The following is a 72,089-nucleotide window of genomic DNA, read 5'->3' as shown; positions in this document are numbered from 1 at the left end:
ATAGTAAATATAAGTGTCATTCTTCTTATAGATTTCGGATTCCAAAAATTACATATATAAAGTGTATGTGCGTCGTGAATTACTAAAAACAATTGGACAAAAATATTATCTCATAATTATCCCAAATTTTTTAAATACAATTCTTTAAATTATAACTTGAATCTATAACACCCCAATTTAGGGGCTAAAATTAAGAAATTATAAAGTGGATTTATTTGGTATTTTGAAAGAAACAGGGGATTAAATTGTAAGATTTCAAATTTGGAAGACCGTTTTAAGAAGTACAGGAAGTTCAGTGGCTAAACCCATGATTTAACCATTTTTTAATATGTTGAATTATAAATCTGATTCCCGTGCGCAGGCAGCAGAAATTTTCCAGATTTCCCTTCTCCAACAACCCAACTTCCAACTCCGATCTACTCGCCGTCCGACCTCCAAACGACGAGCCGAAACCACCATCGTGTTCGTTGTCAATCGAGGAACAAAAACCCTCAAACCTTTCGTCGTGAATCATCGCCGTTTGTCATGAATTTCAGTCGGAAGTATCGTCGGTAATAACTCGGTTTTAGTTGGTTTTTCATCGATTCACGACGATCGGGTCATCCGTTTACGACACCTCCCGCACCATCGTGTTCGTTGCATCGTTCCGAGTGCGCCGGTGTCATCCTTGGTCTCCGTCGACGGCAGCGCGTGAGGAGGTGAAGCGGTCAAAGTTTACGATTTGTTGAAATCGAGCTCTCCGCCGTTCAAAATTGTAAACCGAGCTTTTTAAGTATCTCGAAATCGCTCAAAATAATTTTTAGAAATTTTTCCATGATTTTATCACTGTTTACGCGCCCCCACGCGCTGTCACTGCGCGTGGGGAAGGAAAAAATGACCGGTTTGACCGGTTTTGGTGCATAGTTGACCGGTTTGACCGGTCACAACCCGACCCGACCCGTTGACCCGACCCAACCAGTTGACTCGACCCGACCCGATTACCCAACCCGTTGACTCGACCCGACCCGTTGACCGTTGACCGGCGTTGACCACTGTTGACCAAAATTTTGACTGGCTTTGACCGAGCATTAAATGACCTTTGTTTTTGATTGAGTATACCTATCCTGACATTTTTCGACGTTCCAAATCCGATTTCGCTGTCCGTTTTTTGAAATTCGAACCTGAAGACCTTGAAATTTCCGGTCAAACCCGTTGACTTTGATTTTGACCGAAAATTCCAAATTTCTGAAAAGTCATATTTTATGCTTTCGACGTCCTGAATCCGAATCTAAAGTCCGTTTCTCCAAATTTGAACCCGGTAAGCCGTCTTTCACTGATATATCACCCGATTCGATCTGTTTATCATAATTAAGCTCCGTTTCTGATATAATTTATGTTGATATGTATCTGAGGAATTATTGGAAGTTGAATTGAAGATCAAAGGCATTCGAATGGAATTTTTATGGTCGATCAGTATTGCACGAAAATCGAGGTAATACTTTACTACCTCTTTATGCTTTATGGAACATGTTGATATTGATAAATGCATGATTAAGATAATGTTGGTCTCATTTGTGTAGTTAATTAGTTTCTACACTCGATCTGAATACGGTAAAAGGGTTCAGTAATTGATTATGGTTCAGATGATTTTTACAAGAAATTGAGGGATTGTTAGAATTAAATTACAAGTTCTGTGCTTAGTGATAAAGAAATCAACATGGGTTTGTAACTTATAGTTTATTTCATCAAAGGTTAAATGTTAAAGGTACTTGGATGGGAAATTATGATAATACTCCGGTAGGGTAAAATTACGAAAATACCCTTAAGTTGGAAAATGACAAGAATTGTCTATGGAAGTGGATTAATAAATCTGAAAAGAATTATTGATCTGCTAAAACTATTGATGTGCATAAGAAATGTTAGTTTTACTTGGAAATTATGGATAACCGGTTTTTAACCCCAAGAAGGTTTATGCTAGATACTAGAAGCCTTTTAAGGAATCATTTCAAGATCAAAGAATGTTCGAGGAAGCAATTAATCATAGGATCTCTATATTATATTATTTTCGTTAAGAGATAATATCGAAATTATCTGGTTAAGAAATTACGAAAATGCCCTTGAGAGGTAAAATAGTCAGAGTTGACCCTGAAAGAGAAAGTACTTTGAGGATTTGTACTTAACTCGATTAAGTACAAATTTAATTATTAATATTCTGTCTTTGTAAAGAAAAATTCATAATATTGCGTTTGTAAAATCCGAGAAGGCACTTGACCCGAAAATATCTGAGTTATGAGTAAATACCTGAAGAATAATTTATCGGAGGGTGCTCTTTTATCATAATTGTTCGAACGGACTGAAATAGATGATAAATTGGAATTAAATAATAAGACCGGATGAAGAAAAAAGATTGAAATACCGTGGATCTGTAAAATGACCAAAATACCCCTGTAATGGAAATGACCCAAGAATATCACCAAGCTCATGAATGATTGAATATCCTCGAGCTCTGAAATGAATGGAATAAAACTAAACATCAAAATTACCAAAATACCCTTATGGCCTAAATTAAGTAAATGTCTTGGATTAATTAAGGAATCTAAGTAAGCATGGGTATTGGACTACCTTTAAATGTAATGGAAAATAATTTAAGTGAGTAGATCAACCCTAAAGCTATGTCAATACCTGAATGACATAGATATTACTGGAACATGTGTTCGTCTTCTCAAGTTTGGCTCAATGATAAATTTTGGAAGTATTCAACTCAGCTCAACTCTAGATTGTATTCAGTATTAAGAATTGGATGTTTGTTCGACAATCAACCACGAAGACCAAATTTAATGGAATGGAAGTACAACATTTATCTGAAATTCAGGAACGTTTGACTTACTCTGGAAAATCCTGAAGTAACTGGAATGGAGATGACTGCTAAATGAAATAGGTAACCTCAATGACTGAGGATTTAGTAAGTGATTTGGACAAGTCTGGAAACTCTGATGAGTTTACGTAGTGTACAATTACAATGGGTTATGAACAAATTAATCAAGTACGTCAGCATTTCATGATATTGTGGAAGTGTGGAAATGAAATAAAGACATTGGAAGATCTATTCAACGATGATTCCGAAAATGGTCTATGGACAAGAATTGTGGTATTAAAGAGTAAATACCCTGGAAAAACAATGAATTGACCAATTAACATGCATTAGTTCTGGGAACTATTCATGTAAGAGTTGTCTGATAATCCGATCAACCGACATAGAATATAAATGTCCTGAACCTTCATTTCTTCCTTATCAGCTCAAGTCACATTCTAAATAACTGATGATTCTGTCAGTCATTGAACTCTTCCAATAGTGATTCTGAATTCCGATATTCTATCGGTATACTGAAGATCCGTATTCCTCTACTTGTTAAGATTATCCAATATCTTTGAATACTATCTGTAAATTCTAGTGTGTTCCCTACTCACATGAATATTTTATCTGATTTTCGATTTGAATTCTGATCTGATACTTGACATGGATTCTGATCTGATATCTGACATAGATTCTGATCTGATACTTGACTTGGATTCTGATCTGATACTTGACCTGGATTTTGATATGATACTTGACCTGATTTATATTTTGATTTTTGATATATTCGTTTACGGACGAACATATTTTACTTGGGGGGTAATGTTGGAGAAGTATACCTGGAGGCTCCTGTGTGCTCAGGGCCTTATTTACCGGTTCCTCGGCTGTGTGCTCAGGGCCAACTGGACTTGATGGTGGGTGTATGGTTCTGGGGAACCTACAATTTGGACTTGTTGGATGGGGGTATATATACATATATGTTTTAAAAGATCTGTATCTTTTACTGGTTTTATGGGAACCCACTAGAAAACCTATTCTGATCTCCTGAACTCAGTCATCCGAAATATTTCTCTGAACTGAAAGCTCATTGTTCGTTACTACCTGAAATATCCATAGAATCTCTGCTCAGTATAAAGATCTGTAAATGTCTGAATCGATAAGGAAAAAAATATGTTTATCTGTATCTATACGTTCTTCAGCATCATCTGGTAGTTCTGTATTACTGAGATTTCCAAAGCTCACTCTATTACTCACCTTTTCAGGTTAAAAAAATTGTACCAGTGCATCTATCGACTTCAGTAAGGGAGTTCTTCCGGCGTTGTTGCAGAGAATGGTACATGTGATTAGGGGGCATGTAATTGTATTTTGATTTATATACGAGTCTGGAAATGTTTTATTTTAAATAGTGACAACTGATTTTATAAGTTACATGTTTCAATAAAAGTTTTAAAATTTCCGCTATTTTTACAGTGGGTCACTCCGGTGGCCCTAATGTGACTTCCCAGATCGGATCGGGCTACCCGCATCGGTCTAGGGGTTACAGAATCAGTGTTTTGATGTTTATGTCTCATGATCATGGGTCAGTTCCCTTCATTTTTAGTTTATTTTCCATCAATAAAACAATCTATATATATATATAGTATTATCAATTAAAGAATATCAAACTTGATTTAGTGGTTTGACGTGTCTAACACAGTGACTAAAATTTTATTCATTGGAAATTATTTTTATTATTTTTATTTCTGTTTAATAGTATCATCATCATCTAATTGAACAATTAAATTGATTGAATGTGTAAATATAGAAAATTAAGTATACTATTACCTTAATGATAATCAAACTAATATAATGTATAAATAATGAAGACTACATATATCATTATATGAATTTATTTAATTATCATATCAGTCATTATACTAATTGAAATTGAAATAAAATTTTAATAACTTAATTGATAAAATTTTTAATTTAACGACCAAAATAAAATAAAACGAATAATTTATCACCTACTCTATAATTTAAATTAAATACTTAATTTTAAATTCTCGGTTTATTAAATAGGCCAATTCTTAATTCCACTGATTCATTCACTTCACAGATTAAGAAATGAATTTTCCCTGGGCTTTGACTTTATTAAACAAAAAGTTGAATAAGTTTGGTTTATTGATAATTAAATTTTTACTTTCACTAAGAAACTTCAAATATAAATAGTAAATAAATTATAAAAATAGTTATATATACCATCTTCGTCGTATGAATAATAGTTTGAACTTTAATAATTAAATTTAAAAGAAAATATTATTTAATGCATTGAAACACATTTAATTCCAGAAACACATTTAAAATTTTAATAAATATCTTTAAAATAGAGAGTAAACAGAAAAATAGTTGTATTTAAACACTCATAATAATTCATGTTTGAATTGATAAAAAATTTGTTATTTCATATATAAATACAGTTTGTTATAATTGGTCATAATTAATATGCTATTTTGATCAAAGTTTGACTTAATTTGTAATATAGCATAATATTTTGAAAAGTACATCTTTTGGGGGCATAGTGCATTATTATTAGGGATAGACACGAGACTCGAACTTGAAGTTATATTTGGGTCGGTCGAATTTGGGTTTAGAGTAAAAAAAATTCAGATTTTTTTTATAATTTTACTTTATATATTAGAAAAATTACAATAATATCCCCTCTATACATTATTTTTTCAATTAAATCCTAATTTTGTTGAATAAAAATAATATTTTTTAACAAATATATTATTCAAATCAGATCCGACCGAATTCAAATTTTATCAAAAAATGAATTGAGTTCGACTCAAATGAAAGATGCATATAATTCAGATCAGATTCAAATCAAATATAATATATATAATTCTTGAATCAGGTCGGGTGGACCGAAAACTAACCCGATCCATGTTATTTTCTTCTCAGTTGAGCTTTGGGAACTTCGGCTTTTTGGCGTACTTTTCCACGTAGAATCCCTCGTTTATTCTACCCTAATAATAAAATTAGATATGATACGCGTAATAAAACGAAGAAGTAATTGGTCAACCTTTTCAAATGAATAAACATTTTTATTAATTATTTGCTTGCTTCACCGACAACATGTCGACTTAAATATTTGTGGATAAAATAAGACTTGGTGATTGTGTAATTATTAAAAAAATATTTCATTGAACATGCAAAAGAAATTAATAAGAAGATATCGTTTAATCATTTTTAATAACATTTTAATTTAAAAAGGAAGTATGTAAGTAACTCGTATATGTTAGCGGCGACCTTTTTTGTTCTTTTTATGCTCGGTGTTTTGGAATCTCTCAAAATTCCTAACTTTGATAAATTGCAAGGCTGCTCCCTTGTTACCAAAAATTGAATTTTAATATTGTTTTACAACTAAGCCCTCTTTAGTACTTTTTTTTTCTTTACTTTTATTTTCTAAAAAAAATCAATATTACAATTATAACAACTAAAAATCTATAAATTTTAACCTAAAAATTAAATTTAAAAAATAAGTAAATGATATGTAACATATCTCAAATTTAACTTACAAAATTCAATAAATTTTTATGTGTTACAGTAGATCACTTAAATGATCAAGAATTATATACAATATTAAAATTAAAATGGTTGTACAAAATTTTAGAACTCTTTTATTTCTAAAATTAGTGTATACAATAAATTTTAATGCGATCCAATATAAATTCAAATGTTACATCTTAAGTAATTATTTAACTCATTTAGATGATCTCGTTGAGGTTTCTCTGATGATGTTGTTTCATCACTAACCACAAAACATGTAAACTACATACAAGAACAATCTGAACACTGAGCATACAAAACTCAATGGTACACATCTCCTTTACTATATTTCATAAAGATCATAAATATAATCGTGCAAGTCAGATATAAGCATAGAAGTATTGTATATTGTCCGCGTTTGTGAGTGCTTATAAATTACGCGAAAATATGTGCAAGTATACACAATCAAACAAGTAATATAGAGTAAGTGAGTATCGTCTCCACAGGGATTTAAGGAGATTACTAATTAAGTCAAAGCAACAAACTACTTTATCTAAGTATAGCTAATGGTATGCACAAATGGTTATATTAAGGCAAAATGAAATGTGTATAGATATGGTAGAAATAATAGTGTGAGTGGGTGGCAAATGAGAATGCCGTGGAAAAAGTAATTGTTTAAAGTACAGTCAGATGAAAATGCTAAGGTAAAACATATTGAAAACTAGGGAATTAAATAAGATGACTTGATAATCCTCACACAACAAGCTATTATGGGAATGAATGGTGGTCGTTTAGGAATCCTAAGTCTTATCTTTAGGATGGTTTAAACTTCTATGTCTTACTTGCTCGACAGAGTTTACTACGAGTATCCCCACGCTATCTCTAGTCATGGGATATGACAGATGAGAATGCCACGGCAAATCCTCTAAGCCTGATGCAACAATATCTAACCTATCGATTCAACACTACTATTTTTAGTCGTTGAAATCCTAACCTTATCTATGAAGGTGGATTAGGCTCTAGTTATCAGCTAAAACCCATTGCTTACGTCGATCTTCCTATTTCTCTCGAATACTAAAGATCATTAACTTAGTTTCTCTCGAACACTAAATAGTATACTTAAGAAAAGGCTACTCTCATAGCTCCTAGAATCTTAAGTAATTAAAAACATAAGTAAAACAAGTAATAAACATAGAATATCAACATCCATTAAAGAAAAATACTTAATCATCCATAAAACACCATCAAATAAAGTTAGTTCATGGTGGGGTTCAATAGTCCATGAGAATCATTCGTTCCTTACAACCCATAAAATATGAATAAAACATAACATAAGGGTGGAGGAAAAACTCCCAACGCGTGTTGTCGGAGCTCCCTTGGATACCATAAACCACCTTAGCGACTCTAGCTCCTCTAAGACGCTTAGCTCGCCACTCCCTCAAGCTTGAAAATAGAGGAACTCCATGAAAGGGCTGAGAAAAAGAAAGAAAGTTAAAAGCTTTAGTGTTGACCCCCTTCTCTTGTTCAGCTCACTTTTCTTCCAAGAAGATGATCCTCCTTTTTGTTACATCTTAATCTATTTATACTAAGGGAATATACCTAGGGTTTTGTGTAAAAAAGATAACGATACCCTAAGGTATATCCCCTACACGTGAAAAGGGAGTACAAAGGTGGTAGTGGTCCTCTCCTAGGCGGTAGGTAGCAGGAATCACATGATGACTGGATAGTTGACTCTTTTTTATCTATTTTTATGCCCAGAAATGCCATCCTAGCTGCCGTGACATTTTCATTATGCTTCAACATCTCAATTTGCCACGACAATTCTCCTCGCACACCCTTTTGATTTATGACCTGCACATTATCAACCATACACAACCTTTCCCGTAAAACAACACCCAATATATCACCGCAAATTAAATCCACCATATGTAACTACATGATCTTAAATGCATCTATATGGTCCTACATGTTCCTTAAGAAAATCAATAACTTAAGTAAAAAGGACCTAAATATAGTCTTTTTACGGAGTTATCATATACCTTTTATCAAGGTTGATATTCATAACATTGGCAATCTATGGATATCATACTTACCAACATTTATCAATATATTTACATAAATATCATCAATTATAAAAAGTAGTTCATGGCTCTAAAACTTATTCAAACAATCATAAAATAATAATTTACATGATTTTATCTATCACCAAACAATAAAAACAACTGTAGTGAGATATATACAATCATCAAACGATATTACAGATATCAAAGATATTTATTGTCATTGGACATCAAAATTTATAAAATGTATTGATACTCAATGTCACAAAACATATCATATACCATTAGCAGATATGGTATGATTTATTAAATAATCAAGTATTATTGGTAGATGTGATACATGATGTCACTAAAATATAGTATTATTCTACCAAATATAAACTTCAGAAATTGGTTTTGATGTCACTAAGTAATTAGATTGCATAATCACAAATATTTAAATAATTTACCACTATACACAATCATAAATATACATAGGTGTCCAAAGGTCACACGTACCCGTATTTTTCTTTTTAAAGCTAATCGATGCATTTTAACTATATGATCATATTCATACATCAATAAGGCAAAGCCTAATAATACCTATATCAAATATTATCATCAAATTCCAATACATATACCTTGTATAATAACATGTAAAGAAATAATAATTGAAATAAACAGAAAAATATCTAGAAAAAAAAAACTAAAAGATTAAGAACAAATCTCAATATTTAAAGATAATTTTAATTTAACATCGATTGATTCTCCCTCTCACAAGGTGATCTCCATCTGTGTGACATCTCCTTCAAGTTGGTGGTTAATTGGCAGAGAATGTAGACAAAAAATGAAAGAGGTTTTCAGTAATTTCTAAAGTGTCAATTTTTTTCCTCAACTTGTAGATACTTTATATAGTATATGATCTCAACTGTTGTAGCTCAATTGCCAACTGCCTTTCCCACTCATTTTAACATTTCTTTTCTATCATTATAACAACCTCTCACCAAATTAATTTCTCTTTTGATTCTCGAATCTTCCAAATTTTATAACTACAATCTCTTCCTTTTGTCATAGGCCTTATAACATATCAATTTTGAATCACTTAGAACACTCTGTTACATTTTTTTCTAATTCTATTGTCGTGGAAAAAACCTTTACAAAACAAATAATTATCTTTCTAAAATATTATTGATGCATTATATATTTGACAGTTATCATGTATTCAAATTATTCAAATGTGTGCGGAGGATCTCAATGCTATGATTGAACGAAGACATCTCCACCATGCTTTAGTGAGAAGGTTTCTTTATGTAAAATCTTTCATCGCTAGACAAAGAAGTATTAATCATGTAATGGGTGGAGCGTTATAGGAGGAAAACAAAATATTTTTCTGTGTCATTATCTTGATGCTTTGTATAATGTCATGCATGAAGGATTCAAGGGAACATATTAACATCTTGATGTTACATAAGGAAAATGAAGATTTTTTACTCTTTTAGGTTGGTCACTAATAGAAATAGAGTTATGGTGGGGTAAAAGATTCTCGAAGCCCTTGACCAAAGATGAAACAACTCAACACCCTCAAAGAGATTTGGTTAATGGGCAAGGGCATCTTTGCCATGGTAGAAACAAAAAGAAAATGTTAACTCTCTATTTTTCAGGGAAAAGACATCTCAACATTTTAGTATATGCAATTATATACTCTTTGAAGGTAACTACAAGTTGTACCAACAAGAGTGAGAAGTGTCCCTATATATGTCAAGTTTTCGCAAGCATATCACGGTCCTATAGTGAGGGTATCTTGACATTCGTTAGAGTGGAAGCTCTCAACTATTTCAATTAGTTTTAAGACATAATTCTATAATGTAAGGGGTCTCATTTCTTTTTAGCTAGGTAGAGAAGACTTACAGTATGCAACAATGCACTATGATGAATTTGGAGGTGTCTCAACGTGTATCATTCACAATAGGTAGAACTAAGGCATCTTTGTCGTGGAAAAAATGGGGAAAATATATGTTCGATGCCAAAGTAGAGGCATCTAAACCCCTCGGTTTAATATGTGGTCGTAAGTGATAACTCTCCAAAGAAGTTATGATTTAGAGTATTTTTACTAAGGTTAAGCTTGTACTGTATTATTTTTAGGATCATATTTAAATTATTTTAGTATATTTTGGATGATTTGTATATTGGAAGCAAGTTGGTAGCTATTAGGTGAATTTTAATATTTTACTGTGATATTATTATTTTGATGGTGTGACATTGATTAATGTTGCAGATGTTACTGTAAGTATTTTATAGGAAGGATTATGGATCCATTACTGTAGAAATTGATACGTTTGTAGGCAACACAAGAAATTTCTCGAAATAAATAATTATCTATAGTTGTAAAAAAATGGGTGAAATTTAAAATAGAATTAAAAAATTTTCCCTATTGATGAAAAGTTTGACCTTTTGAGGTTATAAATAATAATACACTTTTTACACCTTAGGCATCCCTTGAAAACTATTTTTTCATAGAATATTTTTATTTCTCTCTTGCTATCGAACATAGAAGCCTAAAATCTTGGGGAAAACAACACTTGGGCATGAAGCAACAACAATCATGAGAGAGGTAACCAACGATCGACTGAGAGTCATCTTAACAATTTAGAATCAAACGTGAGAAGAGAGATGTTGAAAACATTTTTGTATTTCGATATAACAAATTAGTTTAAATAAATTTTAAGATTTTACAAATGATTTTCTAAATATATTCGATTCAATTAATCGAATATCAAATTATTACTCCAAGTCTTTTAAGATCAATTTCAAACCTTACTAAATGTGTAAAATTGTGTTTTATACTTAATATATTTTTGAAACAATTTTCACAAAGTATTTTGAACCAAAATCAAGCTTAAAATCAATTTTTCAGAGTGATGCACCAATCCATGCATCGATGCACATACCATGCACCGATGCACTGAGGATTTTATGAAAACATCGAATGCATTTGATGCATCGATGCACCAGCCATGCATCGATGCACTCTGGCTATTTTGAAACATCGAATGCACTTGATGCATCAATGCACTCTTAGTGCACCGATGTACTAAGGGTCCAACGGTCAAAATATTTGAATTTTACACTGATGCACCGATGCACCATGGGTATGCATCGATGCACTGACGCTCCCAACTGTTTTAATTAATTGTTTTCACACTTAAACGACTATATTGACTCCACTAATCATCCCCAACGTTCAGAAGTGATTCAAGGTGTATTTAAGCAAGCTTAGAAGCCATTGATCAATAACAAGAAACATCAAGCAACTAGAATCAAGATAGAATCAAAGAGAAAGCATCAAACCTCAAGTTTTAGCATTTCAAGCCTATTTTTCATTCAATAATCATTTTTCTTTCAAGAACACTTATTGTGCTCAATTGTATTTATTTTTTAGTGTTCTTCCTTTATTCTAGAATTGTGCAAACATATTTTCCTTGTGAGGTTTTTCTTGTGAGTTTGCAAATTTGTAATCTTCTCTTTGAGAAAAGAGTGTTCTCAAGAATTGGGGTATATTCTTGAGGGAGTTGTAAGGTTATCTCTTTGGCCTCAAAAGAAAGAAAAAATTAGTGAATTTGTTAGAAAATCCTTAGTGTGGATAGCTAAGGTAGTGGACATAGACTTTGGTTGATAAAGTCGAACCACTCTAAATCGTTGTGCAATTACTTTTAATTTTCTGCAAAAGCTTCCACAAAATTTTAATTGCCAATTCACCCCCTCTTGGCCGATTCCGTCAATCGATTAACACAACAATTGGTATCAGAGCCTAACTCATTTGAAGGTTTAATCACCTCTTGAGTTGATTCGGGAAGAGTTATATCGATAATCAAAGTCTCCAATGGCCTCCGCTTCAAACTTCGACTCTGGTCTCGATTCGATGCCTGTCAACAAGCCTCCTTTCTTCAATGGGGCTAACTATGCCTATTGGAAAAATAGGATGATGTACTTCATTCAAGCAAGTGACATGGGAGCATGGAATGTCGTAGAAGAATGATACTTCAAGCCTCTCACTCATCCAAGATTATGGAGTGAAGGAGAGACAAAAATGTTCCAGCTCAACTCCAAAGCCATCCATATCATATTTTGTGCTCTTGGACCAGATGAATACGGAAGAGTTTCATCTTGTACAACCGCCAAAGAAATATGGGACAAACTTCAAGTCAGTCATGAAGGTCTTGATGAGGTAAAGAAATCTAAAATTAGTATTTTAACGCATAGCTATGAAAATTTCAGGATAAAACCAAATAAAGATATCAAAGTTATAACGGATAGATTTTCAACGATTGTCAATGGTCTCAAATCATATGGAGAGATCATTTCAAATGAATAGCTTGTGAGGAAGTTAGCCTACTCCCTTCCAAAATCATGGCAATCAAAAAAGACGGCAATCATTAAGTCTAAGGACCTAACATCCTTAACTCTTGAAGAGCTAATCGGTTCACTCCTCACTCATGAAATGATGCTTGAAGATGAGGTGGATCTCGATAAGATTGAAGAGACACCAAAGGAGAAGGAGAAGAAGAGAAACATTGGAGTTGCTCTCAAATCCACGAAAGATGAGAGTAATTCGGATGAAGATGACGATGACGAGGAAATGGCATTGTTTTCCAAACGGTTTAGAAAAATGATGAGACCTTACCGAGGAAGAAAATTCAAATGAAATGAAGGCCTCAAAAATGAACCAAAAGAGAAGGACCCAATCATTTGCTATGAATGCAAAACGCCGGGGCATGTCAAATATGATTGCCCACAATTGAAGAGAAATGGTCAATCAAAGAATAAGCACAAGGCTCATGTGTCTACATGGAGCGATGAAGAAGGTTCCGATGAAGAGGAACAAGAAGTAGCAAACTTGTGCTTGATGGCATTAGGGGAAGATTCTAAGGTAACCTCTAACTCATCTGATTTTGATGATTTATCCTATGATGAGTTATTAGAGGAATATAATGGGTTGGCTTCGGATTATGAGAAATTATTTTTAAAATATAAAAATGATGTTTCAAAATTGAAAAATGAAAATAAACTCATATCCAAAAACAATAATGATCTTGAAAGTAAAATCAAAAATTTGCAAATCAAACTAGAAGAGTTTGAAAAGAAAATTTTGGATTTACAAAATTTACTTTCAAAGGTCAATGATGATCATCAAAAGAAAATTGATGATCTTAAAGCTTCTTTTGATAAAGTTGGAACAAGACGTTTTGAAAATTGAGAAAATTCAAAATCCAACTTTGTTAGAAAAAAGTTTTAAAAACTACAATCATTGAGGTCCCCAAAGAACCTCTAATGGAAAATTCGTTAGAAGTATATGGGTTCCTAAGGGGGCTAGGATTTTGGAAACTAATGAATATGGACCCAAAAGAATTTGGGTACCAAAAATCAAAAATTAATCTATGTTTGTAGGAAAATGAGCATTGCTACAAGGCACGGGAAACAAATTTAAATTCATGGTACCTTGATAGTGGATGCTCGAGACACATGACCGGGGAAAAAAACCGGTTCATAGAGCTTAACGCCAAAAATGGAGGAGAAGTGACTTTTGGTGATGATTCAAAAGGTCACATTGAAGGTATAGGTACAATATGTAATACATCTTCCATACAAATTAAAAATGTGTTATATGTGAATGGATTAAAGCATAATCTATTGAGTATTAGTCAATTGTGTGATAAGGGATTCAATTTCATATTTGATATTAATGGTTATAAAGTCATTGACATTACATCTAATAGGATTATGCTTGTTGGTCATAGAATAGGAAACATATACATGGTGCATTTAGACTCTATAGAAATGACTAATTTGTGCCTAGTTGCTAAGGATGAACATGATAGTTGGTTATGGCATAGGAGACTAGGACATGCTAGTATGAGTATTTTGCAATGGCTAATTCAAGGTGATTTAGTTCGAGGGTTGCCTAAGCTTAAATTTGATAATGATAAAATCTGTGATTCTTGTACTAAAGGAAAACAAAAATGAGTTTCTTTTAAATCCATTAAATGACGTATCAACTAGTAGAGTATTACAATTGATCCATATAGATCATTTTGGGCCAACTAGGACTACTAGCTTGGGTGGAAAACAATATGCATTTGTCTTGGTAGATGACTATTCTAGATATACTTGGGTTCTATTTTTAAGCACTAAAGATGAAGCATTAGAATATTTCATCACATTTTCAAAAATAATCCAAAATGAAAAAGGTTACTCTATAACTAGTGTTAGGAGTGATCATGGCACTAAATTTGAAAATATTAGATTTATTGAGTTTTGTAATTCTAATGGTATTATCCATGATTTTTCAGCACCTAGAACCCCTCAACAAAATGGAGTTGTTGAGATGAAAAATCAAACTTTAGAAGAAATGGCTAGAACCATACTTTGTGAAAATAATTTGCCAAAATATTTTTGGGCAGAAGCCACAAATACCGCTTGTTATGTTGTAAATCGAGTAATGATTAGGCCAATTTTAAAGAAAATTCCTTATGAAATTTTCAAAAATAAAAAGCCTAACATTAGTTATTTTCATCCTTTTGGATGTAAATGTTTTTGTTTTGAACAACGGTAAAGAAAACCTTGGCAAATTTGATGCTAAAAGTGATGAAGGAATTTTTCTGGGTTATTCCTTAAATTCTAAAGCTTATCGAGTATTTAATATAAGAACTTAAGTTGTAGAAGAGTCTATACATGTTGTTTTCGATGATAATCCCCTTCTGAGGAAGGATTCTTGTGTTAATGATGATGTAGGTATTATAAATACAAATGACGTTAGACATGACGTTGGAGAATCATCATCAAAAGAAGAAACGAAAGATGAGGAAACTCATGATCCCCTCGAGAATCCAACCATTGAAGAAAGGGAAGTATCTTATCCAAGAGAGTACAACTATGTCAAGGATGGTGAGATTATAGGTGATCCATCCAAAGGGGTAACAACTCGATCTTCTCTTAGAAATATTTGTAATTATGTTGCATTTATTTCATGCATAGAGCCTAAGAATATTAAAGAAGCATTAAATGATGAACATTGGATTATGGCTATGCAAGAAGAATTAAATCAATTTGAGAGAAGTAAAGTATGGACATTAGTTGAAAGGCCTAGTAATAAATCTACTGTAGGTACTAGATGGGTATTTAGGAATAAGCTTGATAAGAGTGGTAATATATTGAGAAACAAGGCTAGACTTGTTGCTCAAGGGTATACTCAAGAAGAGGGCATAGACTATGATGAAACATACGCTCCCGTAGCTAGGATAGAAGTAATTAGAATGTTATTAGCATTTGCATGTTTTCATGAATTTAAACTATATCAAATGGATGTTAAAAGTGCATTTTTAAATGGTTTTATAAAAGAAAAAGTGTATGTGGAACAACCTTCAGGTTTTGAAGATTCAAAATTTCCGGATCATGTTCTTAAATTGACAAAAGTGCTTTATGGTTTAAAACAAGCTCCTAGAGCTTGGTATGAAATATTGTTAAACTTTTTAATTGAAAAAGGTTTTTCAAAATTGAAGGTTGACACTACATTGTTTTTAAAGCATAAAGGTAAAGATTTATTAGTAGTTCAAATTTATGTTGATGATATAATATTTGGTTCTACTAATGATGTTCTTTGCCAAAAATTTTCTAAGCTAATGCAAAGTGAGTTTGAGATGAGCATGATGGGGGAGCTCTCATTTTTCTTGGGACTCCAAATCTAGCAAAGAAAAGATGGCATCTTCATCAATCAAGTTAAGTACGTTAAAGATATGCTCAAGAAGTTTGGACTGGAAAATGGCAAACCTCATGACACTCCAATGAGCTCTTTAGCAAAGCTTGACTTAGATGAAGGAGGTAAATGTGTAGATGTTAAATTATATCGGTCAATGATTGGATCTCTACTTTATCTAACTGCAAGTAGACCTGACATTATGTTTAGTGTTTGCTTATGTGCTAGATTTCAATCATTCCCTAAGGAATCACATTTACTAGCTGTTAAGAGAATCTTTAGATACCTTAAGAACACTGCTAGTTTAGGACTTTGGTATCCTAGAGACTCTAGCTTTAGCTTGCATGCCTTTTCTGATGCGGATTATGGAGGATGCAAATTAGATAGGAAAAGCACCTCCGTTACTTGCCAATTCCTTGGAAATATGCTGATTTCTTGGTTTTGAAAGAAACAAAATTGTGTTGCATTATCTACCACTGAAGCCGAATACATTTCAACCGGTAGTTATTGTGCACAAGTTTTATGGATGAAACAACAACTTTTTGATTATGGAATTGAAGTAGGTACCATTCCTATCAAGTGTGACAATACTAGTGCTATTTGTCTCACTAAAAATCTCATCCAACACTCTAGAACTAAGCATATTGAAATAAGACATCACTTCATTAGAGACCATGTCGCTAAGGAAGATGTAGTTCTAGAATTTGTTGATACTTTGCACCAATTATCGGATATTTTTACAAAACCCTTAGATAAGGAAAGATTTTGGACACTTAGGAGAGAATTAGGTTTAACTGACCTATCTTTACTTAGTGTTTAAAATAATTTTATCACTTTTAAGTATAAATGGAAAATTCTTATAATAATATTTTTTTGCATTCTTTGCTATTAGTTAGGGGGAGTTTATGTTATTTGATGAAAATTAATTTTATGTTCAAAATGTAACCCCCCAGTCCGATGCGGGTAGCCCAATCTGATCCGGGAAGTCACATTAGGGCCACCGGAGCGACCCACTGTAAAAATAGCGGAAAATTTAAAACTTTTTTTTTCAGAACATGTAAACTTATAAAATCAGTTTTTACTATTTAAAAATAAAACAGATTTTCAAACTCGTATATAAATCAAAATACAATTACATGCCCCCTAATCACATGTACCATACTCTGCAACAATGCCGGAAGAACTCCCTTACTGAAGTCGATAGATGCAATGGTACAATTCTTTTAACCTGAAAAAAATGAGTAATAGAGTGAGCTTCGAAAATCTCAGTAATACAGAATTACCAGATGATGCTGATGAACGTGCAGATACAGATAAATATATATTTCTTTATTGTTTCCGAACATTTACAGATTTTTATGCTGAGCAGAGATCCTACTGATATTTCAGGTGGTAACGGACAATCAGTTCAGAGAAATATTTTGGATGACTGAGTTCAGAAGATCAGAATAGGTTTTCTAGTGTATTCCCAAAAACCATGTAACTTTTCAGATCTTTTTAAAACGTATATATATATATATATATATATATACCCCTATCCCAACACAACATAATGTGTAGGTTCCCCAGAACCATACACCCAACCCAACACAACATATAAGGCCCTGAGCACAAAGCCAAGGAACCTGCGGAACTTCTTCCTTCAACAATACCCCCATTTAAAACATTTCTCCGTCGGTAAACGGAGATATCAAAAATCAAAACATAATTCAGATCAGATATCATAACAGAATCCAGGTTAGGAATCAGAACAGATTTCAGATCAGATGTCAAAACAGAATTCAGATCAGAAATCAGATAAAATATTCATATAAGTAGGGAACACACTAGAGTTTCCAAATATTATTTAGAGATACATGATAATCTTATCGGGCAGAGAAACACAAATCTTCAGTTTACCAATAAAATGCCAGAAATTAGAATCACTATTAGAAGAGTTTGTTAACTGACAAAATCATCGGTTATTCAGGATATGATTCATCGGGATCATCTTATTCGTACACTTTTCTGAAGCTCTACGAAATTTGAAGGTATTCAGAATCTTTACAATCTATGATAATTAATCCGATTATCGAACAACTCCAGATGAATAGCTTCTAGAACCAATACTTACCAACTTGTCAATTCATTAACCTTTCAGGTATTTACTTTAATACCAAATATTCTTATCCACAATCATCATCTGAGTCATCACTGAATATCTTAAGGAGACAAGCAAATATTCTAATGGTCTTTATTTTATTTCCATGTTTCAACTATACCATGAAATGCTGACGTACTTGATTTGTGGTTTATAATCCATAGGGATGATACATCACATAAGTTCATCCGAGTTTCCAAACTTATTCCAATCTCTTACTTAATTCGCAGTCATTGAGGTTACTTAGTTCATTTAACATTCAAGTCCAATCCAGTTACTTCGGGATTTTCCAGAATAATTTAAACGTTCCTGAATTTCAGATACATGTTGCACTTCCATTCCATTCAATTTGGTCTTCGTGGTTGATTTTTCGAATAAACGTCCAATTCCTAGTACTGAATACGATCTAGATCTGAGCTGAACTGAATACTTCCAAAATTTGTCATCGAGCCAAACTTGAGAAGACGAACACATGTTCCAGTAATATCTATGTCATTCAGGTATTGACATAGCTTTAGGGTTGATCTACTCACTTAAATTATTTTCCATTACCTTTAAAGGTAGTCCAATACCTATGCTTACTTGGATTCCTTAATTAATCCAAGACATTTACTTAATTTAGGCCATAAGGTTATTTTGGTAATTTTGATGTTCAGTTTTATTCCATTCATTTCAGAGCTCGAGGATATTCAATCATTCCTGAGCTTGGTGATATTCTTGGGTCATTTTCATTACAGGGGTATTTTGGTCATTTTACAGATCCACGGTATTTCAAACTTTTTCCTTCATCCGGTCTTATTATTTAATTCTAATTTATCATCTATTCCAGTCCGTTCGAACAATTCTGATAAAAGAGCACCCTCCGATAAATTGTTCTTCAGGTATTTACTCATAACTCAGATATTTTCGGGTCATGTGCCTTCTCGGATTTTACAAACGCAATATTATGAATTTTTCTTTACAAAGACAGAATATTAATAATTAAATTTGTACTTAATCGAGTTAAGTACAAATCCTCAAAGTACTTTCTCCTTCAGGGTCAACTCTGACTATTTTACCTCTCAAGGGCATTTTCGTAATTTCTTAACTAGATAATTTCGATATTAGCTCTTAAAGAAAATAATATAATTTAGAGATCTTATGATTAATTGCTTTCTTGAACACTCTCTGATCTTGAAATAATTCCCTTAACACACTTCTAGTATCTTGCATAAACCCTCTTGGGATTAAAAACCGGTTATCCATAATTTCTAAGTATAACTATCATTTCTTATGCACATCAATATATTTATCGTATCAATATGTCTTTTCAGATTTATTAATCCACTTCCAAGGACAATTCTTATCATTTTCCAATATAAGGGTAATTTCGTATTTTTACTATACCGAAGTATTCTCATAATTTCCCATCCAAGTACCTTTAACATTTAACCTTTGATGATATAAAATATAATTTACAAATCCATGTCTGATTTCTTTATCACTATTCACAAACTTGTAATTTAATCCTAACAATCTTTCAATCTCTTATATTAGTCATTCGATCCGTATTCAGTTACAGAATTTCTACCACATTCATATCTAGTGAATAAATTATTCAAAAAAGTGACCAACATTATCTTATTCATGCATTTACCAATATCAACATGTTCCATAAAGTATAAAGAGGTAGTAAAGTATTACCTCGATTTTCGTGCAATACTGATCGACCATAAAAATTCCATTTGAACGCCTTTCATCTTCAATTCAACTTCCAATAATTCCTCAGATACATATCAACATAAATTATATCAGAAACGGAGCTTAATTACGATAAACGGATCGAATCGGGTGATAAATTAGTGAAAGATGGCTTACCGGGTTCGAATTTGGCGAAACGGACTTCGGATTCGGATTCAGGACGTCGAAAGCATAAAATATGACTTTTCAGAAATTTGAAATTTTCGGTCAAAATCAAAGTCAACAAGTTTGAACGGCAATTTCGAGGCCTTCGGGTTTGAATTTCGAAAAACGGACAGCGGACTCGGATTTGGAACGTCGAAAAATGTCAGGATAGGTATACTCGGTCGAAGTCAAAGGTTGTTTAATGCCCGGTCAAAGCCGGTCAAAGTTTTGGTCAACAGTGGTCAACGCCGGTCAACGGTCAATGGGTCAACGGTCAACGGGTCGGGTCAATAGGTCTGGTCAACGGGTCAGGTCGGGTAAACGGGTCGGGTCGGGTCGGGTTATGACCGGTCAAACTCGGAACGATGCAACGAATACGATGGTGCGGGAGGTGTCGTAAACGGATGACCCGATCGTCGTGAATCGATGAAAAACCAACTAAAACTGAATTATTACCGACGATACTTCCGACTGAAATTAACGACGAACGGAGATGATTCACGACGAAAGGTTTGAGGGGTTTTGTTCCTCGGTTGACAATGAACACGATGGTGGTTTCGACTCTTCGATTGGAGGTCGGACGGCGAGTAGATCGGAGTTGAAAGGAGGGTAGTTGGAGAAGACAAAACTGGAAAAAATATGAAAACATGCGCACGGGAGAAGAAATTTATAATTCAACATATATAAAAATTGGTTAAATCATGGGTTTAGCCACTGAATTTCCTGCACTTTATAAAACGGTCTGCCAACTTTGAAATTATTTAATTTAATCCACCGTTTCTTTCAAAATACCAATTAAATCCACCAATTTATATTTTCTTAAATTTAGCCCCTAAATTGGGGTGTTACAATTCTCCCCTCCTTAAAAGAATTTCGTCCTCGAAATTCATTCATGTCACATAATTACAGAAATAAAACTTCCATCAGTTCTTTCATATCTTTCATGTAGCTCTTATAGAAATACAGATCCTCCATTAATCTTTAACCAGTTGAACATATATTCTTATCAGAATTTTTCCTCATTTCAATAAAAAAATCCGAACGAAAATTTCCTTGAGTAATCAATTCAGTCTTGGTCATAAGAATAGGCTCAAAGAGCAGTAGCATATCTCAATTTCATTTCCGGAGTCAACTTAGAATTTTTCTGATAAATAACTCTCACATGGCTCGTGAGGTACTTTAGAGCGTTTAGACAGATGTTACTGGTATTCCTTTTTATACAAGTATAACCTTAACGGATAAAAACTTTGGTCTACTCGTTACAGATAAGGACTCAGCCCTGGGGTTCCAGCTCAGAGAGGTATGTTGTAGTCTAGGGGCATGTACTGATCAGACATATTTTGACATTCGACCGGCCGGTCTATCTTGAAAATTGTTGACTCAAACCATAGCTCTGATACCACTAAATGTAACCCCCCAGACCGATGCGGGTAGCCCGATTCGATCCGGGAAGTCACATTAAGGCCACCGGAGCGACCCACTGTAAAAATAGCGGAAAATTTAAAACTTTTTTTCAGAACATGTAAACTTATAAAATCAGTTTTTACTATTTAAAAATAAAACAAATTTCCAAACTCGTATATAAATCAAAATACAATTACATGCCCCCTAATCACATGTACCATACTCTGCAACAATGGCGGAAGAACTCCCTTACTGAAGTCGATAGATGCACTGGTACAATTCTTTTAACCTGAAAAAAATGAGTAATAGAGTGAGCTTCGAAAAGCTCAGTAATACAGAACTACCAGATGATGCTGATGAACGTGCAGATACAGATAAATATATATTTCTTTATTGTTTCCGAACATTTACAGATTTTTATGCTGAGCAGAGATCCTACTGATATTTCAGGTGGTAATGGACAATCAGTTCAGAGAAATATTTTGGATGACTGAGTTCAGAAGATCAGAATAGGTTTTCTAGTGTATTCCCAAAAACCATGTAACTTTTCAGATCTTTTTAAAACATATATATATATATATATATATATATGCCCCTATCCCAACACAACATAATGTGTAGGTTCCCCAAACCATACACCCAACCAACACAACATATAAGGCCCTGAGCACAAAGCCGAGGAACCTGCGGAACTTCTTCCTTCAACAATACCCCCCATTTAAAACATTTCTCCGTCGGTAAACGGAGATATCAAAAATCAAAACATAATTCAGATCAGATATCATAACAGAATCCAGGTTAGGAATCAGAACAGATTTCAGATCAGATGTCAAAACAGAATTCAAATCAGAAATCAGATAAAATATTCATATAAGTAGGGAACACACTAGAGTTTCCAGATATTATTTAGAGATACAGGATAATCTTGTCGGGTAGAGAAACGCAAATCTTCAGTTTACCAATAGAATGCCAGAAATTAGAATCACTATTAGAAGAGTTTGTTAACTGACAAAATCATCGGTTATTCAGGATATGATTCATCGGGATCGTCTTATTCGTACACTTTTCTGAAGCTCTACGAAATTTGAAGGTATTCAGAATCTTTACAATCTATGACAATTAATCCGATTATCGAACAACTCCAGATGAATAGCTTCTAGAACCAATACTTACCAACTTGTCAATTCATTAACCTTTCAGGGTATTTACTCTTTAATACCAAATATTCTTATCCACAAATCATCATCTGAGTCATCAGTGAATAGATCTTAAGGAGACAAGCAAATATTCTAATGGTCTTTATTTTATTTCCATGTTTCATCTATACCATGAAATGCTGACGTACTTGATTTGTGGTTCATAATCCATAGGGATGATACATCACATAAGTTCATCCGAGTTTCCAAACTTATTCCAATCTCTTACTTAATCCTCAATCATTGAGGTTACTTAGTTCATTTAACATTCAAGTCCAATCCAGTTACATCGGGATTTTCCAGAATAATTTAAACATTCCTGAATTTCAGATACATGTTGTACTTCCATTCCATTCAATTTGGTCTTCGTGGTTGATTTGTCGAATAAACGTCCAATTCCTAGTACTGAATACGATCTAGATCTGAGTTGAACTGAATACTTCTAAAATTTGTCATCGAGCCAAACTTGAGAAGACGAACACATGTTCCAGTAATATCTATGTCATTCAGGTATTGACATAGCTTTAGGGTTGATCTACTCACTTAAATTATTTTCCATTACCTTTAAAGGTAGTCCAATACCTATGCTTACTTGGATTCCTTAATTAATCCAAGACATTTACTTAATTTAGGCCATAAGGTTATTTTGGTAATTTTGATGTTCAGTTTTATTCCATTCATTTCAGAGCTCGAGGATATTCAATCATTCCTGAGCTTGGTGATATTCTTGGGTCATTTTCATTACAGGGGTATTTTGGTCATTTTACAGATCCACGGTATTTCAACCTTTTTCCTTCATCCGGTCTTATTATTTAATTCTAATTTATCATCTATTCCTGTCCGTTCGAACAATTCTGATAAAAGAGCACCCTCCGATAAATTGTTCTTCAGGTATTTACTCATAACTCAGATATTTTCGGGTCAAGTGCCTTCTCTGATTTTACAAACGCAATATTATGAATTTTTCTTTACAAAGACAGAATATTAATAATTAAATTTGTACTTAATCGAGTTAAGTACAAATCCTCAAAGTACTTTCTCCTTCGGGGTCAACTCTGACTATTTTACCTCTCAAGTGCATTTTCGTAATTTCTTAACCAGATAATTTCGATATTAGCTCTTAACGAAAATAATATAATTTAGAGATCCTATGATTAATTGCTTTCTTGAACACTCTCTGATCTTGAAATAATTCCCTTAACACACTTCTAGTATCTTGCATAAACCCTCTTGGGGTTAAAAACCGGTTATCCATAATTTCTAAGTATAACTATCATTTCTTATGCACATCAATATATTTATCGTATCAATATGTCTTTTCAGATTTATTAATCCACTTCCAGGGACAATTCTTATCATTTTCCAATATAAGGGTAATTTCGTATTTTTACCATATCGAAGTATTCTCATAATTTCCCATCCAAGTACCTTTAACATTTAACCTTTGATGATATAAAATATAATTTACAAATCCATGTCTGATTTCTTTATCACTATTCACAAACTTGTAATTTAATCCTAACAATCTTTCAATCTCTTATATTAGTCATTCGATCCGTATTCAGTTACAGAATTTCTACCACATTCATATCGAGTGAATAAATTATTCAAAAAAGTGACCAACATTATCTTATTCATGCATTTACCAATATCAACATGTTCCATAAAGTATAAAGAGGTAGTAAAGTATTACCTCGATTTTCGTGCAATACTGATCGACCATAAAAATTCCATTCGAACGCCTTTCATCTTCAATTCAACTTCCAATAATTCCTCAGATACATATCAACATAAATTATATCTGAAACGGAGCTTAATTACGATAAACGGATCGAATCGGGTGATAAATTAGTGAAAGATGGCTTACCGGGTTCGAATTTGGCGAAACAGACTTCGGATTCGGATTCAGGACGTCGAAATCATAAAATATGACTTTTCAGAAATTTGAAATTTTCGGTCAAAATCAAAGTCAACGAGTTTGAACGGCAATTTCGAGGCCTTCGGGTTTGAATTTCGAAAAACGGACAGCGGACTCGGATTTGGAACGTAGAAAAATGTCAGGATAGGTATACTCGGTCGAAGTCAAAGGTTGTTTAATGCCCGGTCAAAGCCGGTCAAAGTTTTGGTCAACAGTGGTCAACGCCGGTCAACGGTCAATGGGTCAACGGGTCGGGTCAATGGGTCTGGTCAACGGGTCGGGTCGGGTCAGGTATATATATATATATATATATATATATATATATATACCCCCATCCCAACACAACATAATGTGTAGGTTCCCCAGAACCATACACCCAACCCAACACAACATATAAGGCCCTGAGCACAAAGCCGAGGAACCTGCGGAACTTCTTCCTTCAACAATACCCCCATTTAAAACATTTCTCCGTGGGTAAACGGAGATATCAAAAATCAAAACATAATTCAGATTAGATATCATAACAGAATCCAGGTTAGGAATCAGAACAGATTTCAGATCAGATGTCAAAACAGAATTCAAATCAGAAATCAGATAAAATATTCATATAAGTAGGGAACACACTAGAGTTTCCAGATATTATTTAGAGATACATGATAATCTTATCGGGCAGAGAAACGCAAATCTTCAGTTTACCAAAAGAATGCCAGAAATTAGAATCACTATTAGAAGAGTTTGTTAACTGACAAAATTATCGGTTATTCAGGATATGATTCATTGGGATCATCTTATTCGTACACTTTTCTGAAGCTCTACGAAATTTGAAGGTTACAGAATTTCTAGAGTTAGTCATTCGATCCGTATTCAGTTACAAAAAAGTGACCAACATTGTCTTATTCATGCATTTACCAATATCAACATGTTCCATAAAGCATAAAGAGGTAGTAAAGTATTACCTCGATTTTTGTGCAATACTGATCGACCATAAAAATTCCATTCGAATGCCTTTGATCTTCAATTCAACTTCCAATAATTCCTCAGATACATATCAACATAAATTATATCAGAAACGGAGCTTAATTACGATAAACGGATCGAATCGGGTGATAAATTAGTGAAAGATGGCTTATCAGGTTCGAATTTGGCGAAACGGACTTCGGATTCAGATTCAGGACGTCGAAAGCATAAAATATGACTTTTCAGAAATTTGAAATTTTCGGTCAAAATCAAAGTCAACGGGTTTGACCGGCAATTTCGAGGCCTTTGGGTTTGAATTTCGAAAAACGGACAGTGGATTCGAATTTGGAACGTCGAGAAATGTCAGGATAGGTATACTCGATCGAATTCAAAGGTTGTTTAATGCCCGGTCAAAGTTTTGGTCAACAGTGGTCAACGCCGGTCAACGGTCAATGGGTCAACAGTCAACGGGTCGGGTCAATGGGTCGGGTCAACAGGTCGGGTCGGGTAAACAGGTCGGGTAAATGGGTCGGGTCGGGTCGGGTTATGACCAGTCAAACTCGGAACGATGCAACGAACACGATGGTGCGGGAGGTGTCGTAAACGGATGACCCGATCGTCATGAATCGATGAAAAACAAACTAAAACTGAATTATTACCGATGATACTTCCGACTGAAATTAACGACGAACAGAGACGATTCACGACGAAAGGTTTGAGGGGTTTTGTTCCTCGGTTGACAATGAACACGATGGTGGTTTCGGCTCGTCGATCGGAGGTCGGACGGCGAGTAGATCGGAGTTGAAAGGAGGGTAGTTGGAGAAGACAAAACTGAAAAAAAAAATATGAAAACCTGCGCACGGGAGAAGAAATTTATAATTCAACATATATAAAAATTGGTTAAATCATGGGTTTAGCCACTGAATTTCCTACACTTTATAAAACTGTCTGCCAACTTTGAAAATTATTTAATTTAATCCACCGTTTCTTTCAAAATACCAATTAAATCCACCAATTTATATTTTCTTAAATTTAGCTCCTAAATTGGGGTGTTACAATTCTCCCCTCCTTAAAAGAATTTCGTCCTCGAAATTCATTCATGTCACATAATTACAGAAATAAAACTTCCATCAGTTCTTTCATATCTTTCATGTAGCTCTTATAGAAATACAGATCCTCCATTAATCTTTAACCAGTTGAACATATATTCTTATCAGAATTTTTCCTCATTTCAATAAAAGAATCCGAACGAAAATTTCCTTGAGTAATCAATTCAGTCTTCGTCATAAGAATAGGCTCATAGAGCAGTAGCATATCCCAATTTCATTTCCGGAGTCAAGTCAGAATTTTTCAGATTAATAACTCTCACATGGCTCGTAAGGTACTTTAGAGCGTTTAGACAGATGTTACTGGTATTCCTTTTTATATAAGTATAACCTTAACGGATAAAAACTTTGGTCTACTCGTTACAGATAAGGACTAAGCCCTGGGGTTCCAGCTCAGAGAGGTATGTTGCAGTCTAGGGGCATGTACTGATCAGACATATTTTGACATTCGACCGGCCGGTCTATCTTGAAAATTTTTGACTCAAACCATAGCTCTGATACCACTAAATGTAACCCCCCAGACCGATGCGGGTAGCCCGATCTGATCCGAGAAGTCACATTAGGGCCACCGGAGCGACCCACTGTAAAAATAGCGAAAAATTTAAAACTTTTTTTTCAGAACATGTAAACTTATAAAATCAGTTTTTACTATTTAAAAATAAAACAGATTTCCAAACTCGTATATAAATCAAAATACAATTACATGCCCCCGCCCCCTAATCACATGTACCATACTCTGCAACAATGCCGGAAGAACTCCCTTACTGAAGTCAATAGATGCACTGGTACAATTCTTTTAACCTGAAAAAAAATGAGTAATAGAGTGAGCTTCGAAAAGCTCAGTAATACAGAACTACCAGATGATGCTGATGAACGTGCAGATACAGATAAATATATATATTTCTTTTTTTGTTTAAGAACATTTACAGATTTTTATGCTGTGCAGAGATCCTACTGATATTTCTGGTGGTAACGGACAATCAGTTCAAAGAAATATTTTGGATGACTGAGTTCAGAAGATCAGAATAGGTTTTCTAGTGTATTCCCAAAAACCATGTAACTTTTCAGATCTTTTTAAATATATATATATATATATATATATATATACCCCCATCTCATCCCAACACAACATAATGTGTAGGTTCTCCAGAACCATACACCCAACCCAACACAAAATATAAGGCCCTGAGCACAAAGCCGAGGAACCTGCGGAACTTCTTCCTTCAACAATACCAACCATTTAAAACATTTCTCCGTCGGTAAACGGAGATATCAAAAATCAAAACATAATTCAGATCAGATATCATAACAGAATCCAGGTTAGGAATCAGAACAGATTTCAGATCAGATGTCAAAACTGAATTCAAATCAGAAATCAGATAAAATATTCATATAAGTAGGGAACACACTAGAGTTTCCAGATATTATTTAGAGATACAGGATAATCTTATCGGGCATAGAAACGCAAATCTTCAGTTTACCAATAGAATGCCAGAAATTAGAATCACTATTAGAAGAGTTTGTTAACTGACAAAATTATCGGTTATTCAGGATATGATTCATCGGGATCATCTTATTCGTACACTTTTCTGAAGCTCTACGAAATTTGAAGGTATTCAGAATCTTTACAATCTATGACGATTAATCCGATTATCGAACAACTCCAGATGAATAGCTTCTAGAACCAATACTTACCAACTTGTCAATTCATTAACCTTTCAGGGTATTTACTCTTTAATACCAAATATTCTTATCCAAAATCATCATCTGAGTCATCACTGAATAGATCTTAAGGAGACAAGCAAATATTCTAATGGTCTTTATTTATTTCCATGTTTCAACTATACCATGAAATGCTGACTACTTGATTTGTGGTTCATAATCCATAGGGATACATCACATAATTCATCCGAGTTTCCAAACTATTTCAATCTCTTACTTAATCCCAGTCATTGAGGTTACTTAGTTCATTTAACATTCAAGTCCAATCCAGTTACTTCGGGATTTTCCAGAATAATTTAACGTTCCTGAATTTCAGATACATGTTGTACTTCCATTCCATTCATTGGTCTTCGTGGTTGATTTGTCGAATAACGTCCAATTCCTAGTACTGAATACGATCTAGATCTGAGCTGAACTAATACTTCCAAATTTGTCATCGAGCCAAACTTGAGAAGACGAACACATGTTCCAGTAATATCTATGTCATTCAGGTATTGACATAGCTTTAGGGTTGATCTACTCACTTAAATTATTTTCCATTACCTTTAAAGGTAGTCCAATACCTATGCTTACTTGGATTCCTTAATTAATCCAAGACATTTACTTAATTTAGAAAGGGTATTTGGTAATTTTGATGTTCAGTTTTATTCCATCACTTCAGAGCTCGAGGATATTCAATCATTCCTGAGCTTGGTGATATTCTTGGGTCATTTCCATTACAGGGGATTTTGGTCATTTTACAGATCCACAATATTTTAACCTTTTTCCTTCATCTGGTCTTATTATTTAATTCTAATTTATCATCTATTCCAGTCCGTTCGAACAATTCTGATAAAAGAGCACCCTCCGATAAATTGTTCTTCAGGTATTTACTCATAACTCAGATATTTTCGGGTCAAGTGCCTTCTCGGATTTTACAAACGCAATATTATGAATTTTTCTTTACAAAGACAGAATATTAATTTAATTTGTACTTATCGAGTTAAGTACAAATCCTCAAAGTACTTTCTCCTTCAGGGTCAACTCTGACTATTTTACCTCTCAAGGGCATTTTCGTAATTTCTTAACCAAATATTTCGATATTAGCTCTTAACGAAATAATATAATTTAGAGATCCTATGATTAATTGCTTTCTTGAACACTCTCTGATCTTGAAATAATTCCCTTAACACACTTCTAGTATCTTGCATAAACCCTCTTGGGTTAAAAACTTATCCATATTCTAAGTATAACATCATTTCTTATGCACATCAATATATTTATCGTATCAATATGTCTTTTCAGATTTATTATCCACTCCAGGGACAATTCTTATCATTTCCAATATAAGGGGTAATTTCGTATTTTTACCATACCGAAGTATTCTCATAATTTCCCATCCAAGTACCTTTAACATTTAACCTTTGATGATATAAAATATAATTTATAAATCCATGTGATTTCTTTATCTATTCACAAACTTGTAATTTAATCCTAACAATCTTTCAATCTCTTATATAGTCATTCAATCCGTATTCAGTTACAGAATTTCTACCACATCATATCGAGTGAATAAATTATTCAACTCCACAAAAGTGACCAACATTATCTTATTCAGCATTACCAATATCAACATGTTCCATAAAGCATAAAGAGGTAGTAAAGTATTACCTCGATTTTCTTGCAATACTGATCGACCATAAAAATTCCATTCGAACGCCTTTGATCTTCAATTCAACTTCCAATAATTCCTCAGATACATATCAATATAAATTATATCAGAAACGGAGCGTAATTACGATAAACGGATCGAATCGGGTGATAAATCAGTGAAATACGGCTTACCGGGTTCGAATTTGGTGAAACGGACTTCGGATTCGGATTCAGGACGTCGAAAGCATAAAATATGACTTTTCAGAAATTTGGAATTTTCGGTCAAAATCAAAGTCAACGGGTTTGACCAGCAATTTTGAGGCCTTTAGGTTCGAATTTCGAAAAACGGACAGCGGAATCGGATTTGGAACGTCGAAAAATGTCAGGATAGGTATACTCGGTCGAAATCAAAGGTCGTTTAATGCCCGGTTAAAGCCGGTCAAAGTTTTGGTCAACAGTGGTCAACGCCGATCAACGGTCAATGGGTCAACGGTCAACGGGTCGGGTCAATGGGTTGGGTCAACGGGTCGGGTAAACGGGTCGGGTTGGGTTATGACCGGTCAAACCGGTCAAAACAGTTCCAAAACCGGTCAAACCGGTCACTTTTTCCTTCCCCACGCGCAGTGGCGGCGCGTGGGGGTGCGTGAACAGTGCTAAAATCCCGAAAAAATTTCTAAAAATTATTTTGAGCGATTTCGAGATACTTACAAAGCTCGGTTCACAATTTTGAACGGCGGAGAGCTCGATTCAACAAATCAGAAACTTTGACCGCTTCACCTCCTCACGCGCCGCCGTCGACGGAGACCAAGGATGACACCGGCAAACTCGGAACGATGCAACGAACACGATGGTGCGGGAAGTTTCGTAAACGGATGACCCGATCGTCATGAATCGATGAAAAACCAACTAAAACCGAATTATTACTGACGATACTTCCGACTGAAATTAACGACGAACGGAGACGATTCACGACAAAAGGTTTGAGGGGTTTTGTTCCTCGGTTGACAATGAACACGATGGTGGTTTCGGCTCGTCGATCGGAGGTCGGACGGCGAGTAGATCGGAGTTGAAAGGAGGGTAGTTGGAGAAGATAAAACTGGAAAAAATATGAAAACATGCGCACATGAGAAGAAATTTATAATTCAACATATATAAAAATTGGTTAAATCATGGGTTTAGCCACTGAATTTCCTACACTTTATAAAACAGTCTGCCAACTTTGAAATTATTTAATTTAATCCACCGTTTCTTTCAAAATACCAATTAAATCCACCAATTTATATTTTCTTAAATTTAGCCCCTAAATTGGGGTGTTACACAAAAGTTGTTTAAGGATTAATTTGATTGATTGAACATGATTAATTTTCAATATATGAGTTACCAATACCTCTAGAGCCAATTAATTTAGCATTTTGAGTGTTTTAAAACGGATTTTTGTCATTTATGTGCTTAGTGCATCGATGCATCCCTTTGAATGTGCATCGATTCATCATGTTGATGCACCGATGCATGCCTTGAATGTGCATCGAAGCACATGGTCATGCATCGATGCATCCGTCGGGTTTTGGGATAAAATGCTTTATTTTCTTCATTTTATCAAACCCTAAAACTAAAACTCTCCCGCCGTTCATCCATATCTCTCTAAAAAAACTCCATTCTTGCTCAAAATCAACGGTTTTTCATCGGAATCTTCAAGTTTTTCAACTTTCAAACCTGCTTATATCATTAAATCATGCAAAACAACTCCTCATCCCTCTCAATCCAAATTTGCAAGGTAATATTTCAAAAACCTCTATTTTATTGATTTTTGATTTTAGAACTAGTTTTGATTAGTTCTAGGATGAACATTATATCGGGCATTGATTGTTTGTTGGTTCTAAACTGGATTTTACTACCAATTTCGTCAAAAACAAACAATTTTTCAAGATTTTTCTTTGATTTTCGAAATTAAAAAAAATTGATTTCGAAAATTAGTAATATTTTTGATTTAATTGTGTTGTTTTCATGAAAACTATATTATGATTATCAAATATTATTAAAAAGTTTTCAAAACATGCCCATTAGGATATGGTTTAGAGAACCTTGAATAATTGAGGACTCATTTGAGTTTTGGGATTGAATATGCATACATGTGTTTCAAATTGCAGGTGATATTCCTTATTCCGATTTCCTTTAATCATGTCAAATCCTAAACGACCTAGGTCATCTTCGAGTCGGTCAAACCAAAACCGTCCTCCCGTTCCTCAACCTCCTAATCACGTTCCTCCTCCACCTTCATCTCTATTAGGATCTTGTTTTAACATGCCTGAGCGTCGTAGAGACGAATTTTACTCTAGGTACAGAAACTCTTTCCAAGCTTATAGAATCCGTGAAGAGCGTATTCCTTCGCTTCAAGCTATGGTTGACATTGATTTCGAATACCTTCCGATTCTTAAAGCTTGGAAGTTTGATAAATTGTTTAAGCTTAAACCTATCGTCTATCAACAATTGGTCCCATTTCTATTCCAATGCGGTGTGTATTCAAAATGAAACTCAATGTGGAACTATAGCCATTAGATATTATCTTTAGGCCAATATTAATATTGACCTCGAGACTATAGCTTCCGATTTGGGTTAGATGATAGTGGTGTATATAATGAAAGTGAAAATGTGGAATATCCCTATGTTCCAAACTCAAGTGTTAGTACTCTACGATCTCATCACGATCGTTTTCTCCATTTGATGATCTCTTGGTGGTTTAGATCATCCGGAGGTAGGTACTCCACACTTCGTGCTAGGGATTTATGGTGGATGTATTGTCTTAAAAATAAAATCAAAATAAATCTGCCCCACATTATATTCAGTCAACTAGTGGACATCATAAACATTGTTCCTTCAAAACATGTTGAAACATTGATTTATGGATGTCTTCTTAGTAACCTCTTTATCAAACTTGGTCTAGACGTTTCTCTTGACAATCCTATCCCACTTCAAAATCAAATCAATCTCACATCCTTGAAGAAAGTGGATTGGAAACAAGACGAGGTTACCGGTCAATGGGTTTTTAGACCCGGAAAGCAAACTCTGGGAGCTAGTTCCTCACGAGCTACTCCTAGCTCCTCTCGTGCTCCTCCTCCTCCAGCTCTGGCTGATGACGATGATCCTGAATTTCAACAACTTATGCAAGACATCGATGATCACGTACCTGATGAGGAGCCTACACCGGAACCAGCTCCACAAGAAGAACAAATGCCACCGTATTTTCGTTCGTTTTTGGAGACATTTGATTTACGGTATGCGTCCATGGATTCGCGCTTCACATTCATTGAGTCCCAGCTCTCTACCTTGGGAGCTCGAAAGCAAGATATGAATGATCTTTTGGATGCATTCTCGCTTGAGATGAGAGCTCGTTACCCTCCTCCTCCTCCCGATCCTTCAATGGATGAATAGACTTATCTTTCTTTGATTGTTTTTTGGTTGAACTTGAATTGTTAAAACATTTTGGATTATCTTTCTTTGATTGTTGGATGATTGTTTGATATTTTATATATATTTTGGTTTGTTACAACATATGCATCATTTATTTTTTAGTTGAAATATGACAAATTTACCATTTCACATTTTTATTATGAATATTGATTATGAAACTAATGGCTAACTCTCTTTTGATTGTGATCTTAGCAGCTTAAGCTATATATATATATAGATATTTAATCAATTGGCTATGTTTTTCAAAACCTTGTTCAAATCGATTTTAAGTCTTTTTGATATAACAAAAAGGGGAGAAATGTTAAGTGTTAAAATGTTTTTAAAAGGGAGAAGTGTTATAGTAAGAGGGAGTAATTTTTCTAAATTGAAATTGATTTCAAATTTTTAGAAAATCTTAAAATAACACAAATGTTTTGTTATATCAAAAAGGAGTGATTGTTGAAAACATTTTTGTATTTCGATATAACAAATTAGTTTAAATAAATTTTAAGATTTTACAAATGATTTTCTAAATATATTCGATTCAATTAATCGAATATCAAATTATTACTCTAAGTCTTTTAAGATCAATTTCAAACCTTACTAAATGTGTAAAATTGTGTTTTATACTTAATATATATTTGAAACAATTTTCACAAAGTATTTTGAACCAAAATCAAGCTTAAAATCAATTTTTCATAGTGATGCACCGATGCACCAATCCATGCATCGATGCACCATGAATTAAATTGAACATCGAATGCATTTCATGCGTCGGTGCATATACCATGCACCGATGCAGTGAGGATTTTATGAAAACATCGAATGCATTTGATGCATCGATGCACCAGCCATGCATCGATGCACTCTGGCTATTTTGAAACATCGAATGCACTTGATGCATCGATGCACTCTTAGTGCACCGATGCACTAAGGGTCCAACGGTCAAAATATTTAAATTTTACACTGATGCACCGATGCACCATGGGTATGCATCGATGCACTGACGCTCCCAACTATTTTAATTAATTGTTTTCACACTTAAACGACTATATTGACTCCACTGATCATCCCCAACGTTCAGAAGTGATTCAAGGTGTATTTAAGCAAGCTTAGAAACCATTGATCAATAACTAGAAACATCAAGCAACTAGAATCAAGAGAGAAACAAAGAGAAAACATCAAACCTCAAGTTTGAGCATTTCAAGCATATTTTTCATTCAATATTCATTTTGCTTTCAAGAACACTTATTGTGCTCAATTGTATTTATTCTTGAGTGTTCTTCCTTTGTTCTAGAATTGTGCAAACATATTTGCCTTGTGAGGTTTTTCTTGTGAGTTTGCAAATTTGTAATCTTCTCTTTGAGAAAAGAGTGTTCTCAAGAATTGGGGTATATTCTTGAGGGAGTTGTAAGGTTATCTCTTTGGCCTCAAAAGAAAGAACAAATTAGTGAATTTGTTGGAAAATCCTTAGTGTGGATAGCTAAGGTAGTGGACGTAAACTTTGGTTGATAAAGTCAAACCACTCTAAATCGCTGTGCAATTACTTTCAATTTTCTTCAAAAGCTTCCACAAAATTTTAATTGCCAATTCACCCCCCTCTTGGCCGATTCCGTCAATCGATTAACTCAACAAGAGATTTATTTTGTTTAAGATGAAATACTTTTATTTTATGTTGAGATGTTAAACTTGGATCTAATATTTTGAATATATTCGATAGATTTTATGTTTATTCGTTTTTACCTTAGTAACAACGGTGACAAGAAAATCAACAACATCAAAGAACATGAATTAGAATGATTAGGCAACGATGGTGAACTACCATTGCCAATTGAGAATAATCAAAATATCTAAAAAAATCAATGGAAAAAGTGTTGGAATGATTCCACCCTTGCAAAATGTTCAGATGTGGTCATAATATTACAACATTGATGATAAAAATAGACTAATCTAAGAGTATGTTGTGCCCATTCTAGACGACTTAAACTCAGGTGTTGTTCATCATGTCATTCATGCCGCCCACTTTGAATTGAAACCGATGATGTTTCAAATGTTGCAATCAATGAGGCAATATAACATAATGCACACTGAGGACCATCGAGCATACATGAGAGCATTTATGGAAGTTTATGATTCATTCATATAAAAAGAAGTGTCCAAAAAAGCGTTAAAGTTGAAATTGTTCCCATGCTTGCATAAAAGTTTTTGTTGCGATTTAGTCATCCCAACATGAATGCTAGATTGAGGAACGACATCATATCTTTCAAGCAAATGGATGATGAAAACTTTTTATGAATCATGAAAAAGGTTTAAGAATTTACTGCAAAAATACCCAATGGTTTCTAACATTGGATGTAAATGGAGATATTCTATAATGGACTTAACATGCAAACAATGATGATCGTGAATACATCAGCCAATAGAATATTGTTGGATAAATCTTACAATGAAGTCTACGACATTCTTGAGATTATCTCTAACAATGACTATCAATATCCAAACACAAGAATCATACCGACGAGATGCGTTATTTCCAAAATGGACAATGACGCGTTGAACACATTAATTGCACATGTGATAGTATTGACTGAGATGATGCAAAAGATGCGAAAGCTTGGAGGTACACATGAAATTAAATTAATATTCAATGTTTCTTGTGTTTATTGTGGTGATAACATTAATTTTGAAGAATGTCCACAAAACCTCGAGTCTGTGTATGTTTTGAGAAACTATAACACAAATGACAATATTGACACATATGAGAACACATACAATCTAAATTTTTGAAATCATCCCAATTTATCTTCGAGAAGTCAGAATGTAATTAACCCTAATGTAGCATTGTAATTAAATTTTAGGAATACACAGTAGCAATATCAATCACAACAATATTATGCATAACAAAAAAACTATTTTGTCACATCAAAAATAAAATAATCAGGCAATGCAACCACAATAACTCAACAACCAGCAGAATTATCAAGGACAATTCCAATCAAATTGACATATGTTCAACACTTGAATCTCTACTGGATGAGTATATTTCAAGGAATGATGACATCATCCAAAGCTAGACACTATTGCTAAGAGCATTGAAGAATTAAATTAGATAGTTAGCTAATGTGTTGAGCAACAGACCGTAAAGAGCATTGCCCAGTGACATTAAGGTTCCTAAAGCAAATGGAAAAACTCATTTCAATGATCAAAAATTAATTCGAACTCAATTCGAGTTTACGAAGTTACAACTTGAATCCAATTCGACTTGAATTTTTTTGAGTCGAATCGAATACAAAATTAACTTTTTGAATCATATCGAATTTTTCTTACCCCTAATCAACTAGAACAAAAATGATATTCCTTACTAATTTAATTTATTAAATCAATCATTTTTTTATTTTCACTGTTTTCCTAAAAGGCATTAGAGAAAATGAATAAATAACTTACCAAATATAAAGGGATAACATAATTAAATGAAATTAATAAAATAATTCCTGCCAAAATAAATAATATCTTCATTAATAAAAATTAAATTATGTATCGTGGAATAAAATTTTCTGTATATATATGTATATGGATCACGCGATCACAATGATTAATGGATTTATTGTCATTCTTTAAAATTTTGAGTTTGAGAGATATAAACGTTTATTGTTAAACGATTGAGAGTCTTTGAATAAATATTATCTCATATTCATCTCATATCTATAAAAAAAACTCTCTCTATGGTAACCTTTTAATTTTAAATCTAAAATTTGAATTGTGAAAATTTTAAAATTAAATTTTTTTAATGATTTATACTCAAATTTTGTAATTATATATTTTAATAATAACATGTTTTAAATTTGAATAACGAATTATATTTCACTGAAATTTCAATAGTTTATACTCTTATTTATTAAAAGAAATTATATATTTCAATTACCAAACTGTCAAGTGACCGAAATGTTTGAATTAAAAACTTTAGAATAGTTGAATCGGGACGGCGGGTACAACTAACGCTCTCCGCTGCAGTCACTTTAAAAGCTTGGCTGTCTTTTAATGCTCCTCTTTCCCTTGTTCACAGCTTCTCTTTTCTTTTCTCTCACATTTCACCTCTGCCCCTACCAAACCCCAAACTCTCTCATAAGGAATTTCTGGGACTCTTCGCTTTGTTTTTCTATTATTTTCTTTACAATTTTATGTCCTCCACTTTCACGCTATAAATACTCTTCCTTTCCCTTCTCTGTTTCTCTAATCTCTCTGCCGGAGATTCTTTTGCTGTTACCGGTAAGCTTTCGCTCTTCTCATTTCGAAAAACGTTGTCGTTTTCTTCTCTGCTCCTTTTATTTATTTTTTCAATTTTTGCGCTGAATTTCATGCACTGTGGAAATTCGGGACCTGGAAATAGGTGCCGTTTGACTTGTTTTTTTGTCGAGTTTTAATGATCGAATTTAAAAGAAAACGAAACGATATCAGTGCCATGACTATATTGTTTGTTGTTTCTCTTTGAGTTGAAACTCGAGTCAGTACAGAATCCTTTTCTGAGCTCAATTTTTTGCACATCTTAAGTTTCAGATCAATATGGTTGATCTAGTTGTTGTTCTGAATCAAAAGGAAAATGATCCGATTGGAAGCCGAGTCATTTTTGAGATTTTGCTTTCAAAATTTTAAAATCTCTTATGCTTTTTTCTACTTTGATTTCAAATTTTCATCGCCTCCGTTTCCGGGAATTCGAATCATCTCTTATTTGGTTGGGATCCAAACAGAGTTACTTCGAGTCTGATCCGAGTCAAAGTGCGTCAGAACTCGATCTATTTTCCACTTACCTTTTTTGAAGAAAATATATGTTCTTCATCTTTATTCTAATTTGAATGTTTTGCAAAATTCTGATAAAGAAGAGAAATATTTTGCAAAATGTAAAAAGAAACTAATTATTTCGATTATTTTGATAATTACTAAGCGCAGATTAAGATTTGGTGACAATGAACACGCAACTTTTGGAAATTGAGCCGAAGGAACTAAAATTCGAATGTGAGTACATAATTTCTTGATTGCGCCATTACTTTTACTGCATAAAGTATTTTTATAATAATTAGATTACATAAAGTAGCTTTTAATTCTTTCATGTTTCTATTGTATGAAAAGATACCAACTGTTATTTAGAATTATTATTCTAGTTTGGTGACTAAATTCGCGGACGAAACAAGAAGTTGCTTAAACCTGTTTATTTTTCTACACAATAAAATATAGCAGTAAATGCAATTCGTGCTCAATTGGTTCATTGAATCTAGCGGATTCACATATCAATATTTATAATATTTTTCTATCCGAATTCTGCAAAAAGATAGAATAAAAAAAAATTAATGCTTTTTTAGAATTTGTGTCATTTATTTTTCTGGGTTGGTTGTGGAAAAAAAAGCCAAAGGGGTTAATATTCAGAAACTTTAGCTTTGATATTTTTTTTTAATTTACATTTATTTTTTGATTGTTAGTTATATTGAAGAAGCAATGTTCCTGCTCGGCAACGCTTACAAATAACACTAACCAATATGTTGCTTTCAAGGTCTGAACTTTCTGTTTTTTTCCTTCCATTTTCTAATTTATGTTGTGATCGGAGGAATGATTTTTGCAGGTTAAAACTACGTCTCCTAAGAAATACTGCGTGCGGCCTAATGTTGGCATTGTTATGCCAAAATCAACCTGTGATTTTAAAGGTATGGAATTTTTTGCACTTTAATGTTTTATGATTCTATGTTTGTGAATGTAACAAATGAATTTGAAAGTTTAAGTGGCTTTTGATCTTATGATAGCTCACGAGTAATGATGTAAGTAGATGAAAATCATGTTATGGTTAGAAGTTTATCTAAGGTCAATTGGCTGAGGGACGTGAAAGAATTGGGATCCGGTAAGGGTAAAATTTTCAGCCTTTAAGGTGCTTTAAATGCAGGGCATTTCCTCTGGATTTGCTGGTTTCTTTTTCATTTGATAATCATGATTAATTTTCTGAGACTGCAAATCTAGTGAGGCAACCAAAATTACATGCTTTTGACAAACATAATCCAATAATCTTGACCTTTAGAACTATCTGCCATTGTGATGTCTCAGTAGTTGAACAAGTGAATCAAAGACGGTGATGCAACTTATAAATAAAATATAGTTCTGAATTTCTATGATGTTCTCCTCTGTGATATTCTATATATTCTCACCTTTGTCCTTTTCCATTTAGTTATCATGCAAGCTCAGCGTGAAGCCCCTCCTGATATGATATGCAGAGATAAGTTCTTGATTCAAAGTACAGTTGTCCCTGCAGGAACTACTGATGAAAACATTACATCTGCCACAGTAAGTTATTTTCTGCCCTGCTTGTGCTTTATTTGATAATAGTAATTCGCATGTGACTTACAGTCATTGTGTTTGCTTGACAGTTTGTCAATGACAGTGGAAGGTATATAGAAGAGAACAAGCTTAAGGTTGCCCTTGTCAGTCCTCATTCGCCAGTGTTATCACCAATTATTGGGAGAATGAATCAAGGAATGGATTATGATAGAGTTGGGATCCCTGCATCACTTCCAACGGTAGATAAACTTTTTTGCATTATTATATATGCACATGCACTTTTATGTACGATTGCATTATCTTTATATCTGATTGAATATGAGATTTAAAAACGAACTTAATGTACATCGATGTAGCTTAGGCCATTTAGAAAATTACCATGTTCTTTTCTCTGTGCCAGGTTGCTAAGGTTGAGGAGTCAAAGATGATAAATATTGAGGATTTAAAGCCGACTAAGGATTTAGAGTGGAAGCGAAGGAATGATATGTACTATGAGGAGGAACTAAAGCCAAAGAAGGATGTAGAGTGGAAGCCAAGGAAGGATATGTACTATGAAGAGAAATTAAAGCCAAATAAGGATGCAGAGCTGATGCTAAGTAAGGATATGTTATATGAGGAGGAATTAAAGCCAAAGAAGGATTTAGAACCGAAACCAATGGATGGTGTTATCGGCGAGGGCGTAAATTTAATAAAAGACACTAATCTGAAGCCAAAGAATAATTCTTTCAATAGCAAGGAGTTAAAGCCATTGAAAGATGAAGAATCCAAGCTGGTGGAGGATATTCTCGATTCCAAGGAACTGAAGACAGTGAGGGAAAAGGAGTTCAATGTATTGAAGGGTGACGAGGTGAAAAAATTCAAGACTACGGAGGATATAAAGTTTGCCAAAGATGTGGAGGAAATGAAATCAAAATTAAGTGACCTTGAATCTAAGCTAGGCAAGGTATGTTTGCTTATACGGAAAAGGAACATTGCTTGACCGTGACAGTTAAAAAGAAGTTTGCATTATATTTTGCCATTATTTATTTTGAATCTTTTATTCAGGCTGAAGCAACCATTTCGAAACTGACAGAGGAGAGGAGCCTAAGCACTCAGGCAAGGAAGGCCTTACAAGAAGAACTGGTAAGTAATTTTTCTGTGCGTTCTTCTTTTCGTAGATTCATTTTACAGTTTTCATATATAATGTTCAATCATGTACTGTTGATTCTCCTAGCGACCCTTTTAGTGAGAACCGTTGACCCCGCTATCACGGGGTGATATTCTAGGCTTTCTTTTTTAGCTTTTGATCCACTTAGCATTCGCTCTCCATTCTCGACCGTTTACGAATGCGTGTTTTTTTTACCGATATAAACATTAACGGTAAAACCGTATATTTACACAGGCGCTGTTGAGGAAAAGGAGCGATGTGAGAAGAGTTCAAGTGGGATTCCCTTTCCTATTTGTGTGTATGGTAGCAATGGTAAGTGTGTTTCTGGGATATCAATTGCACCATTAACAAACAATACTTCGTTTCTCCATGTGATGCCGTTACCAGAAACAATCATAGAGGGGTTTTTGTTAATAGTTAGTGGAAAGATAAAGAGTTTGAAATATTTTGCTGATCATAGCAGGTGTGCACAATATTATAGGGATGGCAATATAAAGCAACAATTTGCGTTGTGAATGTTTGTATTAGCTGTTTTTGCCTGAAAAGAAATAACAAATGAGATCATAAATTAGAATTTTTTTATTTATTAAACTATTTTTAATTTAAACAGTCTTCATTTTTTATTTTTTTACTTTTTTAAAACTTGTTTTTAAGGAAAATTTTTAGTTTAGACAATAAGATATTTAATTAAGGTTAATGTATACAAATGGTCTATTGATATTATTTTTTATTAGTCGTTCGAATTAAAAGTTATAATTGTCATATGACTATATAATGTGTTTTGTTAAGTCCTTTAACTATTAAAAGTCACAAAATGATCATCTGATGATTTATTATGTTCTAAATTTATCATTTTTCATTAAAAAATTGGTGGTTTTCATAAACATGATTACTGAAATATGATAGTCATTTGTGGTTCTGAGATTAGATTTTATCATATCACAGCCAGTAGATTAATTTTCAGCTTGAAATACCGTTAATTTTTTAACGAAAAAGGATGGCTTTGGGTTATAATGAATAGTTGAGTGATCATTTATAACTTTTAATAGTCAATGAACCCATTAAAGCAATATTCTATAATTAGAGGATCAATTTGTAACTTTTAATAGTCAAGAGATTTAATAAAGCATTATGTTATAGCCGGGACCATTTGTATATTTTATCCTTTAATTAATTATAATTTCTTTAAATACCGTTTTTTGATTTATAATTCAAACTAAAATTTACTTCAAATTTATTATTATTAAAATAATCAAATATATATTTAACTCTTCTGAAAAAACTAGAATCAGTATACATTATTCTATTTTCAGAACCGAACTGGTTTCAACCACGATCAAAACCATCCAGCTGTATTCCACCCATTCGAATCATTACTTTTGCTAAAAATAAAACAAAGTTATGGTTCGAATTAGGGTTGTTCATAGAAGGTTAACAGTAACATTTAGCGTCGGTTATAACGGTTATAAGATTTCGTATATCCCGAGTAAAATAACCTTCACTTGATGGATTTCGTAATGTTTTGAGATCGGCGATATCAATATGAAACAAGGTAGCCGATTGGTAGCGTTTTGGTGTGTTCTTCCACTAACCCTTTTTTCCTTAGTTCATAATGAGTTTATTAAACAAGTAAAAAATGGAAGCAAAACACAATGAAATCAATTGAACACTTGCATATACTCAAAATAAGCACTATACGTACAAAATAGATTAGCAAACCTACCCAAATCATACATACGTTTCAAACTCTCAAATGTCAAATGGGAAAGAGGTAGCATCAGGTTCTAGACGTAGCCGTTGGAATAATAAACATGAACCTCTTACAGGTCAACAAATATAATAGCATAGTTGATACACAAAACAGATTCCGGAGCCAACTACATAATGCACCGGCGGAAGCGTGTACGTTTTTTGCACATCTCGTTCAGCTGCCTCACTGCCATTGAGGCACATTATGTTCACTCTTTTCCGTTGGGGAGCCGGGACAAAGGGCACAAACCCCGGCCAAACATTGGTCGCATGAAAGCATTATCAAACTTACGCCAATAGTAATGAACTGTGTGCCGGAGTTGTGAGAAGAGCGCGAATGCTGCCCAGTCGATAATTCCAACAAAACTATCATCAAAGGTCCTGACTATTTCCGAGAAATGGTTCCTCCAACGATTTGGAGTTGATTGGTCTGAGAGCATGCTGGTTGTGCTTTGGGTTGAGGCAGAACGAACCTTATTAGAGGCTTAGTCAATAAACCAAAAACCTGTGCAGAACAAACAGATGATTTAATAACATTTTCGAGATATCATGATTAAGACGTATATCTGGAGGATTTGGACTCGACGATCGACATGGAAAAATATCTAAAATGCAGCACAAACACATAAATATGTCGAAGCGCAGTTACACGAATGACTAAAACATATTAAATCTTATAAATAACACAATCACATTACAAAATAATTATCAGGTCCGCAAAACACAGCTTTACGACATTTGCTTATGTGTTGCAACTACGCATTTGAGATCAGTTAAGGTTACAACGAATCATACAAAAACTAGACTCTACATTCTAACAAAATTCCAAGTTTCCTCATTCGAAGACAGCTAAACCGTCTTATGCAATTCGAATTACCAGGAGCAATAATGCAGAAGCGGAGCATTCAACATCGTAAAAAAAAAATAAGGTAAAAAAAAGTAGGATTATTGCAGATAAAAATTAAAGCAGGAGATATCTTACCATAGTGCTGAATAGAACAACGGATATGGTGCTTGTAATCATAATTGCATTCCCTCGCAATTGTGTATGACCTGCCCTTGTAAACTGCATTTTAAGTAAAAGTCCATCAGATGATGTCGATCAGATTTCGCAATTTAGACACGTCCCAATATATGATACGAGCACGACACGAATATATGAAAGTAACAATGTGTCAAATTTTAAATAAATACAAGGTACTTGAAACAAGATTTGATATGAAAAGTAATATGAGCGAAACAGAAATACGGATTGCCAGATTCAATGCCAATCAAACAAGTTCTCATTGTATCACTATCTGAAAGTTATTCTAAAACATGCGTATTTTTTAAATTACCCATAATCTTCGAACCAACTTTAACGCATCGAAGCTCCAAATCAATGACTTGCATAAAAAGGCTTCCTTTTTCAATGAAGTAAGATCGATAAGTCTTTAGTTTCTTACCTGTATATGCGAGTGCCATAGATACAGCACCTCTCATGAACCAGCCCACCATATTATAAACTAACAAATAATACAGACAAATAGTCAAATAGTGATGTCAAATTAATCATCAATTTATTTGGAAGCAAAATGTTATATGTTATAAACACCTACTTGTTCCCTGAAGCTGATTTTTTCACTAGCTGATTTCTTTGCCAAGTTGGATAAAATGAGAGGGGAAACACGAAAGCTGCTCTTCCAGCCATAACAGACCTAGCAGCACAGCACTAACAGCAACGGACGTTCCAGGGCTACAAAAGCAGAGATCAAACACAATGAAAATGAAAAGCTCGCCATAATGGAAGTTAATTTTGTACAAGTTGCGTGGGAGAAAAAAACAGAAAAGAAAATCTGAAGCAGTGAGTCAAAACAAAAATGACGCATTAATTTACAATTTAGCAAAATCTTGAGTTCCTAGCAGGTGCAATTGCATAAAAAAATACCTATCGCTTACAAATCTCCACTTCTCGATGTCCAAGGCATCCATGCCAACATAAAGAAATAAAAGTCTCGGCAACAAACGACAAGGTTGCAAATGCATGCCTGAGTTTAAACAAAAGAACAAAATCGAGGCGTATGGAAAGTTAAAATAGGGGTTTTTGTTTTTTTTAATATCAATGGCAAGTGATCTTTATTGCCCTAAATCATCACTGTGAAGGGGACATACTTTGTAGTTACTCTTGAACTCTCTGTCACATTGTGCCAGGTATAATGTGACATCACAATCCCACAAAAGATACCGTGAATCGCACTCAAATAGAACAGCTGCAGGGATTGAACATTAAGCATTAATAATGAAAAGAAGTTCATATAAAAAAGAAGCAAGAGTTGCAAGAAACTGCCAGTCTTACTTCAGCCATGATATATGAAAGGTAAGCCATAAGCATCATAAGAGCAAATTCACGATCTGTTGAGTGCCTGAATCACGTTAAAATCAAGCACATTAATAAGAAGCTCTGGACTCAAAATATATTTAATTGTCAGTCGGATTCCTCTGTTAAGTAAATGTTTCAAAGTGGCAAATTACTCAAACAAACTACTACTGTGTAAACACCTTCATTCCCTGAAGCAGGAGAATATTCTTATTGAAGTATTTTCAAGGTTGTTTGTTGTGCAGATGACAATTAGAGAAAGTGGTTTGATATGAAAATCCAGATAATATTGAAACATACCTGCCAAAGTACAACGTTTTGATGATGTAAGCACTAACAAGCCCAACCTGCAAGGCAAAGAAAAACTCACACCTTGGTGTTAACGGTGTTCACAGAATGAATCCGATGTGCATGAAAATACTTACAACCACCCCCAGTACAGTACTTGCTATAAATAAATACAAAATTTGCCAAAAAACGAGAGCAATTTAAGATTGGCATTTGTGAGGTCAAAACTCTGGATTGCATTGAAAAGCACCACAGATGTTGCATCATTGACAACACTCTCTCCAAAAACCAGACTGTAGAGTAACGGAGTCTCATCCTGACTAAGCACCTGCACCATCAGACAGAAACAGCTCAATTTTAGCAAGTTTGGTATTCTAGTTTCAATTTAGAAATAAGCTAGCACAATTTTAATCTATGAATGCAGTGTGCAAACAGAATCTGTTGCAGCAAAATTGCACCAATTGCTGAAAGTCATAGGGAACAATAGTGAGGACACTGAAATAAGAACAGACATTTGGAAAATAAGGGAGCAATAAGAGAGATTACCTAGAAACCCCAATATCCAAGGAGCCAATGTCCATTTCCTTGAAGGCGTTAATAGCACCTGTTTGAAGCATCAAAGTTGCAATCACAACCAGAAAAATATTCTTGGCAACACTAGGACATACATCAAATTAAGCTAAACCCTAAAACTGCTAACCGTTCCCAACCCCACCCACAAAAATAGAGAGAAATGAAATGCATCTGCACTACAGTAAATTGTATCCATAAAGTATCTAAATACCTAAGGATATAACCGTGCAGGATATTAGTGTACCGACAGCCCCGAACAGCATGATGGTAATGAAGTTACGGAAAAATTGCTTCTTTTTCACCTGAAACCTGGCAGACAAAGCATAAATCAGAGGGCTTTCAAAAGAAAACAATTAACTAAATGCAGTCAACCTTAATATCATAAAAACGACATCAATGTTCCTCTCAATTACAATATTGAAACATAGGGGAATTCTCAATGTACTCAAGTTCAATCCAGAATGGAGAATCAGGAAAGAACTAAGAATGTTTAAACAAAATGAAGTTGTACATTGGACAAGTATTGCATATCCATCTATTTTATCTTTTATCAGACATAAAACCATCTCAATGTTTTCCATTCACAAGATAAATGAAAATCAAGGAAAACAAACTAACCCAGCATTGAATATAATTGGGGGCAGAAGATAAATAAAGAACAGATCTTCGCTAAAGACCAAAAGATGTGAGCTTTTACCACCACTTATCAACAAAATAATGAATCCAGTTAAAGACCCTGCAATAAAATCAATTAAATCAAATATATCAGACAACCAAAACATATAAACCAAGCAATCAAAACTCAGCTGAAATTTCCATTAATTACTAAATCCGACCAATAGATATCAAGAGAAACTCACAATGATAAGGCGGTAATTGACTCGTTCATCCATCTATCTCCTCCAAGATGGCCAATCACAATGCAAGCGCAAAGAAGTGCAACGAATATGTTCATAGAGACCACAGAGCATGGTCTGAAGTAGATAGTGTATGTAACTTAGAAAAGATAGCAGCTAACTGCTGTGCCACCATGTTGACCTCTTTATTTTATCAAAATTTATTAAGCCAATGGCTTCTAACTGAAAGAGTGCTTCAGATTAAGTTCTCCTTCAACAATTTAAATCTTCCAAATTTCTATGTCTCCGAACTGTCCATTTCAAGAACTTTCGAATCTTCAATCCTTAAGCACTCTGCATTACATTCGGCAACGAGTTAGAACTAGCATTTATTCTATATAAAGAAAAATATTAATTTTAAATATATAAAGATAATTAAAAGAAGTAAGTCAGTAGAAAGATGGAGAATTCAGAAGTCTCTACGGAGCTCATTATCTATAAATTTTTCTAACTAAAAAAAATCCTGTCCTTTCCCCTTTTTTCTTTTTTACACTCCACTTTCTCATCAACCAAACATTTAGCATGCAAAAGAATCCAGATATAATTATAATTCATCCTTTTTAACTCTTTTTTTTAACTATTTCGCGATTTCACTTAATCAAACAACAACACACCACCAAAATATTCAAATTATTCTCTTCTTTCACTTTGTTTTCCTCACAAATCTCAGCAACCAGAAAATCACGCACAAAATTCAACTTACAGAACCGTTTCGGAGAAACACCATGCAGTAACAAACATTCTTGTTTCAGCTCCTTTCAATTTTAGCAACAAATTTGTGATTTTATTGAAAAAAATCAACAAACAGTTCCAAAAGGCGAGCAAACCGAAGGAAATCGTTTAAAACAAAAAAAGGCAAAAGAGAATCCAAAGTTCCACTGTTTCAAACTTCTCCCACGTGAATCTCAACTATCCCGCCAATCTCGCAAGAAATTGCCGCACTTTTCAATTTTCTGGCTTCAAATCTTCGTTTTACGATGGTAGAGAAACGATCAAACTCGACAGTGTTTGAAAGATATCCGAGTTCCTCTGAATTCTGTGTTTTTGAAGAGAATAAAGTAAGGAGCTTTTTAAAATTTACAGAAATTTCTGGAAATTTTATACTTAAATATAGGGTAAAGTATAGTAATGGTCACTGAACATTTCTGAATCTTGCATTTAGGTCTCTCAACTTTTAAAACTTGCAATACAGTCCCCTAACATTTTCCGTTTGCAATATGATCCCCAACTTAAATCACTGTTAAAATTAGGGTAAATTATATAAACGGTCATTGAACTTTTTAGGCACTTGAATTTAGGTCCCCAACTTTTAAAACTGCAAAAGTCCCCCAATAATTTTATTTTATAAATATAGATGTATAGAAAATAAATGATTCAATTTATATTTAAATGTAGAATCATTTTATTTTGATATATTTTATTTTTCTTGTATAAATTTTAATCAAAATATTTCAATATACGAATAAAAATATTTATATAAATGTATTTATATTTAGATGTATAAATAAAAAAATATATTCATATATTAATGTATGAATCATTTATATTTTTTGAATATTTTATTTTTAATAAGAAATTAAAATTATTAATTATATTAGAAATACTCAACTTAAAATTATATATAATCATGAATTATAAATATGAAAATATAATTATTAAATTAGTTTAAAAATATAAATCTTAAATTTATTCTTTTAAAATATTGTATCAACTAATATTTAAAGAATATTAAATCTATCAAACAATTTATCAAATATAATATTTTTTATTGTAAAAAAATATAATATTTTCCCATCATTTATTGCTTTCAAATTTTTTGCCGAAGTTCAAATCTCATTATTTCCATTTTCCATTATATTCTTTTTTCCTGGCATTGGTCATACTATTAGTATATGTATTATTGTATATCTTAACATAAACGATGGTGTTAGCTTAGTGGCTCCACCATATATCTTTCATTTGCGTAACGCAGGTTTGAGTTTGCCCAAGACCCAAATTTTACTTCTTTGTAACTTAATTTTCTTCTAATTAGGTGGTGACATGTCACCAATAACATATATCATGATCATGTGTTAACACATGTCAGATCCTGGTTAAATGATTAATTTATTAAATTTTATTTAATTTAGGACCAAATTGATAATATATAATAATTAGGTGGTGACATGTGTCACCAATGACACGTGTCATGATTATGTGCTAACACATGTCAGATCCTAATTAAATGATTAATTTATTAAATTCTATTAATTTAACACCAAATTGATTATATAAATAATAAAGACTGAATGTATAATAATGTCAATTCATTTTAACTGCCACTTCATCATTTGTATCAATTGGTAACGACTAGTGGCTTAGTTGAAACAATTAAATAATTATGTTGTATGATTGATAAATTTAAAAGATCGATGACAAAAGTAAAAGGGCTAGATAGTTAAGTTGTCAACCTAGTAGTTTACACTTTTATTTATACGTCAAAATAATATTTTATAAATTTAAAATTCGAATTATTTTCAACCTCTTTTATATCCTAACTACTTTTTTTAATTAAAAAATTTCTTCAACAGATAAGAATTATACTATTATATTTATATAAAAAATACATATCACATGAAATAAGATGAAATTAAATAATAATAAATCTGACATAATTGAATTTAATGAATTATTTTGGAATTTAAGGTTTAGAATGAAATTGAATTACTTGGAAATTGGGGTTTAGAATAAAATTGAGGACTGTTTTGTAAGTTTTAAAAGTTGGGGACCTAAATTCATTGTCTGAAAAGTTTAATAACCTTTTATATAATTTACCCTAATTTCTAACAGTGTTTTAAGTTGGGGACCATATTGCAAACGGAATAAATGTTAGGGGACTGTATTGCAAGTTTTAAAAGTTGGGGGACCTAAATGCAAACTTTAGAAATGTTCAGTGACCATTACTATACTTTACCCTTAAATATATTGTTATGAGATATAGAGAGAGAGAGAGAGAGAATACATGTAGAGACGTGTTTGGAGTGTGATTGGTATACACAAATAAAAAATAATTAAATAATATTAAATTGAAGTTTTTTAAAAGAGGAAATCGAATTTGAAATTGTTAGATCTATCGAATGAGTAGTTCAGAGTGAGCCACGTGGTTTTGACAAGTGTTTCAGGTGAAAATGGACGTATAGGATAATAAAGACAAAACACGTAGGTACTGGTAACAACCGTACGTCTCTCCTTTAGAAATAGTTTAAATTTAGCAAATATAAAGTATAAATAATAATTTCATTCCTTTTCACCTGTCAAAAAATGATAAATAAATTATTAGGGCCTTTTAATTCCTAAAATATAATTTTATCTCCAAATGTCATCCTTATTATTACATCAATAAAACCAATTGTTTGATTGGATATTATTTTAATTACCCAATTAAAATTTATTATTTTTTGAATTACTCACTGTATTCGATTTATTTATCGACTAATCCAGATCTGATACTGCAAAGGCAAGGGCGACCCTCCCAATTTAGTTTGCTCCTTCGCAAACGCCAGGATTCAAAACTCTTACCTATTTAAGGACTAGCGCCTATTCTACTTGATTACTGGTGTGGTTAAAAATTTATTATTTAACTGTGGCATCATACTTAATTATATAACTTAAAATTGTATTTTATAAGGGTAAATTACACATTCCTTACTAAATTTTATATATCTCCTATTTTACTTACTGTACTTTCAGTTTTTTAATTTATTCACTGAACTTTCAATTATTCATATTTTAATCACTCTAGATTATTTTATTATTATTTTTGTATGATTGACATTTTTTGTATTTCAACATAAAACTAACTTAAATAAATAATAAAATAATATTTTATTATTAAATTTAAAAATACTTAAAATAATTATCATCCATCGTGACCACGCCGACCTTTGAAATAATAATAAAAAATTATATTAAACAATACTAAAAAATGCTACATCATACAAAAAATAAAAAAAATAATCAGAATGATCAAACATAAGTGATCGTCAGTTCTGTGAGTAAATTTAAAATGAAAGTATAGTGAGTAAAACATGAGAGAGAGGGTAAAGTTCGGTGAGGAATCATGTATTTTACCCTTATTTAAATATTTTGGATGATTATAAGGTAGACTAAATTTATCATTTTCGCCTTCAAAGTTATTTAATTGCATCATTCTATAACCATGCCCCTAACTTAAAACTCTAAATTATAAACCTAAGTTAGTGTTAGAGGTAATAGAGTTATGGTTTAGGGTTTAAAGTTTATAATTTAGTGTTTTAAGTTAAGGGTAGGTTATAAAATGATGCAATTGAGCAACTTCAAGAGCTAAATTGATGCGAAAATACGATAGGGACGAAAATAATATGTGTTACTATCGGGATAAAAGTTACCCTTTTGCCTTGTTTAATTTTTTTTTATAAATAACGTAAATTGATTCAAAACTTTGATAAAAATATCATACCTTTTAATAAGTGAAATCAATTCATATTTGAATTTTAAATATTTTATAAACTTACAAAAAAAAAAAAAAGAAGAAGATGAGTTTCAATTGTATGTAAGTGCGGTAACGTGGGCAGATGAATATAAGTAATACAATATAATTGTGAATTAGATACCAAATAAAGATTGCATTTGATTTGGCTTTTGCATGTGATCTGTGATCCCATCGCTGCCAATGTCACGAGCAATCTCTCTCTTTACTTTCGTTGCTCCTTCACGGATCTAACATTAATCTTCTCTTTTTTATATTTTCTCTCATTATTAACAATATTACAATCACCACTAAATTATTTGTGTGATAATTAAACCAACAATATTACAATATCTTAGAATTGATTAGATATGTTGTTTGTCGAGACACGCATCATTGACCTCTTCTAAATTTTGATTTGGGTAATTTATCTTTTTCGTCTTCCACCTGTTACTTAGTTTATATTTTGGTCTCGAATTATTTTTTTCGAAAATCACATTTAAAGATACGTTTTAGTTTTGTTCTTGTCACTGGTAGTTAGAAAATTAAATATGTTATTGATGTGACATTATCTTAGACTAATGTCAAAATCAGGATAGGTGATCGGAACAGAACCAAAACGTAAGTATGATTTAAAAAATAGTTGAGTGAGTAAAAAAACAAAAACTAAGTAATAGGTAGGTAATCAAGTATATAGTTAGGTAATCAAGTATATAGTTTAGCCTTTGATTTTTATACTTTGTTTGTTTAATGCAACTACGATCCTTGTTTCACTATATGAGCAAAAGTGTGGTTGTTAAAAGAAATATAAAATTACAATAGAATTCTAAAATTAAAATTAAATCATAAATAAGTTTACATTTTGTTCACTATATGAGCAAAAGTATGTTTCACTCTTATCATTTAGAATATTAAATTATTAAAATTATTATTTTGGTGACTTGTCATATCATTAGTAATCAAGCAAACCTTGGAAAGATAAACACATAAATAGTACATGTTTTATTTTATAATTGATTTTTTAATTACTTTCCTTTATTAAGTTGGTGCATACAATCTAGATTGGGAATAGAAGTTGTTGTTTTTTACTTTAAAGTACCGATTATTTATTAAAGAAAAAACAAAACAAGTCCAGTTGTGTAACACAATAACAAGAAACAAACGCCAGAAACAAAAACAAGCAAACTACTCAGCTACCCAAGTGCAAAAAAGAAAAAAAAAATATAAAATAAAAAAAAATCAACCGGTAAAATTCTCTCTGAAAAAGGAGATTAGAAACACTCGCGACCTACAGAGAAAGAAGGGAAGGTGAAAAATGTAGAGCCTTAAACACCAGGAACCAAACTCGACCCTCTTCGAAGGGGAGGCACGATATTCTTCTTATCCTCTAGGATCAGCAAACAAACGACTTTGGAAGAGCTTCCTCCACCCAGAAAAGGTCTTGTCTCCCACTGAGTCATCCGAAGTAAGGGAATGAGCATCCACGATACCGGATCGAAGGGTAAAGCTAAAGGTGACTGCATGCAAAGTGTTTGCCAGCTGCTTCCCGGTCCAAATCAGAGGTCCCACCATCGAAAGGTCTGGCCTGTTCATCTTCAGTTTCTGAATGATAGATCTTGAGTCTCCTTTCACGACCAACATGAAAAAACCAAGATCATTAGCAAACTTGATAGATTCGAATGCAACAGACGCTTCAGCCAAAAAAATAGACGTGACTCTTCTGATTCTCAATCTTGATTCGCCCAAAACCTCACCTTGTTCATCTCTGATTATAATTCCTAATCACGTTGTCTTCTATGCTAGCGAAAAACCTTGGCATCAAATTTCACTTTTACACAAGGAGCCATTGGGAATCTCCATTGAACAGGCGGGTGCGACGGGGCAAGCTTAATTGAAGAATTCACCTTCTCAAACTCCTTGCAATGAGCTAAAATAAAGGTGACTAATTCCTCACTCGATGTAGCTTTACCTTCATGATAACTTTTTACGAGCAAACCAGATTGCCCAGAAAGTAGTAAGAAATTTCCCATATAAGTTTGATGAAAAATTATCAAACAACCAGCTTAGAAATTCACGAATATCCCACTGTAAGCTCACAAGAGGCCACTGGATACCCATCTTCTCCAAGTCTCATCTGCTAAAGGACACTCGATTAGCACATGTTCAATCGATTCAAATATTGGTTGGGCATTTCAAACAGTAGGGGCATTAGATACTCGCTTCTGATAAAGGTTGCAAACAGTAGGGACAAGATTGTTTGCAAACCGCCAACATTGAACTTTGATCTTATTTTGACAAACATTGTCCCAAGTTTGTTGATAAACGTTCGAAAACTGTGACGATCCATTACTTCTGTCCAACAGTTATCTGTAACCACTTCTAACAGGGTACAACCCTGTGTGCTCACCACTTCACACCCGAGGGAAAAGGGATATACAAGATCTGTTCCGCCTCTTCTATGGAGAAAATACTCCGAATCAAGTCTTCATTCCAGGCCTTACGATTTCATCTATAAGGTCAGCCACTTTATTCACCAAATTTGACCTTGGGGAGGAATCTTAATCGGGTGAGAGCTCGACTACCAGAAATCGTTCCATACAGAATAGATGATCCCGAAACAACACTCCACCACATCGCTTTCTCTAATAATCCCTAGCACTCCAAATGCTTCACCACACATAAGAAGGATTCGATCCTAACTCGAGTTCATGAAAGTTATCGAGTTGTAATACTTTTCACGCATAATTTTGCTTGCTAACGAAGCGAGATTCGTGAGAAGCCGCACCCTTGTTTAGCTAGAAGCGCAACATCAAACTTTGCCAAATCCCAAAAGCCCATATCGCTATTAAGTTTCAAATTACATAATGAATTCCATGAATACCAGTGAATCCATTTTTATTAGCCGACTTCAACCACCAAAACCTGGCCATCAGACCTTCAAGTCTGAACATAAACTCTTTGGCAAAAGGAAACAGTTCATCGCATAAAGAGGTATAGCTTGGAGAACAACCTTAATAAACATCTCTTTTCCCTTGCGATAAGAAGCGAGTACTCCAAGAGTGAATACGGGCCAAGAATTTCTCCTTGCACTGAACAAACGCACTCCTCTTGTTCGACCCACCAAAGTTGGAAGACCTAGATAACGCTCAAGGCAAGATGAGCTACCAACATCAAAATTCTTCGAACATCAGCTCTATTCCCTCCACCACGTTCGACCTAAAAAATAAACCCGACTTATCAAAGTTTATTAAATGGCCAGAACTTTGCCCATAAACCCTCAGGATGTCCATGAAGAAGTGTGCAACTCTAACAGATGCTTCACCAAAGATGAGACTGTCCAACAAAGAGTAAATGAGTAACTGAATGAGCATACCTGTTAATCAAAAACCTTTTACACTTCTAGATCTCACGACTTAACGAATAAGGGAAGAGAGACCTCAGTGCGAATAGGAATAAATAAGGGCTTAACGGGTCCCCTTGACAAAGTCCCTGCAGTGGATAGAAAACCTCTCCAACTGAACCATTAAGAATGACAGAATATGAAACCGAACTCGTAATCATTGAATGGTTTCAATCCTCATCACAATCCCATTTTTTTCATTACATCACAAGGCTTTACTCATATCCAACTTTAGCGTAAAATACCCTTTCCTACCCGTGCGCTTATTCAGAAATGAATGAAGAATTTCATAAGTCGAAATGACATTTCTGTAATCTGGCGATCAGGGACAGAAGCACTTTGGGCCTCATCAAAAAAGATGTAATAAATCCAGCATACGCGTAACCAACGTCTTCGACACAATTTAAAGAGGACATTACATAGGTTAATTGGGCGAAATGAGATGATTTTGAGACGGGGATTAAACTTTAGGGATCAATACAATGTGGATTAAACTTTAGCATTTTGCTTATTTATTTGGATTTGATTATAGAATTGATTCGAGAATATATTTTTATGAAGGTACTCGTGTTTCACCCGACCGAGGGTTACTTAGATTCGGTGCTTCCCTTCCGTCAGATCCGCACGATCCGCGTTCCTCTAGAGTTACTCATAGTATATGTAAATTGTTTAAATAGTATTATTTATTTCATATTAAGATTCCAATATGGAGTTTCTCGATTCGTAGGATCTAGAGCTACTGGTTGGTAGACTCAGTAGTAGGTTTCTTATCAGACTATCAGACCGGTAAAGATGTGTTTCCTGATGGTGTTATTTTACTGTTTTAAACTATTCATCTTATCTGTTTAGATTTGTGATAATACTGAATCTTTTACGACACGATACCTGATTTTCTAAATAATGTTTATATAATATCGGATTTACTGTACATTTTGATACGATCTCTGATTTCTGTATTTTTGTATCTGATTCTGAGTCTGGAATATTTTCATGTTTTATGGATTAAACTACGTTTTCACTCGAATACATATGTTTATTATTGTCATTGGGGGTATTATTAGAGGAAGTATATCAGGCCTAGTTTATGACTTGTAAGACCTTACCGCAGACTCCTCTACTTTGTGCTCATGGTAAGTCCTTACCGTAGGCTCATATGCTTTGTGCTAATGGTAAGTCTTTACCGCAGATCCTTATGTACAAATGTATATCTCTATATTTTTTTGTTATACTTTGGTAATACTTGTTTTTGCTACCATCTTGATATATATGTATTATCGGTATTTTATTATGTATATGTTTTATATGGTTTTATGATATATGTATATATATATATATATATATATATATATATATATTTGTGTGTGTGTGTGTGTGTGTGTGTGTGTGTTTATTGTATGAATCTTTCTTATTACTGATTTTATATTATATGTTATATGGATTTTAACGTTGTTTTAAATATGTGATTTTTATATATGTTATATATTTTAACGTTTTTTTAAATATGAAAAGAAAATTCTGAATAAGATATGTAAACGCCTATTAGGCATAATGTCCAGGTCGGGTCTAGGGGGTACTTGGTGGTATCAAAGCCTTCGATTTTAAACACTCATACTGTGGATGAGTCTAAATTCTATATTTTCAAGATCTTTCGATTTCAAAAACCGTGTCACCTTATTTTAAGAGTGTTAATATAATGATTCGTGATGTTAGGGGTCATAGGCCTGGTCGAGGGTGAGCGACTCGACCTTCTGTTAGGATAGACGATCCCATGTCACCTCGATACTTATGTTTCATATGTAAATCTGTTATTTCTCGAGATCGGTTACACATACGAGAGACCCTCCTGTCACTGAGGACATAACACTGAATAGGGTCATATGTATGTTATGGATTATAAGATTGAGTTTATAGATTGAGCTGTTATGCTACTGGACTTATTGATATGAGTTGGATCGGTGTTGAGATTTGAGAATAGACTCAGGTAGAGAGATCAGAAGTCGATTTGCTACCATCAGGAGAGGAATTTTGATGTCTGGTTGAGATAGTCAAGACCGCTGAGGAGATAGAGCTAGTGGGTATGGAGCGCCAGAGAGATAGAGACCGAGACCATTTAGGAGGCCTTCTGGTACTGTTGACTCTTCTGCATTGCCCCAAGAAGAGACAAGGGTGAGTCTTCTCAGAAAAGCGGTGCGAGTGCAGGCCTGAGATGTCAGGTTTACCAGCTGTGACGTCTTCTAGTCAAGGTGGTTCTTCAGGGTGCAACCTTTGCCGACATGTGAGCACTCTGTAATACATCATTTTGGTGAATAAAGAAAGAAGTTGGGTACCTATTTTAAATGTGGTTCCGGTGACCATCTCTTGAGGGATTTTCCAGAGCCAACTCTCACAGTTCAGAAACCAGCTTGTACTCCCGCTCGTACTCAGAGTAAAGTTCAGACTCTAGTAGAGAACCATAGTCAGGAGAGAGCTTCGGGATCGGCTAGTAGAAGTCGAGCTTCTCAAAGTAGGTATTCAACTAGATCTGAGGCCATACAACCTGGGTTGGTTTACGTTGTTAGACTTCTATAGGACCATGATGAGCCTGATGTGATTGCAGATACTGTTACTATCATTTAGTTCCCTACTCTGTCGTGTTTGGTAATGGTTCTACCTATTCGAATTTGTCACATTCTATTCTTGGGGTTTTTAATATTTCGGTGGAGAATACTTAGAGTTCAATGACAGTTCAGAGTTCCGTAAGTCAGTTCATAGAGTTAGGTTGTTGGAGGCTCAGTTTTCACATTTATTTCTATTAGGTAAATTTCGAGGATGAAATTTCTTTTAAGGGGAGAGTTGTCACACCCCAAATTAGGGACTAATTTTTTCTTAAACTTTTTTCGATGAATAAATTGAAATATTAATTAAATTCGATGACCAAAGTAAAATTTTGATTAAATTCGGATCCAAATTCAGAAAGAACTAAAACTGCAGGACCTATATTATAATTACACCATTTTTCATAAGTGTGGGTTAAAAACCTCAAAAAATCATAAACTTTCCATTTCTGGAAAGTTTCAACCATATTGTTCTCTCTTTTCAACCTTTCCTCTTACAGAAGGAAACCTTTGATCGACGTTTTATTGTCAACCGTTGCTCCATTTTTTACACCTCTCACACCATTGTGTTCCTTGCGTTGTCACGAGTCCATCGATGTCCACTTTGTCTTCGTTGTCGTCAACATGTAAAGGGGAGATGAAAATTAAGTTTTTGACATTTTGAAATCGATCTCTCCGCTGTTCATCGTTGTGAACCGAGCTTGGTAAATGTATCAAAACCCCTTAAAACGTACGTAGGAATTTTTCCATAATTTTCTGACCTCTGGAGACCCTGCACACGCCCCCAAACGCCGCCGCTGCGTGTGGGGAAAATTTCACCGCCTGGTGGGCTGCTTGTTAATGGGCTGACCCTACCTGACCCGCATGGTCAACTTGACCCATGTGTGACCCGATTCGATTTGATCTGAACCGAATCGGTCAACCCTTGATCATTGACAGTTGACCGACGTTGCCTTTTTTTAAACCTCTATCTTGATATTTTTCGACGTCTTGAGTCTGATTCCGCGATCTTTTTTTCCAAATTCTGATCCAAAAGCCCCGAATCGAACCCGTTAATATGAAAATGCTTAGTATTTTAGCATTTTTGTTTATTTATTGGGATTTGATTATGGATTTGATTCGAGAATATATCGGTTAGATTAGGTGCTTCCCGTCCATCATCTACTACCTGCATTCTTCGAGAGTTACTCGTAGGTATTGTAATTTAAATAGGGGTTATTATTATTCATATTAGGAGTCTGATATGAATTTTTCGATTCGTAGGATCTAGCGTTGACGTTAATTGTGGTCGGTAAACTCAGTAGGAGGTTTTCTTATTAGACTACTCAGACCGATACAGATGTGTTTCATGATGGTGTTACATTACTGTTTTAAACTATTCATCTAAATTGTTTTAGATTTATGATAATATTGAATATTTTCACGACACGATACCTGATTTTCTAAATATTGTTTATCAGATTTACTGTACATTTCTGATATGATATCTGATTTATGTATTTTCTGTATCTGCCTTTTGAGTCTGGAATATTTTCATGTTTTAATGGATTAAACTACCATTTTCGCTCGAATAAATACATGCTTATTATTGTCATTGGGGGTATTATTAGAGGAAGTATATCAGGCCTAGTCTATGACATATAAGACCTTACCACAGGCTCCTCTGCTTTGTGCTCAGGGAAAGTCCTTATCGCAGGCTCCTCTGCTTTGTGTTCAGGGTAAGTCCTTACTGCAAGTCCTTATTCTATATGTATAAGGCCTTACCGGGTGTACAGGTAGGTGTATGGTTCTGGGGAACCTACACATTCTGGTGATCGGATGAGGGTAGTGATCATATTTTTAAAACATGTTTGATAAATTGTTTTTACTAAAGTATTTTATTTGTATGTTTTTATACACCGTAAGGAGCACACTGGGCTTTCTAGCGCATTCTGTAAATTTTAATTTTTACACATAGTAGCAACCGTAAGCAGACTTGGCATCAAGAGGATCGACTACCTATTTTTGTACCACTGTATATCTCTATATGTTTTCTTTGTTATACTTTGGTGACACTTGTTTTGCTACCAACTTGATATATGTATTACTGGTATTTTGTTATGTGTATTTTATACGGTTTTCTGATATATGTATGTATATGTATGTATATATCTATATATATTTTATCTCATGAACCTTTCTTATGACTAATTTCATATTAGATTGTATATGTATTTAATGTTGTTTTAAATATGAAAAGAATTTTTGAATAAGATATGTAACCGCCTAGATTTGAGCGTAACGTCTAGGTCGGATCTTAGGGGTTACAAATTTATTTGGGAAGCCACGCGTTCGTCTAACTCTCTCCATACCATTCTGTAGTTTTGTTTCCATCAGAAAGCTACAGAGGGGTTCACGTCCCACAACATATGGCAGAGACAATTGATTGCCCGAGTTGCCCCAAGCCTCAGACATTCCAACTTATAGTTCATTGTGATTGGCCAACCTGACGTTTCAGGCCTACCGTTGGTACATCATCTTCTTTGAAGATGATTTTTTTTGCTATAAGATTCGAAAGACCATCAGGCGTATAAGATTGCCTCTATCTCTTTTGCTAGTCAGATTTCTCCACCGAATGATTTTCTTCCATCGTTGTCGTATTCACATCTATCACCGATTACTTGCCCAATGTCTTATTGCGATCCAACACAGATAACCAGAACCATTTCCTGCCCACGCCATGGCTGAATTCCCTACCAGAGCCTTTCCCTTACCACCATCATCACGAAGCGAAGGACTAAAAGTTCCCTCGCTGTCTTGGTGGAGCACGTAAGAACCACCCCAATTAACACCAATTCCTTCTTTTCCTGAAGAATACGATTAGGGCAAAAGCCCTTTCCATGACCCAATTTATCGCAAAGGAAGCAAAACAATCGCAATTTTTCATACTAGAACGAAGCTTAAACATGCTTAACATTAGGTATTTAGCTTCTTCTTGCGATTAAGGGTTGACGAACATCAATACGCACTAGTGCTCGAATATCCTCTGTATCCCAATGAAATTGCTGAGGTATCGTACATCAAAAACGTCCCAACAAAATTTCCCAGCAATTTTGCCACAGATTCAGAGACGAAACCAGCAGGAAGGTCAATTATTCTTATCCAGAAATCAACAGTATTGAGAGGGCTGCCATTGGATCTTCTCCTACGTTCAACTTATGCAAGATTACAAATGGGAATGAAATACCATGGCCCATCTCTAATGATTCTATCAACATCCCACCATGAAACAAAGGGAACTGAAAGTGCCCATCCCCTAATTCAGAAAGAAATTCCCTCAATGGGATGCCATACATTTTCCAGGGTTGTGAGCATAACATTAAAGTTAATCAAGCTAGCAGTACGAACGGGTCCCAAAACAATTCTCAAAAGAGATACCCGTAACCTGTTCATCAGATTCCAACACCAAAGCCTCCTCTTCTTCCCAATTGCAGACCATCCAACTTCTTTCCAAATCTCCCATCGCAGACTGACAGGCACGCACTTCCAAACAGACGGGAGAAACAACAGAAGAAAACAAAAAATAGCAGAAACCCTAAAACAAGCCAGACGACTTAGAAAAAAGGCAAAACCCTAGGAGAAAAAAGGCCAAAACCCTAGGAATAAATTTATTTTAATCGAATTCGATAGAAGAAGTTATTTGTATTTCACATTAGTATGTGAAATACAAGATTAATGAAAGGTCTATACTAATTTTTATCTTTATTTATTATGTTGTATGTTTTATTGACTGAGCTAGAGGGTTATAATCATATTAATTTTTTAATATAATATCATTTTATTATATATTTTTATGATAAAATAAATTTATTTAAATTTAAAATTAAAATTTATACAAATTTTTAGAAGCAACGTCTAATATCAAGAGTTACACTAATTCAACAAAATTACTCCTAAAATAATAATCGTACGGCATAATAAAATTTACTGACATTATAATATCAATAAATATAAATGTAGACTGATTTATAAAATTTACTTATATTTCAATTTTTAAGACTTAAATGATTATTTTATATAATACAGTTGACCTTGAGTGATAGACGTAATTTGGGAAAACTTTTACGAGAGAGCAATAATGATTTGTATAATATGGGTAAAGTATAGTACATCATCCAATTATAGGTAATTTCTTGTTTAGTCATTCAATTCTAAAAATTTCTGTTTTGGTCATTGATTTCATCACATCGGACACAGATACGTATTGATTTATAATGGTATAACAACATATATTCTTGATCTTTAGACAATGTAACAATTTAATCCAAAGTTCACAAGAATACTTCGATTTTCTTGTTTTACACTTCTTTTTATAAATGCAAAGGTTCTTTGATCTATTAGTTTTACAAATTTTATTTGGTTATTGATACCAATTATTATTAGAGTAAATCAAAAGCTAAAAGTGCCTAGACTTGATCTGAACCGATCAAATATCATCCCTCATAATACGGAAAGTTGACAATATAAACAGTAGAGCCATAGAATATATTTCACATAAAACTAAACAAGCCATAAGAATACTTTTCACCATCTCAATATGTTATAAAAAGAGAATAATGAAGAAGAAAATAAATTAAACTAATATGTGTTCTTAAAAAATCATATGTTACGGACCTGATTTGAAGTTGTGGCTTTTGGGAAGGAAGAAGATCAGATTTGTTTGGATTTAGGATCAAATTGGTACATTATATAAAGGTTGAGATCAATTTTTTTAGAATTAGACGAAATCGATATAATGTGTAAACTTTAAGGGTTATATTTTCCATTATACCAATTTAATAAATTCCTCAACATTTTCCCTTTTGAAATTTAACCAAAAAAAAGGTGCTATTAACTAGGTGACAAAAAATGAAATTTACCTATAGTTCGGTGACTTCTAGTGTACTTTTACCCAATTTATTTTTATGTATTAACCATTCAATTTTTAAAATAAAAATTTATAAGTTTTGTTAAATATATAGTTTAAAATTTTGTATATACACACTTTAATTTTGTAAAGTTTTAAAATTTTATTAGTAACTGATTAAGTACTACAAAATACATATTAAATGTTTTCAAGGTGAAATTAGGATTTTTTTTATGTTTTATGGATAGTTTATCATTACTTTAGTCTATAATTTTTATAATTTAAAAAGAATAAATCAAAATTTTATTAGTTAAGAGCAAAAATATTTTTTTTATTATTTAAATTTTAAATTAAAAGAATAAAATTAAAAAATTATGATTTTGAAAAGGACCATGTTAGCAACCCCAAACCCTACCTATAAATATTTGTATCCATCTTATCAAATCTGGTTTATGATATCTATAAAAATGCTTTCATCACCATACATATGTAACCCTATACATTTGACCAGACTTATGATGGGGAGTTGTCCTTATCGACTACTACAAATTCATACATGTTACTTACACATATGCTGTCTCCTATAATGATGTTTTAAATTTTCCTTTCAACTGTTTTAAAGATTATTAAACTTCACTATTATTTAACTCATTTCTCTTCTAATTGTTTGACACATGCCACGTTTTTTAATTTTTTGAAAAAGTTAAAAGGATTATAATTTAGTATTTGTTTAATTTTTTAATCTATCGATAGATTTATACAATTTTGTAGATAGATTTGTTCAAATTTAATTTTCTTTTAAAAAATAATATTTTTTTATCATTTAATCATCAATAAATTTTTATTTTTTATTTTTAATAACAACACAATTGTATTTTACAAATGATTCTTATATTATGATTTGGAATATAATTAGAAAAGCCTATCTAAACCATGATATTAGATTCAGTGAACATTTTATTTTTATAATAAAGTAGAATGAACATAGAATGAACATAGCTTTTTATTTTTACTATTTATTACAGCTAAAGTTAAAAATATCCAAAAACTAGTTTTAAAAGTTTACCATAATCATTTGACAACAAATTAATAAAATTAATAATATTGTTGACTTGTATTTCAATCACTAAATTGTTAAGATCTTTATATCTTGGTCGCTAAAATAAAATAAAATAAAAACTTTTTAGAATCATTGTAACCGAAGTTTTTGTTTTCGTTCAGTAAATCGTTAAACAATTAACGATAATTGACGTGACATGTTCACATATTAATGATATACGATTGACTTAGTAGAATTCTTATATATTGTTAAAAATGTGAGGAAGTGTCGACAAGGGCAACATAAAAAGAGTGAATTCATTAATTGAACACCTTAAGGAGAAGGAGCAATTGAATGTGCTGGAAGAAATAGGGTTTGGATCGTCGATAGGAATAAGGGATCGACCTATTCGGAGGGAATTATGTCGATCATAGATGGAGCAATTCGATGTCCAACAATGTATTGCTAAATATGGTGATTATTCATTTCCTTTGGGGGTCTCATGTGCTGCAGCCGTCTTAGGGGTAGAAAATGAAGGCAAAAGTGTTGTAGAAGTCACTAAGAGTAAGAACTGGAAAGCACTTGCCTCCAAATATGATTTAAAGCACAAGGTGACATATACTGAACTTGAAGAGGAAATCAAAAGTGGATCTTACGGGGGGTGACCTGAAGGCCCAAGTTCTATTGTACCTTGTCGGGATCTTTCTTTGTCCAACGGGTGATACGTCAACGAACAAGGACAATATGAAGTTGATTTGCGATGAAGGCTTGAATGGTGAATTCAATTGGGCTGAACATGTCCATTCGAGATTGATTGAATCAATAATCAGCTTTCAAAAGGGCAGCCAGAGATACCTCAAAGGGTGTATAGCAATCTTAGAGGTAAATGAGTTTAATAACATTTTTTTAAAAATAAAATGCTAGTATATTTATTATATAAAATGATAAATTTTATTATAAATGCAGGTTGCACTATTCAATTTTTGGTCGGTCTGAATAGTGTGCCGACATATGAAAGAAACAGAGTGGCACACATCCGTGCATGGGGAAGGAAGAGGTGGTTAGAGTGATGGCGAAGTTGAAGTTGGATAGACCGAGAAAGCAAGAAATGATAATAAATGTAATTAAATAATATTAAGAATATAATCAATGTATTAATATTGTAATTTAATTTTAAAGGTTATTGGCAAGGAGGCATAGGCGGCAGAAGAGGAAGTGGAGGCAGAGGAGAAGGAAGAAGAGATGGTAGTAGGGGGATGAAGGTGAGGGAAAACGGAGTAAATTTGACATTTTGATGTCTGAATTGGCAGATGTAAAAAAATTCCTTTTTGATATTTCGTAAAGACAATTAAGAGTTGAAGAGGCAATGGAGAGGCTTAAGGGGGAAGTGGGTGGAAAAATAGATGGAGTGGTGAAAGAAGTTGTGGAGTTGAGGGGTGAAGTTAAGTTGGTGATGGGTAGAAAAATTGATGGAGTGGTGAAGGAAGTTGTGGATTTGAGGGGTGAACTTACGGGGGTGAAGGGAGTGGTTGAGAAAAACTTGGATGAATCGGAAAAAATGAAGGGTGAAATAAAAATGATGAAGAGTTATGTAGAGGAGAAATACGATGAATTGAAAAAATATGAAGAAGAAAAGATAGAGGAGAAAAAAAGATGGAGGAGGATGATGAGGAAGGATGTCGATGTGATCTATACACCGGAGAGAGTTATAGATGCATATTTGGATTCAGAATGTCTTGCACCCAAGAAGAAGAAGTAGAAGGTGAGCTGAATAAAAGAAAACTTAATTTGATTTTTATTTTGTTGTGACAAAAATTTGTATGCAAAATTGTAGGTTGAAAAAAAAACGGAAATTCCAAGCGGAATTGGTTATTACGAAGCTGCAATGTGTGAATATTTATGGAATAGTGGGTTAGAATCGTCGTAAGTGAAATATGTTGCTTTGTTAGTGATATTTAAATATTTCATGACAAAATATTAATCCTAATGCTTCATACAGACATGTTGTAATTGTAATGGGAAATCAATTCACTACTGTAAATGACATTCAAACGTTAAAGCCTATGAAATGGGTTGGTGGTGCGGTAAGTAGAAAGTAAAAAATATTAAAACCTAGTGAATATGTTCTGATTGTGTAATTAATTTTGTTAGGTTATTGATTTGCTCAGTTGGACATTATGTTACGAATCGAAAAATTTACTCGGGAAGATTGGCTACCTTCCATACCACTTAACGGTGAGTTAAATTAATAAATGTTGAAAAGTAGTGTTATAGACAGTAAATTAATAATGATTGTTGTGTAAATGCAGCAACAGACTTTGGAGGCCAACAACAACGTAACTATTTATGGTTTTGCAAGCTTTTGGGGTTCCATATTGGATGACTATGTGAAATTCACCGAGTGTGACAAAGTAAGATACCATACGAATTGCAAATGATGTTTTTGGATATATAATGTTGAATTTTGTCAAATTGGGTGTGAAATTTATTGCAGATCATGATCACAATAAACTACCAAAATTCCCATTGGTATCTGTTGGTGTTGGATATGGTAGAATGTGTTGCAACGGTATATGATAATTTGTTTTCATCTGAAGCAGCCAAACAGAGAGTGAATGGTGCTAAGAGATTGGTATGTATGAAAGGAAATTATGTAAATTATAATGCATAATTTGTTTGGATCATAACTTGATATTTTTAATGCAGATGACAATATTAGATAGATATAAAAAGGAACTCATTTGGGTAAAAACATGTGGCTATCTAGGAAAGCTCCCATTGAAAAAATTCAAATTTGTGGAGCATAAGATGAATGAGCAATTGAATGGGGATGAGATGTTATCATAAATAGAAAGTTCAATTTATGTAGGTTTTATAATTGACATGTGTGGTATTCAAATTTTGTAACGGATATGATTGCGATATTTATGTGATGATGCGGATGAAATCGATCGGTTCTAGAGGGGCAACTGGTGATTTTGTAAGCAGAATTAAAAATTAGTTTGCAGTTAAATTGTTAAAACTCTTACCTGGCTGTGGTTTACAATACTTAACGTACTGACAATTTGAATATAGTTTGTTGGACAATGGGATTGTATGCGAATATTAAACGATCTCGTAAGCCACAATCAAAATAGACTAAGAGAAGAGATGACAAAAGTTTCCATGATACACAAGAATAACAAAGGAATCGATGATGTAAATGTAGGGGAAATTTTGTATACGATTTATAATTTTGTATGTGAAAGTAATTATGTCTTTGTGTAAATCCAACATTTTGATAACCCTTTATGAGCTTTGTATAAGTAATAGTTAAATTTACAAGGTACACGGTAAAATTATACCGGTATAATGATAATATCATAAACTATTATATATGTATCAATACTTTTAAGTAATTTCATACTTATAATTCTGAAACCTATTACTTTTAAGTAATTGGTTAATTGACAATGAAAACGGTTTAATTCATTCGGTATCGTGAAAATATAAGTAAACAATGTACAAGGATCTAAGGCTCCATTTAACCCCACACACATTATATATATATATATATATATATATATTCCATACTTATAATTTCGAAATCTATTACTTTAAAGTAATAGATTAATTTCCAATGAAAACGGTTAAAGTCAATCGGTACCATTATAATATGCGTAAACAATTACCATGTTGATAAAGCTTGATAACAAATCAAGTGATTAACAGATTATGTTATCGTGGGATTCATAATGGCTCCATCAGTTTAAATTTTGTTAACATTTATTCCAAAGGTAAGCTTATCATAACTGATAACAAATTAAGTAAGTAATTACCCATTACGTTACATAAGCTCTACCTAATATGTTATTATGCTTGATAATATTTCCAGTAATTAATCGGTTATGTTATCCTTGGTAATATTTTAGGCGTTTACCTAATATGTTGTAATAACAAATTAAGTAATTAACTGATTTTATTATATAAGCGCTACCTATTACGTTATATAAGCGATGCCTAATATGTTATTGTGCTTGATAATGTTTCCAGTAAATAACCGGTTATGTTATCCTTGGTAACATTTTAGGCGTTTACCTAATATGTTGTAATAACAAATTAAGTAATTAACTTATTTTATTATATAAGCACTACCTATTACGTTATATAAGCGCTACCTAATATGTTATTGTGCTTGATAATGTTTCCAGTAAATAACCGTTTATGTTATCCTTGGTAACATTTTAGGCGTTTACCTAATATGTTGTAATAACAAATTAAGTAATTAACCTATTTTATTATATAAGCGCTACCTATTATGTTATATAAGCGCTACCTAATATGTTATATAAGCGCTACCTAATATGTTATTGTGCTTGATAATGTTTCCAGTAATTAACATATTTTATTATATAAGCGCTACCTATTACATTATATATGCGGTACATAATATGTTATTGTACTTGATAATATTTCCGGTTAAATGATATAACATAACTAGTTTAAATTTTAACCGGTCACGCCGTTTTTAACCACCGTACGTGAGTGAAAATAAAAGCAGTGTAGACGAGCAAAGGTAAACTGGAAATGAAAGGAGATAGCCGAAACAGAAAATAGAGAACAATGTTTACTGAAGACTAAACAAATATCTGAAATGGATACAATATTCTGTGAAAATGCAAGAAACGTTTAACATAAGAATGAATAGTGGACAAGCCCACTATTTATACAAAAAAGGCTAACTAACTAGCCCAATTGAATGGCCCAACTAACTAAAATTATGTTACAATAGAATAAATAATACAATTTTAATTGTTACAACTATATAATACTCTAATATTCTCCCAGTTTTTTGATGATCTGAACTGCCGCTTCAACATTTTCCTGGCTTTTTCAGACTAGCTACTGTTGATTTCTACCCAAGACTTGACACCAAGATGTGAGCACATATCACTAAATACTACAGGTGATAATGGCTTGGTGAGTATGTTAGCCACCTGTTCTGTAGAGGGAACAAAATTTACACTAAGTTGTTCAGCCAAAACCCTTTCTCTCACAAAGTGAATATCAATTTTCACATGCTTTATCCGAGCATAATGTGTAGGATTTGCTGCCATAGAAATTGCAGAGGTGTTATCACACCACACAATTGTCTTTCCAGTTATACTAACAACAATTTCATCAAGTAATTGTTCAATCCAAATCAACTCAAAAACAGAGTTAGCAAGGCTTCTATACTCTGCCTCTGATGTGGACCTAGAGACAACACTTTGTTTCTTAGAGCACCAAGCAATTGGATTACCTCCAAGATACACACAATAACCTGTTGTGGACCTTCTGTCTATTATCGAAGCTGCCCAGTCTGCATCAGTGTAGTAGACTAGGCTGAAACTGTCAGTTTGTGAGAAAAATAACCCATACTCAAGTGTCCCACTGAGGTATCTCAATATGTGTTTCACTGCCCTCCAATGTGTATCACATGGACTGTTCATGTACTGACTAACCTTGTTAACAGCATAGGCTATGTCAGGTCTTGTTAAACATACATACTGTAAGCCTCCCATAACACTGCGATAAAGATGAACATCACCTAACAACTGTCCATCATTAGCCTTGAGTTTTGGAGCAAGAACCATAGGTGTGGGAGTTGGAGTTGACTTATATAAATTTGACCTTTTTAACAACTCAGAAATATACTTTCTCTGATTTAAGAACAAGCCTTTTGGGGAGTGTTCAACTTGCATTCCAAGAAACAATTCTAACTATCCCAAATCCTTAAGAGAGAATTCCTCATTAATTGCTTGCACTACGGCATCCACTTCTATCAACTGACTTCCTGTAATAACTATATCATCCACATACACCATTAGCAACACTTGAGAACATGTTGAATTTCTGATAAACAAGGAATGATCAACCCTTGAAACAACAAACCCTAAGGTTTCAACTAGAAACTTCCTCAAAGTCTCAAACCATGCTCTAGGTGCTTTTCTAAGTCCATAAAGAGCCTTCTTCAAGCAACATACCAACTCCTTCCCATCTTCACTTCTTCACTCAAAACCTTGAGGCTGACACATATATATTTCCTCTGTTAGCCTTCCATTGAGGAATGCATTGTTGATGTCAATTTGTCTAAATGGCCACTCCTTCATGACAACAACTTCCAGTATAGTTCTCATTGTATTTGCTCGAACCACTGGGCTAAACGTCTCGAAAATATCTCTTCCCACCATTTGAAAGTACCCCTTTGCCACTAGACGAGCCTTAAGCCTGTCAACTGACCCATCAGACTTCTTCTTGACTTTAAAAACCATTTACAGCCTACTGCTTTGTGTGCTCGTGGTAGAGGCTTTAACTCCCATGTACCATTCTTCATAAGAGCATTATATTCACTATGAACGGCCTCACACCAAGCAGGATGCTGCAATGCTTCATAGACATTTGCTGGTTCTAAATGACTCGTCTCAGCAAGCAACACTCTAGGTTTAAAAGCACCAGTTTTTCCACGAGTGACCATAGGATGTGCATTCTAAACTTGTCATGGTAAAGATGGTGGTGGTGGTGATGATGGAGGTGGTGGTGATGATAAAGTAGTGACTTCAACTGATTCTGAGGTGAATGGATGAGATGGGGATGAGATGAATTGTTGTGATGAAGATGATTCATGTGATGAAGATGATGATGTTGATGGTGTAGAAGATGGTAAATTTGAATGGATAGAATTTGGAGAATGAGATGAATATGTGATGAATTGTTGTGACGGATGAGATGGGGATGTTATGAATTGTTGTGATGGAGATGATTCATGTGATGAAGATGTTGATGATGAAGCAGATGGTAAAGCTGACTTGTGATTGTGTGTTCTAGTAGGGATGAAAAGAAAGGAATGGTAAAACAAGCTATTTTGGGAACAAATATTGTTGACACTTGAGTGTTTTTGACTGTTTAATACTAGCATACTAGAAGTATTGGGATAACTTTGGTGTTGCTGGTAAGGAAATTAACTTTCTTCAAACCTAACATGCCTTGAGACATAGACACGGCCACTGGGTTCTAAACATTAATATCCCTTATGAGAAGGTGAATAACCCAAGAACACATAGGCAGAGGAACGAAACTGGAACTTGTGCTGATTATAAGGCCTTAAAAACGGGTAACATGTGCATCCAAAGACTCTTAAAAAACTATAATTAGGTGCTTTATGAAAAATCTTTTCATATGGTGATACACCAGACAACACACGTGTAGGCAACCGGTTAATAAGAAAAACAACAGTGGAAAAGGCATCATTCCAAAAATTTAAAGGCATACAAGCCTGAGCTAGCATAGAAAGTCCTACCTCAACTATCTGTCGATGCCTCCTTTCCACCAAACCATTATGTTCTAAAGTATGGGGCATGACAGTCTGTGTATTATACCTTGCTCCTTCATGTAAGCTTGAAGAGCTCCAAACTCGCCTCATCCGTCAGACTGAAACACCTTTAGCTTAATACCAAATTTCCTCTCCACCTGTTTATGAAACTGAAGAAACACAGATTTAACCTCGGACTTTTGTTTCAGAAAATAAATCCAAGTGTACCTACTGTGTGCATCAATAAATGCAACATAAAATCTAAACCCATTAGAGTAAACAGGGGCAGGGCCCCAAACATTAGATACTATAAGTTCTAGTGGTTGTTCATAAACAGTGTGTGAGTCATAGAAGGGTAATTTATGTGATTTAGCTAATTGACATGCTTTGCATAACACTTATTCTTTATTAACATCATATGGAGTTACATTGTAATGTTTCAATGCAGAAAGCAGCACTTCTTTAGAAGGATGCCCAAGTATCTTATGCCATATATCTACAGACACCCTAGCATTAACAATGTAACAATTTATTGAAGACAAAGAGCTATTATTGGAATTATTAACATGCATTTCATCATCAGTAAACATGCAACTACCATTATTATCAGTTTTATTCATGGAAATATTGAGTTTGTATAGTCCTCCATCTTGACTTCCTTTTAATAGCACTTTCCGAGTATGTAAGTCACGAACTTGACAGAAATTAGGGTAGAATTCAAGTGCAACCTTATTGTCCTAAGTGAATTTATAAACAGACAGAAGATTTTTAGTAATGTTAGGAACATACAACAACTTGTTTAAATGAAATTTACTGTAATTAGTACAGAAAAAAGACTGACTAGTGCACTGTATTAGAAGTGTATTACCATTCCCTACAACCACACTACCTGTTCCAGGGTGAGTTTCTTTAACCTGCAGGTTACTAAAGTCTTTGGTTATGTGATGAGTTGCTCCAGAATCTGGATACCAAGAATTATCATCCACTGTTTCAGGTGTAGCTTTATAAGCCTGAGATGTGACATGTGGTAAAGTAGCAGCAGGAGGCTGATTTGTAGCTCCAGAAGAAAAAGAAGGCATAGTGTGAGCATTTGAATAGATTTGATGTGGAAAATTAATATGATAAGTTTGAGGCCAAAAAACAGAAACTTGAGGCATATAAGAAGCTACAGAAACTTACGGAACAGGGACTTGTTGAACAGTAGGAACAAAAACTTGTTGAACAGCAGGAACTAAGGGTGAATGTGTATAATACACTGAATTGTAAGGGCTGAAATTAACACTGTAAGGGCTGAAATTACCACTGTTGGGATTATACGAGCTGACATTGGCTTGGACAGTGGAATAGCTTTTATTATTACTATTTTACGCAGGTCGAGATGATTCATTCTTATAGTTCATATCAAATTTGTAATAACATCTTTCAATAAGATGTCCAATTCGACCACATAATTGACACTGTGGTCTAAAGGA

The 72,089-nt window shown here is 33.6% G+C and overlaps 2 protein-coding genes and 1 pseudogene across 2 annotated transcripts; 1 reads left to right on the top strand and 2 right to left on the bottom strand.

The window, feature by feature from the left end:
• The first annotated feature begins 37,663 nt into the window (after window positions 1-37,663).
• On the top strand, window positions 37,664-41,543 carry LOC120133725 (vesicle-associated protein 2-2-like). The gene is made up of 9 exons (XM_039150248.1): window positions 37,664-37,825; window positions 38,504-38,569; window positions 39,031-39,101; window positions 39,171-39,252; window positions 39,765-39,880; window positions 39,964-40,113; window positions 40,275-40,817; window positions 40,919-40,996; window positions 41,256-41,543. The coding sequence occupies exons 2-9, from the start codon at window positions 38,521-38,523 to the stop codon at window positions 41,367-41,369; spliced, it is 1,203 nt and encodes a 400-aa protein (XP_039006179.1). The 5' UTR covers window positions 37,664-37,825; window positions 38,504-38,520; the 3' UTR covers window positions 41,370-41,543.
• A 1,198-nt stretch (window positions 41,544-42,741) lies between these two features.
• Window positions 42,742-46,872, bottom strand: LOC120133726 (annotated as a pseudogene).
• A 21,292-nt stretch (window positions 46,873-68,164) lies between these two features.
• On the bottom strand, window positions 68,165-68,902 carry LOC120133672 (secreted RxLR effector protein 161-like). Its single transcript, XM_039150212.1, has one exon. The coding sequence runs from the start codon at window positions 68,900-68,902 to the stop codon at window positions 68,165-68,167; it is 738 nt and encodes a 245-aa protein (XP_039006143.1).
• Between the last annotated feature and the right edge of the window lie 3,187 nt (window positions 68,903-72,089).

This window comes from Hibiscus syriacus, unplaced genomic scaffold, assembly GCF_006381635.1.
Source record: "Hibiscus syriacus cultivar Baekdansim isolate YM2019G1 unplaced genomic scaffold, ASM638163v2 tig00110584_pilon, whole genome shotgun sequence".
Taxonomy (NCBI): domain Eukaryota; kingdom Viridiplantae; phylum Streptophyta; class Magnoliopsida; order Malvales; family Malvaceae; genus Hibiscus; species Hibiscus syriacus.
This window is presented reverse-complemented; position numbering and strand designations above follow the sequence as displayed.

Excerpts from the sequence above, each read along its gene's own strand:
- LOC120133725 (XM_039150248.1), top strand. The coding sequence starts at position 38,521 with ATGAACACGCAACTTTTGGAAATTGAGCCGAAGGAACTAAAATTCGAA. Across the intron at positions 39,253-39,764 it reads ATCAACCTGTGATTTTAAAG|TTATCATGCAAGCTCAGCGT; the intron begins GTATGGAATTTT and ends TTTTCCATTTAG. Across the intron at positions 39,881-39,963 it reads AAAACATTACATCTGCCACA|TTTGTCAATGACAGTGGAAG; the intron begins GTAAGTTATTTT and ends TTTGCTTGACAG.
- LOC120133672 (XM_039150212.1), bottom strand. The coding sequence starts at position 68,902 with ATGGTTCTTGCTCCAAAACTCAAGGCTAATGATGGACAGTTGTTAGGT.